Source organism: Corylus avellana, chromosome 7 (genome assembly GCF_965113065.1).
Source record: "Corylus avellana chromosome 7, dhCorAvel1.hap1.2, whole genome shotgun sequence".
NCBI lineage: Eukaryota > Viridiplantae > Streptophyta > Magnoliopsida > Fagales > Betulaceae > Corylus > Corylus avellana.
In genome coordinates this window covers 7138739-7210827 of record NC_142496.1, presented here as the reverse complement: position 1 = coordinate 7210827, position 72089 = coordinate 7138739, and the positions used below count along the sequence as shown (strand labels likewise).

General features: G+C 36.7%; 2 protein-coding genes and 2 pseudogenes across 2 annotated transcripts; all 4 read right to left on the bottom strand.

The window, feature by feature from the left end:
* Positions 1–694: 694 nt before the first annotated feature.
* LOC148584399 (uncharacterized) lies at positions 695–3315 on the bottom strand (annotated as a pseudogene).
* Positions 3316–26939: 23624 nt separating this feature from the next.
* Positions 26940–28777, bottom strand: LOC132185352 (uncharacterized; annotated as a pseudogene).
* Positions 28778–51190: 22413 nt separating this feature from the next.
* On the bottom strand, positions 51191–51826 carry LOC148584398 (uncharacterized). Its single transcript, XM_088518427.1, has 2 exons — positions 51557–51826; positions 51191–51463 (listed from the first exon to the last, which is right to left on the bottom strand). Exons 1-2 carry the CDS (start codon positions 51824–51826, stop codon positions 51191–51193), a joined length of 543 nt encoding a protein of 180 aa, XP_088374553.1.
* Positions 51827–52033: 207 nt separating this feature from the next.
* LOC132185353 (uncharacterized) lies at positions 52034–52717 on the bottom strand. The gene has a single exon (XM_059599139.2). The coding sequence runs from the start codon at positions 52715–52717 to the stop codon at positions 52034–52036; it is 684 nt and encodes a 227-aa protein (XP_059455122.2).
* Between the last annotated feature and the right edge of the window lie 19372 nt (positions 52718–72089).

The window sequence follows — 72089 nt, the reverse complement described above, 5'->3', positions numbered from 1 at the left end:
ACAAAGACCATATTACCCTCAATACATTCACCTTCCTGGTATACGTCATCACTGAGTCTTTCGTCATCTTCTGTATTATCTCCCTTTTGTACTGTTGGAATATCATAGATGTCTATATTGATCTACTTCTGCACCACTTTCCAATTACCACCCAATTTGGGATCATCCAAGTAAAACACTTGCGAAGCTTGACATGCTAAGATGAACGGGTCAGATTCACACCATGTACGAGAAGTATTCACAATCGTGAAGCCTTGGTCCATTTGTACTCCTGTTGCACTCCCAGTGTCCCACCAATCGCACTCAAACAAGTACACGAGATTTTGGCCAGGGTAACGTAACTCTAGAATATTTTTTAACTCACCATAATACTCAGTTATTGAGGTTTCGTCCTCACCTGAAACAGAAACACCACTGTTCTGGGTAGTACGAGTTTCTGCACATTCTTTCGTGTGGTACCTAACCCCATTCACAATGCAACCTCTATACGATCTAACATGACGATCAGGCCCGCATGCAAGATCATATAATTGTTTTGAGCCATTGTCTGCAGTACACCCACTATTGTATAAACGTTTATGGAACCAACGTTCAAAGTTAGCCTCATGCTTTTTATCAATGTCACGGCCACCTTCTCTTTTGATCATATTATAATGTTCACTGTATAAAAAATAAACGTATTCGTAAATGATCATCAACGCTAAAATTATACCATGTCGTAACAGGTAAAACACAAAGACCATTACTAAACTTACTCCAAATATGAGGATGTTTCGTTACAGTTGATAAGCACATACCATCGTGCCCTACCAAAATCATTAGCATCCAGTGTTACTAATTTAGCTGCTCCTAATGGCCGAACTCGTTGGGAGAACACATCCAAGCGCTGGCTCATTTCTACTTCCTCAACGTCAACATTTCTCCGTTCACGGTTCCATCTTGTCTCAATCCCCCGAAGATACCTGGAACAGAAGGTCAAGCTCTCCTCAGCTAGGTAACACTCGGCAATAGACCCCTCTGGACGCACTTTGTTACGCGTCCACTTCTTATATCTTCCAAGTTCTTTTTCGAACGGATACATCCAACGGTTTTGTACAGGACCGGCAAGCTCGGCCTTCCGAGGTAAATGAAGTGCTAGATGGATCATAACATCAAAAAAAGCTGGCGGAAATATTTTTTCCGTTTTGCATAAAATTATTACAATGTCGACTTTCATTTGTTTCAAGATATCAACTTTCAACGTCCGTGCACATAACTGCGTAAAAAAGGTACTCAACTCGGTTAATGTTGTTCGTATTTTCGACGTAGAGAAATTTTTAATTGCAACAGGAAGCAAGCGCTGTAAGAAGACATGACAATCGTGGCTTTTCATACCAGAAATTTTACCAGGAAGCTTGTTCACACATCGACCAATGTTAGATGCATACCCATCAGGAAATTTAACACCTGACAACCATTCACATCAACTCTTCTTCTCATCTCTTGTCAATGTGTACTTCGCAAGTGGTATCTTATAAGTTTCACCATTTGGCTGCACATGCAATTATTTACGTATACCCATCAACTGTAAATCTCTTCATGCCTTGACTGTGTCCTTGGTCTTCCCATCAATATTCATCAACGTACCTAAGATACTTTCACATATGTTCTTCTCAATATGCATAACATCTAAATTGTGACATACTTTCAAACTTGACCAGTAGGGCAACTCAAAGAAAATACTTCTCTTCTTCCAATTCAACACAACATCTGTGTACTTTCTCTTTCTCCCGCTTGTTTTTCGAAATTGTAAACCCTCAGCATCCCTTAGCTGTTTCAACAATTGACTTGCAGACAATTCTTCAGGTTCCAATCTATGCTCCTCTGTACCATCGAACAAATCTCCTCTTTTGCGCCATAGATGCTCTTGAGGAAGCCACCGACGATGACACATGAAGCACACCTTATGCCCATACTTCAAATACCTGAACGATGTATCCTTATTACATACTGGACATGCAAGATTTCCATTTGTAGACCACCCAAATAATTTTCCATATGCGGGAAAATCATTTATAGTCCATAGTAATGTCGCATGCAATTGAAATGTCTCTTTCTTTGATGCATCGTACACGCGTATGCCTTCATTCCATAAATCTTTCAAGTCATCAACCAATGGGCGCAAATATACATCAAGATTCTTTCCGGGATCTGAAGGCCTAGGGATAATAAGGGACAACATCAAATTTGGACTCTTCATACACATCCACGGAGGGAGATTGTACACCGTTAACATTACTGCCCATATGCTATATGTTGTACTCATATTACCATATGGGTTCAAACCATCACTTGCTAAACCAAGCCGCACATTGCGGGAATCACTTGCAAACCACTCATGTCTTTCATCAAACTCTTTCCATACAATAGAATCGGCAGGGTGTCTGAGAGTATTGCCATCATCTTCTCGACCTTCTTTGTGCCACCACATTTCCTTGGCCATTTCTTTTGTCATAAACAACCGTTGTAACCTTAATTTTATTGGGAAATACCGTAAGACCTTTTGAGGAATATTACTTTTTTTGCCTTTGCCATCAATCCATCTTGAATTGTTGCACTTTGGGCATACCACTTTGTCTGCATGTTCTTTCCAAAAAAGCACACAACCATTCTTGCATGCGTGTATCTTATCGTAACCGAATCACACGTGTCGCCTAAACTGTATTGCTTCTCTATACGAGCGTGGCAATGTCTCTCCATCTGGGAGGGCCATCTTTATCAAGTCAATCATCATATCAAACGCCTTGTTACTCATGTTGCAGAACGCCTTTATATGAAGCATCTTCAGTACAAAAGCAATTTGTGTAAATTTCTTGCAGCCTGGATAAAGTTCTCGTAAACCATCTTCCCAAAATCGGTAGAAGGAGCTTGTTTGTTCGTGATCATCAGTTGTGGGGCCCTGTGAAGTAGAGGATTCTCCGATGTTAGCATCAACAAATGTCCCCATACATACATCGTCTAACAATTCTTCAACTGCATCAACCTCCTCCATCATTTCAGTTGTATGTGTGTGCATGTCTGTAGAAGTGTTTACCCTAAAATGATCTTCTTCCCCGTGAAATATCCATCGAGTGTATGCCGGAATAAATCCATTCATATACAAGTGACCCTTCACCTCGCTAATATGAGAATAATATCGATTTGCACAATCACGGCATGGACACTTTGTCATATCACGTGAATCAACTGATTTAATTGCCATTCCCATGAATTCTTCCACACCTTTTGAAATCGCTCTGAACATCGAGTACTTTCCCGCGTCCAACTCCTATCCATATTGATGAGGTTATTCGTTACGTACATGTACGCACACAAGGGAATTAGAAGATCAGATTCTTAAGAATTAATAGAATTAAATGGGAGGTCTGTTCTCAAATATTGATGCTAGCTCAATGCCATGTTACCTAACAAAATATTCTAGAAGTGGGTTAGTAGTTTAGAACAAATTTCTATTTGTAATTTATTTACTTGTTTAGCTCAATGACAGTTTTACATTTTTTACCATTGATGTTAGCTTTGATATTTATTATAGAATGTTGTCTTGCTTCAAGTTTACTGTGCTGCTTTCTTATTGAACTTAAATGGAAAAGACAATACAATCATGTACTATACCAACTTTGATAACATAAGTTGATGTGAACTAGAAAATTAATAACATAATCCTAATATAAGAATAAGACTTAATACTAATAAACAAGTAATAATAAGAGAAGAAGCAAGAGAAGAAGAGAGGTTTAATGCAACCACAAGAGAAGAAGGGAGAGATGCAGTGGGAATACAAGTTTTCAGACGATCACGTGTGCGATCGATCGCACAACCAGAGAGGTTTTACTTGTAGGTGGTGCGATCGATCGCACTATGGGCTATGGCACGTAGTGCGATCGATCGCACCACCAGAGAGGTTTTACTTGTAGGTGGTGCGATCGATCGCACTATGGGCTTCAGCACGTAGTGCGATCGATCGCACCACCAGAGAGGTTTTACTTGTAGGTGGTGCGATCGATCGCACTATCATGGGCTTCAGCACGTAGTGCGATTGATCGCACCACCAGAGAGGTTTTACTTGTAGTGAGTGCGATCGATCGCACTATCAGCTATCCCACAAACAAGTTAGTTTATGCTTTACTCCAATCAACACATATCTCTACAAACCCCACATTTATACAGGTAAACAATTAATGACATGGCTATACATGACCGTGTGTACACCCGGGTACCCGTGCATATATTAACATACACATAAAAACATGTAAAAACCACTAATCAAACATTTACTTCTATACGTACATTTTTCCTTCTACCACTACCAACAATCTGAAGCCAACACTTGTTGAGATTAAGACCCTCTATATTTTCTACCCTAAAAGTGCTGCAAAGGGTAATATAGCTCTTATTACAAGTTCCTCACAAACTGATGTGGTAGTCCACATGGCACTCTTATATGGACTACCACATTAGTTACTAAATAATTAAATTTAGTTGTCAAATTTTGTTGCTTAATTTTTTCAGTTATGTTGGTACCACGTGGCACTTTGGGTCTACCAAGTTGCTTTTTTTATACGTAATTCAATCTTATTAAAAGCGTAAAGGCTACAATCCTAGTACACAAAAAGTATACAAGATAAACCCCCTACTATAGTAAAAAAGAAGAACAAAACTCCAAAAAATCAAGATAAGTAGAAAATGGCAGACTATTTAACGCCGTCATCCATGTGTAAAGTGATTTGAACATAGTATTTTTCAGCTCTAACACCTAAGTCTCTTGATCTTCAAAACTCTTTACATTCCGCTCTCTCCAAATACAACATTAAACATAAATGAGCCAACCTCCAAACTTCCAAAACATTACGACTTTCCATTTGTCCCCTCCAACTCACCAACAATTCTCTCACGCTTTCAGGCAAGACCCAAACAATGCCAAACAAAAGGAAAAGCAAACTCTATATTTCTCTTTCTATTTCAAAAATGGAGAAATAATATGATCAATAGATCCCTCACTCTTCTTGCACATACAACACCAATCCACCACCATGGTGTTCCTCTTTCTCAAATTATCCAAAGTCGAGATTTTCCCTAAATGCCGCCGTCCACATAAAGAATGTCACTTCTTTTTTTTTTGATAAGTATAAAAATTAAAAAATTTTAAAAAAAATTTAAAAAGAAGTGACATTCTCCACACAAAGAATGTCACTTTTAAGGGACCCTCAACATACTCAAATACTCTTCCAAGGAAAATGAGAACTTACAAGAATGGATAACACATGATAGAATGACTTCAATTCAAACTTTCACCTTTTGGTGGTGATCCAACAAATTCCATCCTCTCCTCCTTGCTCACTCTATTAGAATACACCAGCTCAAAGAAAGAGTATTTGAGTTCCATATGTTATGGAAAAGTATATGTTCCAATGTACATTTCTTTTTCGGAATTGTATAAAATCCACCACCCACGCATCCTTACAATGTGCAATACTAAACAAATCCGGATAGGAAATCTCCAAGGGTTGCTCCCCACACTAGAAGTCATGCCAAAACCTCACCTTGGACCCATCTTCCACCTCCAATCTAACAAATCTAGAGAAAAAAATATCATCTCCTCATATATTTCCACACTCCCACTCCAAAGAGCCCCCACAACTTAAAAGCTATCCTAGCCAATAACCTGTTTTTATTCTCTTTTTCAGTTTTGATGATTTGCTAGAAAATAAAACCATAGCCACAAAGACTAAGGCCTCAACATGACTATAGCAAATCTTACTAGCTTCCCCTTTTGTTTTTCAAATTAAGTTATTAGGGTTTTCGTGCGATTTCAATTTTGACAATTAAATCTTTAATTTTTTTATCTACTTTTAAATGTCTCTCTGTCAATATGTCATCCAATTAATTAACCATATGTTACATCAAACTAATCAAATAATACAACATGGCTCTAGAATGTTAATTTACAGGTAATGTCATAAATTTTATTTTTCATATATCCTCCCCAATTTGCAGTACTATTAATTACCCTGGCCATGAATAGTTAGGGGTGGCAACTTCTTGTGTTTCGAGTTCGGGTTGTGTCAAGGTATGCGTATAAGACTATACGGATCAACCCTAATTTTACACATTTAATTAAACGAGTCAGACTTTTTAATTATAACTCGCTAAATTCATGTTGAGTTTGTGTCGGGTTTGCAGGTCGTGTCATAAATGAATGACCTTTATGAATGGGGATAATAAACAAAGTTTTAGATGTGTATTTTTCTTAGTGCTTGTCTTGCATACTACACACTTTGTTCAAGAATGATCAATTTCTCTCTTCTCTTCCTACATTGTTAATGTTTTGGGTTTGAAGTTTAACAATCTCTAAGAAGGAAAAGAAAAACAAAAGTTTTGTAGTATATCTGTTTGTTCAATGAAATACATAGTTATATTAATGGTCCTCTATTTAATTGTTATCTCTTGGTTTAGAGTAAGTTCCATCTAGTACATGCTTAAATATACTTATGTTTCTCCTCTACCTTGTTTAGATTAGTTAATGTGTGATCCCTTGAACAAAAATCACTGATTTGCAACACATAAATAGCAACCATTACACTAGAAAAAAACGTTGGTGCCACATAATTTACTGCATGTTCACGTTGTTTGTCCTTTAATATAGTGACTTAATTGTGATGCAGGTTCATTGATTCATGATTTTAAACTGATTTGTTTCAATTTGAACAAGTATGCTTAGGATTACTGCATTTCTGTCATGCATCATACCAGACATAATTTATCTTAGAACTCTCGAATTTCAAACATAGGTGAATGTTATACTACCTTTGGGCAACATATGAATCATTTCAATTGTAACTTTCATGTGGTTGACCACAAAATGTAAAACTCTCTTGTATTGATGGTATGTGAACTTGTAGCCATTTTAGAGAGATTAAAAAGGAAAAATTCTGTTTGGACACTTTGATAGATTAGAATTGATGCCAAAGAGAATGATGGGATATATAAGTTGCACTAGTTGGGTTGTTTTGGCATGGGGTTAGCACTTTTAGAAACAATTTAAAATCATATTGTTCTGTGTTTCACCTAGTACCTTACTCTCATTTCAGCTTTGGTTATGTGTAGTTTCTATCTTTTGATGGAATGGTTTGTGAAAAAAAAAAAAAAAAACAAATTAATAAAAAAACTCTCCAATTTTTTTTGAGTTCTGTATATGCATGCTTGAGATAGTTTTTGCTAATTCTTATTCCTCTAAACTATTGATAGATATGAATAATTTTTTCTTTATTTTTCTGTATCTCACATTTTAAGTTAGCCTTTTTACTCTTATTTGTACTCTGTACCAATAAAGGGCTATACTCTACAGGTTAGTAAATTTGCCATCAAGAAATCAATTGGATTTTCTCAAGAGACAGTATTGACAACAAAATGAAGAGCAAAATTGAATAAATGTACACCCAACACAAGCTTGAAATGATCAAATATTAGCCTCCTACTATGTTTGAAAATATCCCAATACTAAAAATCACAGGAAACAGTATAGAAACCACAAAAATCAACCATTTTAGATGCAAAACTGCAACCCATGAACAGCAGATGCAAAATAGAAAGAGAAAAAGAGAGGAGAAACTCATTTAAGGTTTTCAAGGGTTAGGAAAAACTCAAACCGGAGAGAAAGCTACAGGAGAGCGTTAAGTGCGCCGGAGTGAGAGCTGGCAGAGAGACGTGCACCGGAAAGAGAGCTGCCGGAGAGAGAACCTTGCGCCGGAGTACTGAGTGAGAGAGAGCGATCGAGAGAGAGAGAGAGAGTGAGAGTGATAGTGAGAGTACTGAATCCTGATGTTAGCTGCAGCTCATCATGTACGTGGTATTTCCCCCGAAAATTTGAGCACCCGCCAGTTTTTACCAGATGGCGGCAAATTATTTGGTGTAGCTCAATTAGTGGCTATTTGGGGCATTTTTCTTAAAAAAAAAAAAAAAATTGAGAAAAATATAAAAAAAAAGGCTCCAAAATAAATGAGAAAAATATAAAAAAAAAAACATGAAGCAAGTTGTAATTTATTTTTTGAAAAAAATTTCATTTTTTTTTTCAATTATTTTATTATTTATTTGTTAAAATAATAGGGGTATTATATGAATATTAAAAATAAGTGGCATTTTTATACAATTTGGTTGTTCGGGAGGCTACTTTAGTATCTTTTTATAATTTTCCAAAAAAAAAAATTATACTACCAATTTTTTAATTTTTATTTATTTATTTATTTGTAATTTTTCTCTTATAATATGTTTTTACTATTATAATATTAACTAAAAATTTCCGTTTAAAAAATTTTTATGATAAAGATCATTAAGTTGATATTTCTCTTATAATTAGTTATAAAATAATACAAAATCTAAAGATAATATAAGATCAATATAACTAAGGCACTAAGATAATATAAAAAGCTAATAGTTCAATTGAATGTTGGATTGAACCTTCAATTGAATGTTGGATTGAACCTTCAATTGAATGTTTGATTGAACCTTCAATTGTATCTAGTTTGATCTATCAATTGATCATACTACAGTCAAAGGAACTAATTCATTAGGATCGCTCAGATGTTTGATCGAACATTTAATCCTATCACGATCAATCGAACTAATTCAGTACGATCGATCGGATATTTGATTCTATCATGATCAATCGAACTAATTCATTACGATCGATTAGATGTTTGATCGAACGATTGATCCTATCGCGATCAATCGAACTAATCTATTAGGATCGATCAGATGTTTGATTGATCATTTAATCATATCATGATCAATCGAACTAATTCATTATGATCAATCGGATGTTTGATCGAACATTTGATCCCATTACGATCAATCAGACTAATATGTAATAGTATCGATCGGAATTGATTTTATCAAATGTTTGATTGAACCTTCAATCATGTCAAGTTGTATTGATTGTATCCCGATCAATTTAAGTAATGCACTAATATAATATAAAATGCTTAGACTTCAATTCAATGTTCGATCGAACATTTAATTTGTTTGAATTTTGTTTGATCATTTGATCTTATCACGATCGATCGATCAAATGCACTAGGTAGGACCAATCGGATATTTGATCAAAACTTCAATTTCAATTGTTTCAATCATTTGATCTTATCACGATCAATCGAACTAATTCATTATGATTGATCGGATATTCGATCAAACCTTCTATTTCAATTGTTTCAATCATTTGATCTTATCACGATCAATCGAACTAATTCATTATGATTGATCGGATATTCGATCAAACCTTCAATTTAATTGTTTCAAGTTTCATCGATCAATTGATCCTATCATGATCGATTGAACAAATGTACTATGATCAAACGGATGTTTGAATGAACCTTTAATTTCAATTGTTTCAATTTTGATTGTCACTTGATCCTATCATTTCATTGTATCACTATCAAAGTTGTTGTACATTATGCAATAAAAATTAAAATAAAAAAAATTATATATATATAATTTACATTCTGCCTCTCTTTTAACATTCTGTGACTGAGATCGTTCGCATCTTGTGTGCGATCGATCGCAGTCACAGAAACAACACGCCCATATGCTGGCCGAGTGCGATCGATCGCACCATTTGTGCGATCAATCTCACTCGGCCAGCACATATCACGTGACCTATTTTAGGTCACTTTCCCCCCACACCCACATATTTTTCTTCTCCAAGTAGCACCCACCTCCGGCACTCTTCCACCGTTTTTCACCACCTCTACCACACAGCCACCTCACGGTTCTCTTCTCCAGCAACCACACCAGGTATTTTTCACCACCTCTAATTTACACCCCATTCTCCATTCCCATCAACACCCCAACCCCGATTACTTCCCCAACATTTTTTTTTTCTCATATTTCTGCAATTGTGGGTGTTCACCCACCCACATTGCTTTGTTGTGGTTGGATTTTGCTGTTTTTGCAGGGGGTTTTGAGCGGAGTTGCTTTGTTCTTCAATTTTGGCTATCTCTAGTGCACACCAAGTGTTTGTCAAAAGTCCCCAATCAACCTCATCATGCCAAGAGCTCGAGCTTCGTCCTCTCGAGGGTCCGATACCCGAGCCATTTGTCCCCCGCCCACTTTTGAGGAGCGGGAGCTGCTATTTGAGACCACCTTCGCCATTCACGAAGACTTTCAAAATCTTGAGGCGACTCAATGGGCGGTCGCCGAGTTCAAGCGACAGGGGCTCAACAAGCTTTTCAAGCCGGTCACCACCACTGCCTACAGAAAATTGGTGATTGAGTTCTATGCCAACCTGTCGCATGACTGCAACAATGTGGCGGCCCTCTCTTCCAAAGTGAAAGGCAAAGCTATTGACGTAACACTGGCCGACATTGCTGCTGCCCTTCAATGCAATCATGAGCACCCTCCAGAAGCCGCACAACTTGCTGAGCAACCGGCCAGATTCTACGTGGCAGAAATCATTGAGGACATGTGCGATGGGCAATATGCCGATTCCCATCATAATGCCGGCAGCCGATCGAAGCTACCTCAACGGCTTTGGTTTGTGGACTCCATATTACACCGTAATGCTTTTCCCTTGAGGCACAAATCTCAGAGGTGGGATCAATTTCTTCAAACACTCTACGCCTTCCATAAAGATGCTTGGTACTCCATTCCCAACATAATTTGGAACCAAATTCAGAAATTTTGGAATGGGGTGCAAGTTGGAGGAGCGGAGTCCACACATTCATGGGGGTTGCCTTTCCCATACTTAATCTCGTACATCCTCCGGAAGAAAGGCATCAAGGGTACCGCAGCTGATGAGCCAGTCACTACTACTCCCATATTTGGCATTCGCCAATGGAACAAGAGCTTGTCCCACATGCCCCGGGGACCAGCACCTGGTGCTGAAGAGAGTGAGGCCGAGCCGATGGCCGAAGATGAACCTGAAGTTGAGCCAGAGGCATCTGAGGAGGAGGAACAAAACCGCTCACTTATTGAAGAAATAGCGGGCCTTCGGAGAGAGTTGGCTGGCCAAAGAAAGGAGGCATCCAAAACTTTCAAATTGATGGACAAACGCCTAGGCACCTTAGAAGAATTGATGCAGTCCATTCTCACCCGGTTGCCACCGCCATCTGCAGGAGCATCATCTTCTAGACAGCAGTGAGTAGGGACCACCGTCTGGCTGAAGACGTTAAACTTAGCGCTCATGGGAGGCACCCCATAGTTTACCCTTTTTATTTTGTTTAGTATGTTTTAAGTTAATCTTTTTATTTGTCTTTAGTTTTGTTTCTTTTTATTTGTCATATCATATATATACACTATTAGATATGTAAAATTTAATATGAATTATGAAATGGGAATTAAGAATTAAGTTTTCATTCGAGGAATTAAATCCTATTTTGTTAGGAATCATTTGGGGAATCCACTTAAAACTGAAGTCTTCAAATTAGTCCGAATGAAAACTTTATCCTCCAAATGAAACTCCTAACCAAATGGCAAATATAAACAAATTAAAATCTTTCTTTAGGAGGATGGAATTGAAATAGAAGAATTTTTCCTTTTTTTTGTAAAAAAAAACATATATATATATATATATATATATATATATATATTGAAACAACTGTACATATGGAATATTAAGTGAAAGGGAGAGCTTTACTTTTACGGTTAAAATTTTATTTGGTTATATTTAACGGTGCATATTGTGTCACTTTATTTGAAAATTTAAAACAATGCAGTGATATATACACAATTTTAGTGGATGCTATTGGGCATCAATTTTTTTATTTTTTTTTTATTTTTATTTTTTATTTTCCTACCTACTCTTTAGGGTCGACCATACTTACGCATTAGGGTCGACTTCAAAGTCGACCCTAATGATCACTCTTCAGCGTCCACTTTTAGTGGACACTATTGGTGATTAATATTATTTTTTTTATTTTTTTTTAATTTCTCCACACGCTCTTTTGTCGACCCTAATACTTAGGCATTAGGGTCGACTTTCAGAGTCGACCCTAATGATCACTCTTCAGCCCCACTTTTAGTGGATGCTTTTGGTGAATAAAATTATTTTTTTTTTTTTTTTTTTTAATTCCTCCACACGCTCTTTAGGGTCGACTTTGTCGACCCTAATACTTAGGCATTAGGGTCGACTTTTACAGTCGACCCTAATGATCACTCTTCAGCGTCCACTTTTAGTGGACGCTATTGGTGAATAAAATTATTTTTTTTATTTTTTTTAATTCCTCCACACGCTCTTTAGGTTTGACTTTGTCGACCCTAATACTTAGGCATTAGGGTCGACTTTTACAGTCGACCCTAATGATCACTCTTCAGCGTCCACTTTTAGTGGACGCTATTGGTGATTAATATTATTATTATTATTTTTTTTTTTAATTCCTCCACACACTCTTTAGGGTCGACTTTAGAGTCGACCCTAATGATCACTCTTCAGCGTCAACTTTTAGTGGACGCTATTGGTGATTAATATATATATATTTTTTATTTTTTTTAATTCCTCCACACACTCTTTAGGGTCGACTTTGTCGACCCTAATAATTAGGCATTAGGGTCGACTTTCAAAGTCGACGCTAATGATCTTTTTCCCGCCTCTTGAATATTTCCCGCGAGTATATTAGGGTCGACTTATTAGCGTCCACTGTAGAGTGGACGCCATTATTCATCTTTTGGGTCGGCTATTAGCGTCCACTTGGATGTGGACGCTAATACATAACTATTAGGGGCGACTTTTCAAGTCGCTCCTGATGAGTCAGTTTCTTGAAGTGTATATGGCATATTAGGTTCTATTTCTGACTTCCTTAGATTCTATTTCTACCTTCTTCCAAGTCTATTTTTCAGACGGTTAATGCAATTTGCATTGAAGATAGAAGTATTTTTGAGTTTATCTTATATAAAATTTGATTATAGGCTTCTCTTTTTCTGTGGAAGGCTGGAAGCCATTCACTGTTCAAAACTGCTTTAAGTGGTTTGACTTGTTTCATCAGTGAACTATCCATGCTAAATACATAGTTTTCCACTGTTTTGGTGGACCACATATCAAGTGGGTGTTGTTAGTCATGATCTGTCCAGCGAAATACTGTTGAAATTATTTATGTTAGTTGGTTACTTAGAAGGCTTTACATTTGTTTAACAGGAGGGGTTACCGGTCACTGCAGTATGCCGCCGTCTTGTAAAGGAAGCTGTTCGTGAGCGGCACTGTAAAGACAACTGCACTGCAATTGTCATTGTTTTCAGGCACAAGTAATTCCGAAGGCATGAACTTTGCTCTTGTAGAAATATGTTGCTAGTGGCTGTTGATTGCATTGATGTTTTGTTTCGTCTCCGGTTGTGTAAGTTCCTTAGACTGCTCTTGGTTGTCTATTATTGTCAAATATTTTGATGAGTTGCTCAGTTTTGCATGCTGAGTTGGTAAAATTAGACTTTGGATGCTGTTGAATGAAGCAGATGCCCCACTGTTCAAAAAGTTGAAATATCTAGTGATGTGTTTAATAGTTAAGTTTTTTTCTCTTTAAATGGGTGGTATAATACAATCATTAGATCTTCAAATAATTTGTTGAGATTAACTTAATATCCTGACTGTTGGTATCTAATTCTGCTATTCTTTTGGTGCGCAAAAATGTGCAGGATAAGTGGAATTGTTTGATATAATTCTTGATTTTCAAGTCAAATGTATCCCTCTCTTTCAAGAAAGAGATGCATGCATAGTATTGTCCTTTTTTCTCTTTCGAATAAGAATGGTTCAGTTAGTTATACATGGTCTGGGTCGGTGATAGAGTTAAAAGTCATCATGTTCAAATTTCTTTATGCTTAGATGGCGGTCAACAGGGTAGACTCATCAAATTTTACTAGCCAAAAACCACTTTTTCGCGTTTTAGCTATAAAATTTTTAAAGCTTACTATTTTAGCTATTTTACTTTCACTATTTTATTTAAATATTATTTTTAAATAGTTTTTTTTTATTCTTTGTCTAAACATTTATATTTTTGAATGTTTGTCATTTCCTAAAAGTCATTTATCTTATTCTAACGGTTATATTTTATAAAAATTGTATTTTCCTACCAGTCATATTTTTGTGAATTTGTTTTTTTTTCCTGACGATTATATTTTTAAAAACGTCATCCACAGAGAAGTTGGATTTTGGAACCTTGTTGAGATTTCTTAGTGCGAGCCATAACAACTTAGTGTTGAGAGTGATCAACTGACATTGAAGCTTGCTGAGATTCACTCAAAAATGAGTTGTCAATGTTAGCATCTCCCTCTAAAAGATTCATGAACATATTTCCTTGCTCGTAGGAATCCATTCTAAAAGTGATGCAGTGTAGGATTGTAGTGAACAAGAAAACAGCAAGTTGAAGGGGTAAATATTTCTAAGATTGTGAGACTATCACAAGAATCTAAGAAATCTTCTTAAAAACTATAGATTCTATCTATGGTTTAAGGAAAAACACAAAGAAACTCAACTCTGAGTAATTCTTATTAAACAAACTCAATAATAATCATAAACTGAATTGTTAAAGGCTATAAGCATATATTTATAGCCCAAGACTCCTAGTCCTAAAATAACAATGAAATAAAGTTAATTTAGAAGTCTATGAAAGACAACTAAACCAAACAAAAGACTAACAAAGAAACCTAATTTAAAGAAAGATTGAAAGATAAGATATAGTAAACGACTAATAAAGACACCTAATAAAAGACTAAAAGATAAGATAAGATAAGCCTTGAATTCCAATCTACATCATCCTCCCGAGGTTGGAGAGAATTCGCCCTCGAATTCGGACTGTCTTTTCCACGGTCCTTCGGGTGCCCTGTTAACTCGTTCCATTCTCCGTTCCTCAAGATCACAACAAGGCAACACCCCAAAATAAACGTGACGCTTTTCATCATCGAAATACTTTGATGGTTGTCATGAAAGCCCCATACACCATTTGGCAATACTGCAGATTTGCTCTTTGTTCATTCCTTCTCCCTTCCATGTGCCATGAAGATACTCAAGAATGGGTCAACCATTGTTTCCCTTGTGAACATATAATTTTTCTCATCCGCATAAAACTCACCATAATCTCCGTTAGGAGAATTTAAAATATCTTCAATACCAAGGAAATCAACATAACCTAATTCTTCATCACTAAAATTAGGCAATGCACCTGGAAGGTCTTCTTCAACTTCTTCATAATCGGCGATGCCATCCTCTTCATAATTGGCGATGACATCTGTGAGCCCTTCCTCTTCCAATTGGCCATCTTCTTCTGGATAGAGACCACCAAACATGGGGAAAAACTCATCTTTTTCGTGCTCCTCCGTAGGCCTTTCCTTTTCCCATGAGTCATCTTCTTCGGGCTCCTCATCATAGGTTGGTGGTGAATCCCAATCCCCAAACCCTTGTGAAGGATCTTCAACATCTTCATGTCGGAATTCATCAATGAACTCGGATTCCTGAAACTCTTCATCCACAGATTCCCTTTCCTCCTCCACAGAATATGGATTTGGTTGATGGATTTGAGGCTCGGGAATAATGGTCAAGTTGGCTTGTAGCGGCATCTCCGTCTTAATTCGTGCTCTCCGTTTTTCAGAATGTGCCCTATGACCGACAACAACATTATCCTCATCCACAAAGCGTTGATTCGTTCGATGGTGACGAACTTTAGGGCTACCCCGGTTGTCAACTCGGGTTGTGAAGATCTCTATTTCTTTCCATAGTAGTTCCACCTCATCCACCATGAGTTGCCAACAAATCGCCGCTTGATTTGCCTTTAATTTTTTCTGCAGCATCTCCACCTCATCCACCATGCGTTGCCACTGCTCCTCCGTGCGTGTTTCACCGACTACTTCCTCATGTTCATACACATCCTCCCGATTTGCAAAGCGATTACCCCTTCTTCTTGTGTTTGGCAGTGCCATGGAAAGAAAACTGGAGCTCTGATAGCAACTGATGCAGCGTGACTTAGTAGGCTGCAGCGAAGAACAACAATAAAAGAACGGATAAACAATTCCAGATCTAGATTCTATCAAAGACCTAAGAATTCTTCTAAAAACAATAGATACTCTCTAAAGTTTATAGGAAAAGAAGAATAAAATCAACTCTGAGTATTCTCATTAATCAAAATCAATAATAAACAACAACTGTCTTTCTCTTGAGGCTATAAGCATATATTTATAGCCTGAAAACCCTAAACATAATGAAATATTATATAAATACCCCCAAAACCCTAAACCTAATAAAATAACGAAATATTGACTCCCAAAACCCTAATACTACTACAACAAGGAAATAAAGACGGCTAAACCTAATTAAAACGCAGAAACAAAACATAAGCAGCTCCGTGTGCGATTGATCGCAGGTATAGTGCGATCGATCGCACAACCAGGGAACCTGCGACCTGCATCAAAAAGCATATATCAAAACACTTGTCCAAATCAAAGCAGAGTTTTATCTGGCCGAATATAAATATAACCATTCATATCTGTTCTACTGATGGTCAGTATGGCTCATTCACCTTCTATTATCAAAGAAACACAAATACTGGTAATAGCAACATGTTAACTCTACAATGGTAGATGCTATGGTCAATATTACAGTGTCATCCCAAATAATATTTAACGCATAAGATTATCTACAAGATAGATATAAGAAGTTGTAAAATGGTGCGGGCATTGCTACCGAAATTTTTGGAGTACAGGTTAATTGCTAATTGCCACCGAAATAATCGCAGGTAGCCCGTTCATATATCTTGTATATATATATATACACATATATATTAATATATTACTAAAAATTAGTTATATAAATTTATGTATATTAGTAGAGCATCTCCAAGAGCTATTTTTCATCTCCAACATAATAACCAAACTTTATGGTTATACAATATAGTAGAGCATACAATATAGTTATATGCTATATTGTATAATATGTCTTATATAGTTATGTATTATATATTTATAGTATAGATAAATGTCTAGATGTTTCAATATTCGAGCTTGAACTCTTTTCGGATTATACATTAAAGAATTATTTAATAGCTTAACTCGAGCTTGAGTTGAGCCCGGCTCGAATAACATTCTCAACGAGTTTAAGCTAGCTTGCCTGAACTTCCAACGAGTTAGTCTTGAATACACATTTCATAGTTTGGCTCGAATAACCATCTTTGTAAACAAGGCAGTCTTGAAATCGTAAAAGCTTAACTCGACTCGGCTCGATTAAAACGCTACTTACAACCATTATCAACACAAGTATCAAATTGGGTTTAAAGGCATCAAATTACATAAATCACCATTCTCCTAAGTACAAAAATTACCAGAGTCAGAAATCAGTATCAACACAAAAAAAAAAAAGAGAAGAAATCAGATCAAATGGGGTTTAACAACTACAAAAATCCCAACTCAAAATTACCATGCTCGGCCAAACCAAAGAGCGACAGAGAGAGAGAGAGAGGTACCGATAGATCTTGACAGCGACGGCGTGGTGATCTTCCAGCGTGAGATGAGAGACGGCGTGGTGATCTTTCGGGTACTCTTCCAACGTGATGTTTGGGTGGGTTGAGAGTGAAAAAGAAATAAAAGGAAGGGAGAGGTGAGTGCGTGAGAGAAAAGGAAATAGAAAAGAGGGGAGAGAATGAAATAAAAATAATATTTTTTTTATTCTTTTGATGAATAGTGAATATTGTTCACTCACCAAATTGGTGAATTAGCTTATTACTCATTTTGAGAATTTTCAGCAAATTGGCTCACCAAAATAACTATAATAAGCCTACTAAAGAGCTCACATTGGAGTAGCCATGCAAAATGGCTATGCAAATGAGTAAAAATGCCTGACATCAGCTTATATAAAAAAAAAAAAATGTAACATCTACGCATCTCCCACTAGAACCTTATTTCTTAATCTGCACTTTTTTAGTTTCTTCATTTGACTCTCTCTCTCTCTCTGAGTACTCCTTTTTCTTCATCTGCCGCCAACCTTCCAGTTTCCACCGATGACCCAAGCCGTTCTGCACTAGATCCAACACTAGATCCAAGCCGTTCCACACCAAGCTGGCGTCCTTTCAGTTTCTGCGGACGACCCACTACTCGCGCCACCATCAATCTCCAGTCTTCTCTAGTTGGTTTTCATCAAAGAATCACCCTTCATCCCCTACCTGGAACAACCTTATCAAAGAAGGAGATATGATCTATGCAAGATATCTTCATCAACCTTAGTGTTGTTATTGTGCATAACAATTATAAATAATATAAAATTGGAAAGAGGTTAAAAGCGGGTCGAAACACATATTTATGTGGTTTGGCAAGGTGCATACGTTCACAGAGAGTACAATTATATTTTATTATTAATGGTTCAGGGTTATAACACACACACATATATATATAGGAAAACCCTAATTGTATGGACGTATATTGGAAATTGAGAGTACTAAATATCAAACTTTTGTACGGGAATAAATCGCATCAAACTAAAAATTCGAGATTCGAGGGGTGAAATTGAAAGCTTTTAAAATTTAGGGGAGTCTTCTCAAAACGTATAGTAGTTCCAGGGTCTTTTGTGAAGTTTTCTTTAAAAATAAATTTCATAATCAAAGTAGTAAATATCAAACTTTAACTAAAACAAAGAAATTAAAACTAGCAATAAAAGAAATAAACTGTCTGTTGCTGCCTTACTACGAGAACAAGAAACTCCGGCCTCCAAAGAAGTCATGCGCGAGACAATTCCGAATCCTTTCTTTAGTCCCTACAACGTCACATTTACAGGAGAAAATATCAGACAACTCAATTGAGAGTTGTCTGCACGTGCACAAATATGGATGTATTAAAGCTGAACTTTTTCAGTTTGTAAGTTTGTTATTTCAGTTTCTTGTATAGTTGAAGTAAGTTGTTAGCTAGGTGTTAGCTGCAGTTACTTGTTAGACGCTTGTTATGCTTATGGCCAAGTATATAAACCATTTACTTCATTGCTTTGTAATCAGGTTGATTATACAAAGAATAAGAGTTCATTCTTTTCTTCTTCTCTCAACCTACTTCTCTGTTTTTCATCTTGTTCTTATGTTTATCTTCTTCTTCTTCTTCTTCCTTCTTCTTTGCATTCCTTTGACATAGATTGCAAAACTTGACATGGTATCAAAGACATAATCACAACTGTGATTCCTCTGCATTTCTGGTTCAACTTCAATGGCATACATTCCATCATCTTTCGCTCATCCAAACATTCCATCCCCAGATGCACATCAAAATGATTTTTCAGCTTCAATGGCAGAAAGTCATCCACACACTCTTCCAAACAATTTGGAGGAGAATCTTCCAAACAACTTTTTCAATCCTTTTGCAAACACTCATCCCATTGATCCATCAAACCCTTTTTTTCTCCATAGTGGTGATAATCCAGGAATCTTGCTAGTTCCTCAGCCATTGACAGGAGAAAATTACAGTACCTCGAGCCGCTCAATGCTTTGTTGCTTTGAGTGCAAAGAACAAGATGTGTTTCATTAATGGTTCTTTTCCTAAACCTTCAATGTTTGAGAGTTATTACAATGCATGGTTTCATTGTAATGACCTTGTTGTTTCATGGATTCTCAATTCTATTTCCAAGGAGATTTATCCTACTGTCATCTACATCACATCTTCTGAAGTTATGTGGCAGGATCTCAAGGATCGATATTCGCAAAGAAATGGCCTTCGAGTCTTCTAGCTGCAGAAGGCAATCTCAGTGGTTGCTCAGGAGAATTCCTCTGTAAGTCAATACTTCACTCGAATTAAGACTCTTTGGGAAGAACTCAATAACGATTGGCTTCTTCCATCCATCAACAAAGTCTTTTCCCTCATTATTCAAGAGGAAAAACAAAGGGAAATAAGTGCAAGTTCCCTTAGTCATGATACTTCTTCTGCACTCATGACTAAATCACTCATGCCTAACCCTACTGCCTCATCCATAATCCTTCATGAGCCTATTGCATTCATGACCAAAACCACACCACCAAGGCCTAGGTTTGCTAAGCAGAACTTTAGGAAAGATCTCCCTATATGTTCTCACTGTGGAGTAGTTGGCTATACCATTGAAAAATGTTACAAAGTTCATGGCTATCCACCTGGATTCAAGTTCACACGAATTAAACCCAATCAATCTACTCAACATCATCAAATCAAGTGCAGGGAACTAGTTTGATTAAGTTTCATCAATTGAACAATCCTCCTCAGTTGACAATGATTTTTGAGCAGTGTGAACAATTGATGGAATTGCTAAAACAATACCCCATCCAATCTCTTCAATCCTTTGCTGTAAATTCAGCTGCTAGCACATCAAGTTATTTTCAAAATTGCAATCCCAAATTTTCTATTTTTTCTGCTTCTTTTGTTAATATTGTGCCACAATTGAAACAATATTATCATCAAATCAAGTGCAGGGAACTGATTTGACTAAGTTTCATCAATTGAACAATCCTCTTCAATTGACAATGATTTCTGAGTAAGGTCAGGAATTGATGGAATTGCTAAAACAATACCCCATCCAATCTCCTCAATCCTTTGCTGCAAATTCAGCTGCTAGAACATCAGGTTATTTTCAAAACCGCAATCCCAATTTTTCTGTTTTTTCTGCTTCGTTTGTTAATATTGTGCCACAATTGAAACAAAAAACTACTTCTTGGATTATGGACACTAGTGCAACTGATCACATGATTAGTTGCTCGATCAGTTGCTCATCCCTTTTCACTTCAATTACAGCTATAGTCTCAACACATGTGAAGTTACCTAATGGATCTATAGCATTTGTTACACACATAGGCACTGTCAAACTTTCAAGCAATCTTACATTGATTGGAGTTTTGTGTGTTCTATCTTTTACCTTCAATCTCATTTCAGCTAGCAAACTAATTAAAAATCTAAGATGTTGTCTCATCTTCTTTGTTAGATATTGCTTTATACAGAATTTGAACCATTGGAGAATGACTGGGGTGGGTAAGGAAGAAGCTGGTTTTTTTTACTTGCTGCAAGAGAACAAGGTTTCTGCTCAAGCTGCTTCCTTTCCTTCCTTTCAACAACATGCATCTTTTAATTCCATCAAATAGCCATCACATGATGTTTGGCACTATAGACTAGGGCACCCTTCCATTTCTAAAATAAGGCTACTACATGAATATGTTCCTGAAATTCCATGTAAATCAGATAGCATTTGTTCAATATGTCCAATGGCCAAAACCACATAAGCTTCCATTTCCAATTAGTAATTATGTATCTCTATCACCATTTGATCTCATTCATTGTGATATTTGAGGTCTTCTAGTCACCAAGTCAATAAATGGCTTTGTTTTCTTTCTAACAATTGTGGATGACTATTTAAGGTTCACTTGGGTTCATTTGATGCAACATAAGTCTCAAACTAGTTCCATTATCAAATCTTTCTTTCAACTTGTCCAAACTTAGTTTAAAACTAAAATCAAGTGTCTTAGATCAGATAATGGCGTTGAATTTCAAATGAGAAATTATTTTTCTAATCAAGGCATCATTCATCAACTTAGTTGTGTAGAAACCCCACAACAAAATGCCATAGTTGAGAGAAAACACCAACATCTACTAAATGTTGCAAGAGCATTAAGATTTCAGTGACATCTTCCTTTAAAATTTTGGGGAGATTGCATACTCACAACCACTGACATTATAAACAAAATACCTACACCTCTTCTTTCAAACAGATCACCTTATGAGCTGCTATATTCTACCAACCCATCATATTCTCATCTTAAAGTCTTTGGATGCTTAGCTTATGTGTCAACTTTATCTAGAAATAGAAGAAAGTTTGATCAAAGAGCTGTTCCATGTATTTTCATTGGATATCCATATGGCATGAAAGGTTATCAATTTTTTAGCCTTCATGATCATTCTGTCATCATTTCCAAACATGCTATCTTTCATGAAACTATTTTTCCATTTGCTTCTCACTTAGATCATTCCTCATCTACAAATCATGATGAAACTATTCCTTCATCCATTCATTTTCCAAATTCCGACACTTATAATATATCAATTTTTCCTTCTAATCTAGTAGAGTCAATACCATCTCCTATTCCTCAACCACAGCTAGTCATATCAAATTCTCACTCACAGCCAATCATTTCATCTTCTTCTGATCCTAATACCTCATTAGACTCAACACCTTATGTTGAACCAATGACTTCCAATCAATTCTCTTTTCCTGAACCAAATCCTTCACCTAATTCTAATCCTTCTTCTATTTCTAGTCAATTGCTTTGTCCACCCATTAGAAAATCCACTAGGGTCAAAACTAGACCTAGTTACTTGCAGGATTATCATTGTCATTTGGTTTCCTCTTCTCCACCCCATCTCCTACAATGTCTACTATGTCTACTAATTCATGTAGATCTTATCCATTGTCTTCTTTAGTTTCTTATGATAGCCTGTCTTCATCTCAAAAATATTTTTGCCTTAACACTTCACTCAATATTGAACCTAAGTTCTACCATCAAGCTGTCAAAGATGTGCATTGGCGTGAAGCTATGCAGGCTGAAATCTTAGCACTTGAGGCAAACTAGACTTGGATAGTTACTGAATTACCTCCTAACAAGAAGGCCATTGGATGCAAATGGGTGTATAAGATAAAGCATATATCTGATGGCAGTATTGAGAGGTACAAGGCTAGGTTAGTAGCCAAAGGGCACATTCAATGTGAAGGGTTGGATTATCATGAAACTTTCTCACCTGTAGCCAAGACGACAACAGTGAGAAGCTTCTTAGTGTTGTCCCAAATATCACCTATATTAATAGACAATATTCGATACGTTTTACTCGCAAATGCACAAGATCAAAATGATAGTATAGTAGACAAATATGAGATCATTCCCACGAGGATTGGTAATTTTGCTTAGAATGCAATTTCCTATTTAATTAACATAATTAAACTAAATGTCACAGATTTAATTTAATAATAAAATAAAATAAAAGATTAACTAAGACTAAAAATGATTGGAGTTTTGAAATCCATCTTAATCATACTCAAATAAGATAAACAATTTGCAATCGTTCCAATTATATCAAGATACCTAATGTTTGCCAACCTAAGGGATGATATCTACTTCTTAAGCTCTTGATTTATCTAAGTAATGAATTAGGCAAATTATCTACTCTAGTTCTTTTCTCTCCCAAAGGATTTAGCATTATACTAAGTTGTTCTTCTAGAGAGCATAAATCTATGGAAATCGACTTAGGGCATGGTATCTACTTTCGGTTCCCCATGTTGATTAATCCAAGAACTTATGATGGGGTTCTTTTGTCAGTCTATTATGCCTAGGACTCAGTCATCCAAATTGACACAAATAACAAATCCAAACACATGTGTATGGTTGTCAAACACATTCATATGAAGAATTCAATTAAACAGGAAATAATAAAGTTAAATATCAAAAATATAATTGTAGAAAAAGCACCAATATTGCAATCCTATAGAGACATGATTAGGGCTTCTGACTAGCCATAATTAAAATAGTAACTACATAATAAAATAAATTGGGGAAGAGAAGAAAAACCCAAAACTTTTCTTGATTTAGCCTTCAGTTCTTTATCCCGAGCTTGTGTCTGATTCTCCTTCTTCTCCCTTCTATTTGGAGGAAGAGAGGGCCTATTTATAGGGTTTGGAACAGCGTTGGACGTTCATATGCAGCCAATCAACTCACAAGTCGAGTTAAAATTAGATTTAGAGTTTGAAACCAAGTTGAAATCGTGTGAAAACACGTCTACCGCAGCCCAGTGAACGAGTGCGCTCGATCGTAGGAGGTTGCGCATGCCTGTGATCGATCCTTGTGTTGGGCACTCAAGCACAATCCTAGCTTCATATGCGATCGAGCATTGGTGCGCTCGATCCTTGCTGACTTGTGCTTGAGCGCATGCACGCTCGAGCTTAGGCTTCATGCGATCGATCTCAGCTCTTCCAAATAAGTCTTTTAAATGTGGAACTTGCCGAAAACGCTTCCTTTTCTTCAAAACCCTCAAAACTATAAGAAAACATAAAAACAAAGCAAAACATCAAATAATAACAAAACCAAGAGCCTAACATATGTGAATTAAGAGGCTAGAATATGAAATATTCAATACTTATCACTTAGCTCTTGAAGCAACTAAATGTTGGATATTCCGTCAATTGGATGTGGACAATGCTATTTTGCATGGGGACTTAGATGAGGAAGTCTATATTGGCTTTGCCTCCTGGTTTTGGCAGCAACGGGGAGAGTAAAGTTTGTAGATTAACTAAATCATTGTATGGTTTGAAGCAGGCATCCCGACAATGGTTCTCCAAATTTTCTGCAACTTTAATTGACCTTGGTTTTGTTCAATCCAAGGCTGGTTATTCTCTATTCACAAGGCTCAAAGGTTTCTCTCACATTGCTCTTCTAGTCTATGTTGATGATGTAGCCATAGCTAGCAATGATCCAAAGGCAGTTTTTGATTTCATCATTCTCTATAATGATAGGTTTCGTTTAAAAGACTTAGGACCTTTGAAATATTTTCTAGGACTAGAGATTGCTAGATCCACAGAAGGTATTTCTGTATGTCAAAAAAAAATGTGCCTTAGAGATTCTTGAAGATTCAAGTTTACTAGCTTCTAAACCTATTAGTTTTCCAATTGAGCAGAATTTGAAATTATCAAAAGATGAAGGTCTTCTTTTATCAGATTCTACCTCTTATAGGAGGTTGGTTGGCTGACTTCTATACCTCACCATCACTAGTCCTGATATAGCATACTCAATGCAAACCTTAAGTCAATTTATGGATGAACCATGACAATCACATCTAGATGCTGCCACAAGGGTTTTGAGGTATGTTAAGAGTTCTCCTGCACAAGGTCTAATCTTTCCAGCAAAATCAGACTTTTTGTTGAAGGGCTTTTCAGATTCTGATTGGGAAGGGTGTGTTGATACTCGAAAGTCTGTTACTGGGTTTTGCAATTCATTGGTGGTTCATTGATTTCTTGGAAATCTAAGAACCAACAGACAGTGTCTAGATCCTCTGGTAAGGCAGAGTATCGAGCAATGAGTTCTACTTGTTGTGAACTAATGTGGTTGTTCTCTTTACTTAAAGATTTTCACGTCTCTCATCCAAAGGCTGCATTACTTTTCTCTGACAGTCAATCTTCTCTCCATATTGTTGTAAGTCATGTTTTTCACGAGAAAACCAAACATATAGAGATTGATTGCCATCTTATTAGAGAAAAGATTAATCAACTTGGTCTTATCAAAACCTTACATGTTCCTTCCCAACATCAGTTGGCTGATATTTTCACCAAGGGACTTGGCTTCAAAGATTTCAACCGTTTACTCTCCAAGCTGTCTGTCAAGGACATTTGACATCCTTCTTTGGGGGAGTATCAGACAACTCAGTATTAAAACTGAACTTTTTCAGTTTGTAAGTTTGTTGTTTCAGTTTCTTGTATAGTTGAAGTTAGTTGAAGTTAGTTGTTAGAAGCTTGTTATGCTTATGGCCAAGTATATAATCCATTTACTTCATTGTTTTGTAATCAAGCTGATTATACAGAGAATAAGAGTTCATTCTTTTCTTCTTCTCTCAACCTGCTTCTCTGTTTTTTATCTTGTTCTCATGCTTATCTTCTTCCTTCCTTCTTCTTTGCATTCCTTTGACCTAGATTGCAAAACTTGACAGAAAAATCATTTCTTCTCTTTTTTCCTTATTCTAGTTGAACTCCATGGGCTCTCTCCTTCTTTGTTTAGGATTACTCTCTTCTTTCTGGTCTCATTTGTTGACTTTATCTCATCTCTTCCTAAGCACGAGACCCACTTGTTGCTTTAATTTCTTTTATTTTCTGCTGCCCTTCACGGTTTGCTGTCAGGTCTGACATGTTACTAGAGTCCTTCTCCTCTTCACATACTTTTGCTTTCTTTCACTTATTTTGTCCTTCTCTCATTTTTGTCTTTTCTTCTAACTAATTCGTTTTCTCTTCCCACGTTGTTCTTATTTTTCTTTTTCTCTTCTTTATTCGCAATAAGTCATCTTACTACAATTCCTACAAAAGAATGATTTATTACATTAATATATGATTTAAACTCAAGTTTAATGATTGAACAATACTTCACAATTAAGTCTAAAATATAAGAATTAGAAAATAACAACCCATGAATCTATGATAATACTTATTTTAATAGATAAAATAGACACATTTAAGCTATTATCGGATACCATATAAGAGAAACTACCCTACTTCAATAAGAGTAGGCGATCACATATATATAATGAAGTTGGATTACAATAAAAGTCTATTATAGAAATTAACAGCTATGTAATATCTGCAACAATATTTGTTATTGTAACCCAACCCAACTACTAAGTAATAAATTATATAAACAAATGTAACGTTTAAGTAATATGAACATCAGAACATATGCAACTTTATCACTTGGACTTGAAACGTTTGAGTGAACAGCCGTTGTAAGAAGCTGAGTGTGTAAATTCATATGAGAATCTTGTGCTTTGACACCATGACATATTCCTAGCTTCTTTAAGTATCCGGCCTTCAGTGTTAATGTCTCATAAAATAGTCAAAAATATAATAAGATGTAGAAACAAGCATACACAAAGACTATGATTTAATGAGAAAGGCCATAAAACCTTATGATCACCACTAATAATAGGTTTCGATATGGGCGAAGCCAAGATCTTAATTTTCAGGGCTTAAAAAATGAATCTACGCAAGAGATAGTTCCAAGTTCTAAAAACCAAGCTTAATTTATTCATCATTAAATCACTGATTTATGCATAACATCGCCCAATTATAATCCTAATAGAATTCAATGACTAATTATGAACTTAGCACTAAATTTAAAGATAACTATTACAACGAGATTACCCTAACCCTACCCCTTACAACTTCTTTCTGATCAACCGAGATTCAAATCATAACAATTTTCCTCTTAGACTTTAGCCTGGTCTTCGGTTGGACCCCTTGTTGACTTGCGTATGAAATTACACAGCTTCTTCGCCATCCAATGGAGTAGGTGAATTATGTGAATCAACTTCTTCGCTATCCAATAGAGTAGCCGAATTATGTGAATTACCCCAGCAATCAAAACGATTCCCATCCAAATATCTACTAATTTTAGGGCCAATGAGCTAACTTTATCAAGAAGATGATTCGGGGTCACCATAATCGATCACTGCTTTTATATAGGTAAATGTCATGAACGCGACTGAGATAGTCATGGCTAACGTCAAAAGCCATATAAAGAACTTGCTCCTAAGAGGATATCCAGTAATGACCAAAAGTATGACGCATAGAGATGCAAAGAAAGAGGTGGTATTGAAATATAAGAACAATAGGTAGTCGTCTGGATAGGAATAAGATAAAACTGCTGTGCCGCCTTCACATATATTATCTTGCGTACAATAGAAACCATCCGTGGAGTTGGTTGTATTTTGTTGCCAAACGCCACCTGGTGGGCTGATCCCAGCTTGGAAAGCCATGGTTGCAATTACAGTGGCTACTACCATCAATGTGCCACGTGTTTCTTCCATCCAATTTCCCTGGTGCGTCCAGTGTTTAACTAAGAACGAATAAACGCACTCCCACAATCTCCTAAACCTTGATCAAGCTAGCTTTCCGGATTGAGTTGGTTGTGCTTCATCAGCAGTTGGTGTCGTTGGTAGGGAAGAATTTAGATCAGTTGATCTTCTGACACCGGCTTCTTTTAGAATGTTTTGGATTTCAAAACATTTAAAATCTCTTGGACAGACGTCTAAGACATCCAAAGCTGTGTAACCAATCTTGTTCATGGCATTAGCCTCTGTTTTTATTTCTGGTACTGAAAGTAAGTATTTTACGGCCTGCACAAAGACAACAAAAAAATAAATTTAATTCAACCACATTGAATGATCATTCTTGGGTCAGTTACTACTTTTTGCATGATTTTTAGTAGAACTGCATCAAACGAAGGGATCTTTCTATTTTTGATGGGCATGTATGAAAACATTGTGAATATTCTTCCATTGTTTTTACTTTTTCTGCGAACATATGGACGAATACAAGCAAACTAACATAAAAGAGAAGGAGAAACAAGAAGTAGATGTCAAATAATTTCGTAGACGTGGATAGTGTGGTACTTTATATATCACTAGAAATAAATCTTTAAAAGAGTAGCCATAGATATTGTTAACGCACCTTCATTTGCTTGAGCATCACAGCTAAATGCAATATGGAGTTTCCATCGTGGTCTTTGGAGTTGAGGAATAATTCTTCACAATTAGCTAATACCACCAACAATTTTAGAGCATCCAGATGATTATATCGAACGCACAAGTGCAAAACACTGTCTCCATCGAGATTCACTCGGATGGACTCTCGTCGAGCAATAATTAACTCTTCTATGATCTCTATTCGTCCTCTCATTGCTGCTAAATGGAGAGGAATTCTCCCATCTTGATCACGAACTAAGCAAACATCTGCATTTGCTTGCAAGAATGCTTGTACCAGGTCAGTGTATCCCTCTGCAGAAGCCAAGTGAAGTGGGGTTCGTCCCAGCGAGTCTGCCTCTTTTACAAGTTTAGGGTTCTTGCTGACAAGAACTTTACAAAATTCAAGGTGGCCAAGCAAAGCTGCTATGTGTAAAGGGGTCTCACTTAAGGATGTGAGTGAAACTTTATTAAGGATGAGTGGATCCCTTTGGATCAATCTTTTCAGGGTGATTACACACCCATTCAGTGAGGCTTCATAAACAGCAGCCATATTCTCTTCTTCATCTTGCCTTCTATCCATTATAGAGAGAGTTCAAGCCGTCTCTAGTGAATGTGACGGTTGAAGAACTTCAGCAAGAAATTATAAACTTGCTAGAGCTTAATTGGTTCTTTGCATGTTAACTGCTATAAAAGGATTACCTTTTATAATAAACTTCAACATTAGAAAAAGAGAAGAAATTTCAAATAATAATAATAATAAACGTCAACTGGATGGTGGGTGGCAGAGTATAGAAGAAAACAAAGTCGATAAAAGACAAGAAACTTCAACAATAAATTATATACTCTATTACTCTAAGATCGATGGCGAAGTGAACATGATGGTGGGGCGTGAAAAGGGCTAAAAGAAAACAATAGGAAAAAGGGAGGAAACTTCAGAAATTATATATATGTGTATAATATTAAAATATGGATAAGGTGTACTACATATATATGTATATATGTTTCACATGCATAAAAAAAACTCCAATTTCTCAGGCTTTTATGTTCAATTGTTCAATCGGGAGATTTAATAATTTTTATTTTTGTTTTACACATAAACGAAAAAGAATATAAGAGGTGTTGTGTATTCACTTGTGAAGTTTGTGTCACACATTGATAAAATATAAAGAAAAAGAGTAGTTAATAGATCTAAGTGGATCCAAGCCTATTATCTTAAGCTTTTTGGGCTAGAATTTTTGTTCTAATATGTATATTAACGTACTCTTGTTTGACTACCCATGGTGTTTCTCTCCCTAACAATTGGTATCAGAACCATCGTTAGCTTTCGCTGATATGAGTGTCTTGGTTTGACGAGTTTAGTCACGTGAGTGAAGATTTGTTGTGCATGGACTTGTGAGGTTTGTGTCCCACATTGATAAAGTATAAAGAAAAAAAGTAATTAATATACATAAGTGGATCCAAGCTCATTAGCTTAGGCTTTTTGGGCTGGAAGTAGCCGGTGTTCAAATATGTATATTAGCTTACTTTTATTTGACTACTTTTAGTGTTTTTTTCCTCAACAATTAATATCAGAGCTATGGTTAGCTTCTGTGGCTGCTGATATGAGTGTCTTTGTTTGACATGTACATGCAAGAAATGCGAGGTTTCATCCAAATGTTATTTTTTACTGCCATATTATTATAGTTATATAAAAATAATATAAGAGTTTACTAAATAGTTTTATTTTACGAGACGTGTATGAATTAAGCTTTTTTTTTAGAAAAAAAAAAAAGGGAAAGGACAAGAAATTAACGTCTTATTTCTCTTTTCGTCTACTTAATTAACAAGTTGTTAGGAGAATGACACATGCATTATGTAAATAGAAGATGTCATCAACTACGTACATATGATCGATCCAATGCAGAAATAGTTTTAAAAGACTTGGTCATCCACATCACGTGGCCAGTTTTGAAGAAATTACTACTTGCTAATTGAAAATCATTATACCGCTGTTGTAGCTTGTATATTAAAATTACATAATTAAGCTTATTGCGCCTTTGCTTAACAATAATAAATTAGGAGTAGAGTTTAGAGGAATTTGGAGATTTATAGTTGCTATATAGATATATAGGAGAAGGGTTAAAAATTCTGTATATATATTCGCAAATATTTATCTTAGAATATATTTTTAGATAGGATTTTATGAGAAGTAATTTTAACATTTATTGTAATCAAATCAAATTAAATTTGAATACATTCAAACTTATTTGATTTATCATATCTTTTTCTATTTCTCTACCTTCTTTTATATATATATATATATATATATATATATATATATGAACTCTTTGTATTGTAAATTCATTTAGTAATAAGAGCAAAATGTAATTATTTGAGTTTTATCCGATGAACATAGATAGATCGTAGACAAAACCAAAGTAAAATCTTTGATTTTCATTTTCTTTATTATACTTCATTATTTATTTCATCAATTTATACCTGATTTTTCAGAAGCATTTGTGGTTCAAGTGTCAATATTTAGTTTATGGTGATACCCAAACTAAATAAAAATTAAGCGTGGCATATGGGACTTACCAGGAGGCAGGAGCCTTGATTCCCTCCTTGGATTCGACAAAAGTCTGGTCTCATGTGCTTCCACTATTGGGAGGAGTTGCTCAACAACTGTACGAATATGGGTCAGTTTTTGTTTTTTATTATTATTTTTTTCCTAATTACGAACATGGGTTAATTGAATTGACGAGTTAGAATACTCACATCCGCTAAACAAAATAGTCTTGTGAGTCATGCAGAAAAAAATAAAAAAATACAAAATTTATATTAGGCTAGTAAAAGTGGTTAAGAGTTTGCTGGGCTGTTGCACCCTTTTATTTTATTTTATTTTTTTTTTTTTTTACATGTTGGTAGGAGAAGGTAATTCGAATTAGTGATTTCCGCTTAATTAGGCAGGACTACAGCCAATTGAGCTACTTTTTGAGGACCTAAGCTGTTGCACTTAACACTGTAGCTCAACAATCAATATTTAATAATAATTAAAAAAAATTCAGTTATTCTTTCTTTTATTTGGAAATAAGAAAAATAAATAAATAATCTTTTAAATAAATAAAAAATTTAATAACTAAAATGTTGAGTCAAATATAAGCACTTTTAAAAAATAAATAATTAAAATAAAAAATATGATTCTTTAATCTTTTCTTTTTATTTATTTATTTAATTACAAATAAATAAATAAAAATATTTAATCAGCACGATGTAAGTTTTGAAAGAATATTGCAAAATGCCAATGCCCGTTCCAAATGTGGTCCAAGCCAACTACTTATTCGGGGTATAATTGAGTTTACTTTGACCGAAGCCATGTTCCAAGTATATTGTGATTTGATTTATTTTATTTTATTTATAAGTACAAGTATATTGGGATTTGGTAGGTCTTGATGGGGATGGGATGTTACTTTCCGTAGAAAGGTTTCATACAACGGTTTCTATGGAACCCGAGCCTTTTTAGTTAATGGCTCTCTTAATAGCTCTAAAAAAATTTTAGGGGCATAAATAAAACACTTGTCTCATTAAAAAAAAAAAAAAAAATTACTTAGGATTAAAATAAAAACATAACCAAAAAAAAAGAAAAAAGGGGTGGCCGGCCACCCTATCTTGGCCATAAAGGAAAAAAAAAAAATTACTTAGGATTAAAATAAAAACATAACCAAAAAAAAAAAAAAAGGGGTGGCCGGCCACCCTATCTTGGCCATAAAGGGAGGCCAGCCACCCCTATTTTAGCCCAGCTAGGGGTGGCCGAACCACCTCATGGCCTATTGGGGTGGTTGGCCACCCCCAACTTGCAAAAGGGAGTGGCTGAACCGTACCCAAGAGCTTTGGGAGTAGTTCGACCACTCCTATTGGGCTTGGAGGTGGTTCGTTCGGTCTGGGGTGGCCGAAGGAACCCCCAAGAGCCAACGGGCCTAAACTATATATATATATATGGCCATTGGGGGTGGTTCGGCCACCCTTGACTAGCCATTGATAAAGTACATTATATATTATAATAAATATGACCTATGGGTCATAACGCGGATGGGTTAGATCCACGAGTGAACCCACAAGTCAAGAGTTTTTTATTTTATTTTATTTTTTTATTTAATAAAAAAATTATTTTTTTATTAAAAAATTAGGGCATTTTAGAAATTTCACACCCCAGGAACCTGTGAAATAGTCGTGTTGTGTCTGGGGTGGGTGAACCGTTTAGCTAAATGGGTCGTGTCTAGGTTTACTCTAAACGGGTGGCGAGTCATTATGGGTCGTAAACAGGTCGATCTGCCAACCCGTTTTGCCAGCTCAAGTCCTTCATGTGGGGCCAAGCCTATTGGTTTAGCATCTTTACGTGGCGTTTGTTTCTTTTCCTACTTGGTTTTGGAGTTCATCTTTTAGCTGGCTTTTATTCTCCAATCATTATTAGGACTTGGTAGCCGACTACTAAAACTTATGAAATTTTATTGTATTCCTAAGTGTATGAATCGTTGTAAGTGTGAGGTCGAACTCACAGGAAATTGTGTTTATGAAAAACAATTATATCTAAACCAATTAAATCTTAACCTAGTTCTGAAATGTGAGAGATTTTTGAAAGAAAATCAAAAGCATAAACTGAATAAAGTGAAAGTTATCAATTAACGAAGCACTAAGATTTCGGAATTCGTACCCACAAAATTATAGCAACATATTCTCATGATCAATAATATTTCTGAAGGCACATGTATGTTTTACTTTGTTTCAAAGAATTAATCAAAACAATCTAATGTATCCATTCATACGCAAATCGCAAAAGATATTCAACTTAAATTAAATCATCCAATATATAAGGATACCAAATTTAAATTAAATCATCAAATGTATCCATAGAATGAATCACAATGGATATCCAATTTTTTTGACAACAAAAACCCAAGTAATCAATTAAATGAACGTCTTCAACTAATTTAATTGAAAGAGAATAATTGGAAAATCAAACTCATATAATTAGAAAGTATTACATCACATGAAAATAGTGTTGCTAACCATAAGTGAGGCTTCATCCTTAACCTTAGTTGAGAGTTTGGCCTCTCATGGAATTGAAAAAGAATACAAGAGTAATTGAATCCATGGAGATTTGAGAAGCTTACAAATTAAAAACCCCAAATTGAGAGCACCAAAAGCTAGGAAAGCCTTAAACTTTATTCTCTCTTCTTTGAAGTTTCGTACTAAAAAAACCTCATATTTTTATTTGATGTATTTTCTTTTTATAGGGCTTTTTTTAGGGTTTTTACCCTAAAGTCGGCGCTTAGGTGGATTTATGCCAGATAAATGCGCTCGATCGCACACTAGGTGCGCTCGAGCGCACTCGAGCATGCGCTTTCCTCTTCTACGGCACAGCGCTTGAGCATTGCTAGCTTGTCCATGGGCGCGGGTGCGCTCGAGCGTGAACTAGTTGGGCTCGAGCGCAGATGCGCTCGATCCCACTTCCTTTGATGGCTCTTTTTTCAGCTTTTGCATATTTTGCATTATGTCCGCAATTTTCCCTTAGCAGCCTGCAAAACACTAAATTTACAGAACTAACACAAAACATCAAATTAGGATACATCTAAAGGATTAACAAATGCAAATTAAGGGGCTCAAATATGTAATATTTGACACTCAATAAATACTCCCAAACTTTCATATTGCTAGTCCCATAGCAGTACACAACTAAGAATAAAATTAAAACATGAAACATAAATCCTCTGTCGTGGGAGATACAATTGCATTTGGCATATGCAATAAGCCTTTTAAACCCTTAGGCATACCTAGTGGACGAGTAAAGTCCCCTGAGGGTTTAACAGAAATGATACCCACAAACATTGTCAGCAGTATGTTGTTCAAAAGAATGAAGTTTCACACAAACAATGGTTCTTATTCATGAGCAAGCTTACAAAAATGAACTCCATATTCAAAATCTTTAGGACAATTAAAGTCAAATCACTCATATTGGACAGTTGAGACATCATATGTTCCGATAGGTGCAAAGTGAAATTAGCATACAATCATGAGGCTTCAATTTAATCTCAAGACAAAGGTTCAATATCTCCAAATTTGTAGAAATCCCTATCAGATGAAACAACCAAGGCAAGATGTACATTTTTTTTTTTTTTTTTTTTTTTTTTTTTTGCATAGGCTATGCAATGCTTAGCTCCCTTAATCTTTCTAATTGACCCATGTACCAAGTGTTAGGCCAAGGACTCTCAAACTAAATGGCTTTAGGGCACTAAATGTAGAAAAATTCCTAAGGGCTTATTAACTCAAGTCAAAAAGGCTGTGAAGCCAAGCTAGCCATACCATCAACCAAATTGAACTTCACACCTTTTTACGTGAACACTCAATACTTAATGAGGTAAGAGTTCCAGTTACTCAGTGAAAAACTCAGAATGATCTTTTATTTTTTTTATTTTTTTTACAAGCTAAGGTTATTTATCTATAAGTCATCCAACAAATCTCAAGATAAACAAGATTAAACTCAAATTTCATACCTCACAGATTATATGCTAATGTGTTCATGATAATTCAACTCAAAACAAGTGAAGTCTTTTTTGCCCAAAAATAAGTCATAGGACTCAGATTCCTAATGAAAGGATCATGTGTTCAGCACTTTAAGCAAGCCAATGAAATGCAAATCACAATAACAGCTTAATTCATACTTATCAACAACATAGCAATTTTTTTTTTTTTTTTTTGGAACAAATAAACAGATTGAAGCAGTAAATCAGAGAGACATAGAGATTTTGGTGATGAAGAGGAAACATTTTAGAAAACTTTCTAAAAGTAAAACATCTCTAAGGCAGCTAAACACAAGAAATCACTAAAAGAAAATTTAGGTTACAGACACAAGGACACTTACAACCCTTTGCAACTCTTAGGCTATGTAAGGTCAACAAGCTTCTTGGTTGTCTTCATAGGTCGACAATTTGCTTGAAGTGATTCTCATTTGTTGGATCCTCCGATAGATGTTGTGAAAATTTTAATACTCGCAAGTAAAAGGATTGCAAGTGCGAGGTCGATCTCACAGGGAATTGTGTTCTTGAAAAGCTATTATGTCTAAATTAATCAAATCCTAACCTAGTTCCAAAAAGTGAGAGATTGTTTTTGTGAATGTAAAATCAAAGGCATAAACAACATAAAGTGAGATTAATCAATTAACAAAGCACTAAGGTTTCGGAAACCGCACTCACAAAGTCATAGCAACATATTCCCATGACCAATAATATTTCCAAAGTTCTCACAGCAAAATCTTAGGTAAGTTTTACTTTTGCTTCAAAGAATTAATCAAAACCATCCCATGTATCCATTGATGCACAAATCACAAAAGAAATCCAATTTAAAATAAATTATCAAGTGTATCCGTAAATCACAAAAGATATCAAATTTAAATCATAACATCAATTGTATTCATAGAATAAATCACAAGGGATATCCAATTTTTTTATAAATAAAAACCAAGCAATCAATTACTTGAAATAAACTCAAATCATCAAATGTATCCTTGAATCACAAAAGATATCCAAGAATCATTCCACAAATTGATTTGAAGTAAAACAATTCGAAAATCAAACTCATTAAATTGGAAAATATTACATCACATGAGAATTAATGTTACTAATCATAAGTGAGGCTTCATCCTCAACCTTAGTTGAGGGTTTAGCTTCTCACAGAATTGAAAGATAGAACAAGAGTAATTGAATCCATGGAGAATTTAGAAGCTTACAAATTAAAAATTGCAAAGTTGAGAACACCAAAAGCTAGGCAGACCCTAAACTTTCTTCTTTCTTTTGTTAAATTTCGTACTCTATAGCCTCTTACAAATTTCTCTGAAGTCTATTCTATTTATAGGGCTTTGCTTAGAGTTTTCTAGGGTTTTAACCTAAAAACCGGTGCTAGGTCAGACGAGTGCGCTCGATCGCACTCGAGCATGCATATCTTCTCCTGCAGCGCAGTGCTTGGGCGCTACTTGCTTGGACATAGGCAGGGGTGCACTCGAGCGTGCTCTTGCTTGGCTCGAGCGCATATGCGATCGAGCGTAGGGCTGTGCGCTCGATCCCACTTCCGTTTGTAGCTTTTTCCCAAAGTTAGCATTTTTCACATCAAAACCGTAGTTTTTTCTTAGCAGCCTGCAAAACACTAAAACAACAAAACTAGCACAAGATATCAGATTATAACATAGCTAAAAGATTAAGAAATGTAAATTAAGGAGCTCAAATATGCAATATTTGATACTCATCAGTAGACTTCTTATCCTTGATGAACAAAACGACTTCTCAACCACAGAAACACTTTAAGAGAAAATAGCTCTGAAGCCCTGAATACTGATAATCCTCTCTTAGCACAATATAGAATTTACCATCTCAATTGCTTAGAAAAATAGTGCTCTATCAATTGAGAATTAGGTTTGCTTGCTAAAGAAGAAAACATTATTAAGGAAAATCCACAGTAGCGTGCGGACTGGTGGCCATGTTCGAATGGACCTAGGGTTTTATAGAAGTCCAAGCTGAACTTGAAAAACCCTAATGCGGCAACAACATACTTTCGTTCGGACGGGCTTGGGAATGTGTAGCGAACGAAGCTCTCGGGTTTTGCTATGTAACTCATCATGTTCTGACGGACTAGCGAACATACATCGAACGAAGCTTTCAGGTTTTACTATGTAACTCACCACGTTTGGACGGCCCAGTGAACGTGTAGTGAACAGAGCTCTCGGGTTTCAATAGGAAACGTAGCCGTTCGGACACTAGTGAACGTTCTTGCAAACGAAGTTTCAATCGAGAAGAAATTACACTTTTGGACACCGAATTAACCAACCTAAAAACTAACACAAATTATAGCTGAACCCACATAGTTTATAAAAAATATGGCTGAACCCATCTTCCAAAGAGTAGTTCATACAAATAAGAAGATTTTCTTTTCTGGTTTTCAGAATTTGTTTTACTTTGGTGTTGTTTGCTTAGGGTTTTGGGACATGGATGAGATTAGATGGGAGGAAATTGGGGGAATAAGATATTGTTGGGAGAAAAAACAATACACAAACTCCTTCTTTGTGTGAATCTGTAGGAAACTATAAAATAGAGCAATATATATGTGGAAAAAATATATCCAAACACCACAAAGCACAAGACACACGGTTTTTACTTGGAAAAACTTCCCGGTGTGAGAAGGAAAAACCACGGGACCGTAGTCCACTCAAACAATTTCACTATCAACAATAACGGGAATACATGAGTCTTCCATAGTCTCAACTAGAAGCATACAATCAGCAGCTATCCTTCAAGAAATAAAATTTCTTGGCATAAATCAACTTCTACAAGAAATAAAGAAAGATCTCACCCAAATAGAGGCTACTATTTATCGGCTCAAAAAACTGAAACAGAATACTCAGAATCCAATCTCCACAATTCAAAATGAAGAGTCACGTGTCATGAACATCCCTGCAAAATTTCAGCTCAATCGGACCATAAACGCTTATCAATCGGAGCTGTTGATCAAGTCTGGACGGAATTTTCTGAAATTGGTTTTTGGACCTCGTTTCTTCTATTTCTCTGGCGGCTCCTTGTATCTTTTTCTTTTCGTATTATTCTCTCTTTGCAACAACAAAGGATATTAGGTTTAGCGAACCCTATTCCAAATGGGCCTCTCTATATGGGTTTAATAAAAAACACACATGGGCCACACAAGTTTGGGCCATCCTCCACTTAATAGGGAAACCCAACCCAACATATATCACATTTTTTTTTCTTCCACTTCGTTATCTTGATTTCTGCCCTAGGTGGAGGTGTTTCTGTTATTTAAATTGAAATTAAATATTTTAGGCTTGTAGTTGGTGACTCTACTCTCTTTATGGCTTATGTTATGCACTTTTGTCTGCAATAGACTTGAATTAATGTTGGTCCTTCTGCAATAGTATAGTTTGTGTGCAGTAGGCTTTTCCCCATGTCCCCTATTTGTAAGAGTTTTCATTTATTACAGGGGTTCAATACTTTTTTGCCTTTTGTGGTTTAATAACTTTATTTTTTACGCTTTAGGGTTTAGTTTTTATCACCGGAGGTACTTCGGGTATACATAAAGACGGAGATAGTACCTTTGTCCAACTTTCGTACAAAATTTGATGAAAATCCACGTGATCGCCCCTAAAAACTTGACACGTGTCTATATACCTAATTAAAAATAATTTTTTTTTTTAAAAAAAATAAAACATAAAAAATTTAAAAATTTAATTTAATTAAATTGAAAAAAAAAATGTTTGGAAAAGGGGTGGCTTCTGGGCCGTTTTTTAGGGTGGCCAAACCACCCCCAAGTTGCAAAATGGGGGTAGTCGAAACTACCCCCAAGGCTGTTGGGGGTCACTCGGCCAACCCTGCTTGGCCTTGGGTGGTTTTAGCCACCCCATGCCGGTAGATCTGGGGTGGCTGAACTACCTTGTGGTGGTTTGGTAACCCCAAAAGGCCAATGAAAAAAAAAAAAATAGAGTTGACCTTTAGGGGTGGCCGAACTACCACCAAGGACCATGGGAGTGGCCGAACCATCGCCAAGGGCCATGGAGGTGGCTGGACCACCCCCAAGGGCCATGGGGGTGGTTTCGGCCACCCCCATTTTGCAACTTGGTGGTGGCTCATGGGCCCTTTGGGTGTGGTTGGACCACTCCCTTTTCGAAACAATTTTTTTTTTTTTAATTAATTTAATTTACCTTTTTTAATGTTTTTAATTTTTTTTTTAAATTTATTTATTTATTTTTAAAAGAATTTGAGAGATTATTGGAATGAGGGGCCCTCTCTTTACTCATTCATTAAAAAAAAAAAATTATTGTGTCCTTTATAGTTTATAGAGATGAGATTTCAAGATCACATACACAAAAGTACAAGTGCAGAAGTCAAAATTTGGGAACATCCCTAGCCGCAACCTAATGGCTTCACCTTAATAGCTTGAATCTTAAGATAAGGTATAACATAACTTAATGGACAATTACATATAAAGTGGAATAAATTGAGACGAGATTTTAGAAGGGGGTTCGGTTTTAGACACCTACGTATACCATCAGAGAAGAGCTCAAAGGACTACATTCTTGCCTTTATTATTTAATATGATTGTGTACAAAGATTCTATTTATAAAGCTTACAAATAATTTAAATTTATTTAAATAGAAACAAATGCCTTAATTTAGGTAGTTAAATTCTCATCAAATTCTTAAATTTAGGATAATCTAAATATACTCTAACATATCCAAGCTCCAATGTAACACCCTTACTCTAAGTGGGTATGATATTGTCCGATTTGGGCAAGCCCGCACGGTTTTTATTATTGGGTTTACCCCCAAAAGGCCTCATACCATTTAGAAAGAGTATATTCCATATAAACCCACCATCTTTTCCATGCCCAGGCAATGTGGGACATCACAATTATGTAACACCCTTGTTCCAACTAGTACGATATTGTCCACTTTGGGTCAAGCCCGCACAGTTTTTATTATTCGGTTTACCCCCAAAAGACCTCATACTATTTAGAGAGAGTATATTTCATATAAACACATCATATTTTTCATGCCCAAGCAATGTAAGACGTCACAATCACCCCCTCTTAGGACCTATCATCCTCACGACGACCCTCATAGGCTTGTGCACGCTCCCCCCATCTCAGGCTGGGCTATGACTTTGATACCATACCATATTGTGACATCTCACATTGCCTGGGCATAGAAAAGATGATGTGTTTATATGGAATATACTCTCTCTAAATGGTATGAGCCCTTTGGGGGTAAACCCAATAATAAAACCGTACGGGCTTGGCCCAAAGCGGACAATATCATACCACTTGGAGCAGGGGTGTTACATAATTGTGACGTCCCACATTGTCTGGGCATGGAAAATATGATGTGTTTATTTGGAATATACTCTCTCTAAATGGTATGAGGCCTTTTAGGGGTAAGCCCAATAATAAAACTGTGCGGGCTTGGCCCAAAGCGGACTACTTGGAGCAGATGTGTTACATATGGTATCAGAGCCATAGCCCAGCCTGAAATGGGAGGAGCGTGCACAAGCTCATGAGGGTTGCTAGCGATGACGTTGGTTCTACGAGGGGCTGATTGTGACGTCTCACATTGCTTAGGCATGAAAAAGATGATGTGTTTATATGAAATATACTCTCTTTAAATGGGATGAGGTCTTTTGGGGGTAAACCGAATAATAAAAACTGTGCGGGCTTGGCTCAAAGCGGACAATATCATACCATTTGGAGCATGGGTGTTACATCCAAGGTCAATTGATTAATGAAGAATCATATCAATATTTTATCTATGTTGGCAAACAATCCTGTTTAGTGAGTCGCATCAATCAATAATGAGGAAAATATGAAGAAAAAAAAATGTTGGGCGAAAGCATTTCCAATGAATATATAATTATAACGTGTTAGAGCATCTCTAAGAAAGTAGCCAAATGGTTCGTAATAGTCAAATTTATCTGTAACAGAATAGGTAAAATAACATTTTTTCTTCTAATGTGAACAATAAATATTAAATAGGCTCTTTAGCATATTCACTATTCATATTAGAAATAGTTTTTTATTAGATCACTAGCAGCAGCTTCCATTTTGTTGAAATAATGATGATGTGGAAATTATAGCGAAAGCAATATAGAAAATAAACACAATAGGCTTTACGGGTGGTTTGGTGTTTGACACCTATGTCCACCATTCGGAATACCCCTAAGGGCTACATTGTGCTCATTAATTTGATTTGTCTATAATACAAATGTTCATATTTATAGGGTAATGTCTAAATATAAGTATAGTAATTAAATCTCCTTGATTTGATTATAATCTCAATATTTGATTACAATTAGCCCATAAATAGAGAATATTTGATATCAACATAATTATGGAATATACGGAAAATATATAATATTTTCTACTAACATCCCCCTCGAACTCAAGGTGGAATATTTCGGCGGTGGCGGGCAGCCAGCGACATTGGCAGGTGGCTGGTGAATGCAGATTTAAAAATGGTCGACAACGGGCCAAACTCAAAAAAGGGGGTCGATAACGGAGTAGGGCAAATAATGAGCAAAACTTCAAAAGGGGCCGACGACAGGCCAAAATTCAAAAGGGGCCGACAACGGGCCAGGGCTGACAATGAGCCAAACTTCAAAAGGACTGACAATGGGCCAAGGCCAACTAGGGCCAAAACTTAAAAAGGGCCAACTATGGGCTAGGGCCGACTTGAGCCAAAAAAATAAAGAACATGGGCCCACTTGGGCGGTTATTAGATTGGCGCACCAAACTTGACCGGCACGTGGCGCGTGTGATGTGGTTAATTTTTTTTTTTTGAATCCGGATTTGGTGTGGGCAGTTGCAGTATAGGATTATAAGCTTGGCTAATGAGCAAGCATTCCCTGTGGCTGAATGCAAGTGGAATCGTGGGCTGCAATCTAGTGCAACACATTCATGTGCACTCGCGAGCCGTGATCTTGTGTGACTCGAGTACAGGTTGAATTGCGGGGTGGAGGTGTGTGAATCCCACACACGCAGTGACAGGTGGCGCATTGGAGCTCATGCAGTGTCTGTTTTGGCTGATCTTGGTGGCTATGAAATCTATGGCGTATGATCTTTGAATGGTGGGAACGGTGAGGTGTTTGGATGAACTTGGTGGCATGTGGCTGAATGGGCAGAAGGTGTGGGAGACACGTGGTGGTCGGAGGCGGTGATGGATGACTAGTGGTGACGCTTGGAGAAGTGTGACACTTGGGTGTAGTGGAACAATGAGAAACGTCAATGACGTTGAAGGCCACAAGAAAGTGGCTCTGATACCATGTTGAAATAATGATGATGCGAAAATTATAGCGGAAGCAATATAGAAAAAAAATACAAAGAACTTTACGGGTGGTTCGGTGTTAGACACTTACGTCCATCACTCGAAATATTCCTAAGGGCTACATTGTGCTCCTTAACTTGATTTTTCTATAATACAAATATCCCTATTTATTGGGTAATGTCTAAATACAAATATAGTAATCAAATCCCCTTGATATGATTACAATCTCAATATTTGATTACAATCAGCCCATAAATAGAGAATAGTTAATATCAACATAATTATGGAATATACAGAAAATATATTATATTTTCCCTATATTCTAACACCTTTGGTTTTTCCTAAGTTTAGGAAACAAAACTACTTTTTGCTTCCATATGAAAATATATTTCACAATAGCTTCACTTTCCATATACCATTAAAATATTATTTCTTTACAAAATATAAGTTCCCTACCAGCCCTCACATTTTTTACAAAATCCCAACACAATCCTCAATGAAAGACAAAAAGATGAAAGATGAGAGTAAATAGAAATTTGTATATTAAAATAAGGGGTAACTTCACTAAAGACCTCTGAACTTCTACTTGATTTGACAAACCCTCCAAACTTTAAAATCTCTCAATTTGGACCCCTGAACTTTCAATTGCTCTCAATGTGGACCCCGCCGTCAATTTTAGCCGTTAGAAATACCAAAAAAGACCAACATATCCCTAATTTTTGTTTTTTTTTTTTGTTTTTAAATAAAAAAGGTTTTGGAATTAAGGGTAAAGTTGAAATTTTATACCAAAGTCAGAGGTATAAACGTCATGTAACATTTAAAATCTGATAAAGGTATTCACATTGAGAGCAATTGAAAGTTCATGGGACCAAATTGAGAGATTTTGAAGTTTGGGGTTTGTCAAATCGGATAGAAATTCAAGGATCTTTAGTGAAGTTACCCATTAAAATAATGTATAGGAAATCACTTTTGGTTCCCTACACATTGGAAAATACTGTAGCTACCAAAGGGTATTGGTTAAATTTAGGAAACGGTGAGGTTTTGTGATTTTTTTTTAAAAATTTTTTTTCCTAAATATAGTGAAGGAATTGGCTATAGGGTATTTGCTGCTAGTGCTCTTAAAAAAAAGTACACATATCTTTCCTTAAATTACCACCACATTGTTAATGTACTTTCAAGCTATTAATTGTGTCAATATCTCTCAAACTATCAATTTTTAGGTCCCATATCTTAAAAAGGGAGGTAATAGAATGAGAATAAAGAAAATGAACTCTAGAGGTCACAGAGATGGGAGGTAATAGAACGAGAATAAAGAAAATAAAAGAGAAAAGAAAATCCAAATCATTTCAACTTTTATGGATATTTATCATATATACAAGAACCACAATTTGAAATGAACCTTTTAGCCCTCTTAGACAATAGCCTGGTCTTCTTTAGAAGGACACATTGTTGACCCGCATTTCAAATTTTGCAAGTTGTTCATCACCCAAGAGAGTAGGCGAATTTGTGAGAATCACACCAACCACGAGCAGTCAAATCCAAATATTTTTTGTAAGGGAAAAATATAATTTAATTTTTTAAATTATCAGTTATTTTTATTTTTATTTTTTAATGTTCAAAAAGTGATAAAATAGTTCTTAAATTATTAACTAATTGTAATTTGACTGCTCCATTAGTCATCACCGTCAAATAAGATGAAAAATTTAATATAATATCGTTTTGATAAGGTTAAGTTACTAAAATGCCTATTTAAAAAAAAAAAAAAATCAATTTTAAGAACTCCCAAACGACCTCATTTGGCAAACTTAAAAAAAACATAAAAAATTAATTTAAAAAAAATAGAAGACGGGTTGGTTTAGGGGTGGCTCGTCGGCCACCATATGGGGTGGCCGGCGAGCCACCCCAGGCCATGGGGGTGGCTCATCTCTCTCTGGTCCTCTATATAGACTATATGCTTCTCCAATTGCAGGATTTTTGTCCCTGGCCAGACGCTTATACCTCTCTATAACTGGACCGTTTTCGCCGGATGGTAACACTCAAATTTCCCTCACCCTCTGGACCAATTCGTTGCATTCATTCGCATATAATTTAGTTCTGTCATCTGTGCTGCTTTGTTGGTTTCAGGATTCAAGTTTTGTACCTGGCTGTGAAGACACTGAGGGAGTCAGGCCATCAACAAGTTGAAGACAAATAACAATGGCGATGATGAGATAAGGGTCTGTGGGTTGAGCTTCAACGATGACGGGTTTAAACTCGACCCAGTGTGCCCAATCGAGTCCACCGACGATTCAGCTGTGAAACAAGTTCGGTTTGGCGGTGAATTTGTAATAATTGAAGACGAGGGAGGTGAGTCTGGCGAGATTCCGAGTTCACCTGGTCAGGTTGTGGAAGAGGCGGCCCAAGTGGGGTGTTATAGTGGTGGGGAAGCCCTGATGGTGGGTCTGGTGGCGATGAAGAGGAGCTTGGATCTGCAGAGGGCATTGGCGAGCGACGTCGTTTATTTTTTTAAAATTAATTTTTTTAATTTTTGTTTAGGATTTGCCGAACGACATCTTTCGGGGCCTTTTTTAAATCGATTTTTTTTTTTTAATTCAAAAAGGCATTTTAGTAATTTAACTTTGCAAAAACAATGTCGTATAAAATTTTTCATCCTATTTGACGGTGATAAATAATAGAGCGATCAAATTACAACTGATTGATAATTTTATTGTTACTTTATTACATTTTAAACATTAAGGGGTTAAATCACAAATGACTTATAATTTAAGGGACGTTTTATATTTTTTCCTTTTTTATATTTATGCCTTTCCATAAACTATTTTAAAAAAATGATGTGGGGCCACCAAACACACTGCCCAAAAATAGGTAAGTGCCATGAATTACGTGACTGCGGTAGACATGGCTAAAGTCAAAAACCATGTAGCTACCTTGCTCGTAAGAGGAAATCCACTAATGACCAAAAGTACGATGGACAAAGATGCAAAGAAAGAGGTAGTGTTGAGAAATAAGAAGTTTAGGTAGTCTTTTGGATAGACATAAGCTGAAACGGTTGTGCCGGCTTGACATAAATCTTGAGTACAATCGAAACTACCCTTTGTTTTACTTTCTTGCCAAACGCCACCTGGTGGGCTGATTCCAGCTTGGAAAGCCATGCTTGCAATCACAGTAGCCACTACCATCAATGTGCCACGTGTCTCTTCCATCCAATTATCCTGGTACTTCAATTGGTTAACTAATGATGACGAAAGAAAGTAGGCCCACCACCTCTTAAACCTTGATCGAGCTGGTGGTTCGGACTGCGTCGGTTGTGCTGCATTAAGACCAATAGCACTTGATGTCTCTAGCCCGGAAGAATTTGGATCTAGAGATCTTTTAACACCGGCTTTCTTTAGAATGCCTTGGATTTCAAACTTGTTCTTGGCATTAACCTCCGTTTTTATTTTCAGTACTGAATGTAAATATTTTATGATCTGCACAAAGACAACAATCTATTGTTTCATCCGATCATAGCTAAAAATAAATTCTAAAAGCCGTTGATAAAGCAAACACAAATAAATTTAATTCAAACACATCTGTCTTGGGCTCATTTTCTATTTTTTTTGCATGATCATCACAAAAACAGTATCAAAAGAAGGGATATTTTCCTATTTTTGTTGGGTTTGAATAAAAACATCGCGATTCTTCTATTAATTTCTTCTTTCTTGTACGAATATATATTCTTTTAATTTTAAAATCTATCCCTCCTTTATGACCAAAGACAAACTTATGAAAAATGAAAGGATAAAAAGATGTTTAAAAGTCGTGGTCAAGAAGTACGTAGAATCATTTCAAAGATATGGATAATACATACTACTTTATATCTATAAATATACTAGAAAGAAATTTCTCTTCTAAAAGGGTATTCATATACATTGTTAACGCACCTTTGTTTGCTTGAGCATCACAACTTGAAAGCTTTTGAGATTGAATGATTTGTATTACTATCAAATGTGTACATTTATACATGTACAGTAAATCAAATAATATCTAACTATATATACATTTGAATTTAAACTATAACAATAATATTTGAATAATTATCTTCTGCACTATATCAGCAACTGCAGTATATCAAGTAATAGAACAAATCTCTGACAGCTTGGTTGTTGAGATAGTGTTGGAGTCTGATAATGGGGTAGAAGATATATTGTTAACATCTCCCCGCAAGTCCATGGGGGCAGAGCATACCATAAGCTTGTCACGTAGAATGCCAAAGCGGACAGAACTGAGACCCTTAGTAAATATATCGGCAATTTGATTTTGAGTGCTAATAAATTTAATTGAAATATCACGATTAATCACTTTATCTCGAATGAAGTGATAATCGATCTCGATATGTTTTGTTCTCGCATGATACACCGGATTAGAAGCTAAAGCAAGAACACCAATATTATCACACCATAGGATGGGTGCAGAAAATAATGGAATGCAAATTTCTTTGAATAACATGCGTAACCAAAACAAGTCAGCAGTAGCAATCGACATAGCATGATATTCGGCTTCCGTACTCGATCTAGCAATGACAAGTTGCTTCTTTGCCATCCACAAAACAAGACAAGAGCCCAAGAAAACACCAATACCTATAGTAGATCGTCGATCATCAGGATCCCCGGCCCAATCGGAGTCACAAAATGCTTGGAGAGAAAGATGACCCTTTGTATACCATAAACTGTGATCAATAGTCCCTTTAAGGTAGCAAAGCACACGTTTTGTAGCAGTCCAATGAAGGGATGAGGGATTGTGCATATGTTGGCATAATTGATTAACAACAAATGCAATATCCGGTCTTGTCATTGTACAATATTGCAAGGCACCCACGGTTCGTCTGAATTCAGTGATGTCTATGGAAGAAAGCGGGTCACCAGCAGTTTTGGACATTCTGGAACCAGCAAGGCATGGGGAAGAGTATGGTTTGGCACCTAACATCTTCGTCCTAGACAAGAGATCAGTGATGTACTTAGCTTGGCAAAAATGCAATCCTGAAGAGGAGCGATGAGCCTGAACACCTAGAAAATAACCCGAGGGACCAAGATCCTTCAACTTGAATACTTGCTGTAATTTAGTAATAACACCAAAAATATGAGATGGATGAATACCCATAACAAGTATATCATCAACATAAATCAAGATAAAAATGTGAATGTCATTATGATGGAACATAAATAAGGATGAGTCCACTGAAGATTGGACAAACCCAATATCCGTAAGAGCCTCAAATAACCATGTGAACCATGCACGGGGTGCTTGTTTGAGGCTATACAAAGACAAGTGTAATCGGCACACGTGGTTGGGAAATTGAGAATCCACAAATCCCCGAGGTTGCTCCATATATACTTCCTCCAATAAATTGCCATGAAGAAATGCATTGGATTCATCCAATTGACAAATACCCCAATCAAACTGCACTGCCAAGGCCAAAAGAACCCGAATTGTTGAACATTTAACAACTGGGCTAAATGTATTAGTAAAATCCACGCCAGACTCTTGATCAAACCCCTTAGCCACCAACCAGGCTTTAAATCTATCAATAGTACCATCTTGCTTTTGTTTTACTTTGTACACCCACTTATTACGTATAATATTGTGATTAGGAGGAGGAGAGCAGAGAGACCATGTACCGTTTGCAATAAGTGCATGAAATTCCTCACCCATTGCCGCACGCCAATCAGGAGATAGTGCAGCTTGAGAATAGCATGTAGGTTCAAGAGGAATCGTAATACTGGTGGGGGCAAGAACAGCATGCTGGGAAGAGTAAAACATTTGAAAGCCTTGGTAAGATCGTGGTCTGAGATGACCAGTACGTGAACGGGTGACCATAGAGTGTGTAGGAGGAATATCACTGATAGAGGTAGAAGTTGGAATGGCAAGAGCTGTTTCAGGTATTAAGACGTATGAAGGGGCAATGGAAGCAGAGGATGGGGAAGAGACTATGGATGACGCATGTTGTGCAAATTTATTTAACTCGCAAGTGCACGAATCGATTGTAGTTTAATGGATTGCAAGTGCGAAGTCGATCCCACAGAGAATTGTATTTTTGAAAGAGCAATTTATATCTAAACTAATTAAATCCTAATCTAGTTCTAAAAGGGTTTTGATTTTTGAGTTTTGAAAATTAAAGGATAAACATAAACTAAATAAAATAAGTAAATCTAAGGATAAAGGTACTAAGGTTTGAGAATTCACACTCACCAAATCATAACAACATACTTTATGTTCATCAATATTAATCCGAAGTTCTCACAAATTAAATCATAGACATGTTTTACTATACTTCAAAAAATTAATCAAAACCATCTCATGTATCCATTCATTGACCAAATCACAAAAGGAATCCAAATTAAATTGAAACACCAGATGTATCCGTAGAACAAATCACAAGGGATATCCAATTTTTATGAGTTAAAAGCCAAGCAATCAATCATATGAAATTATCTCAAATCATCAAATGTATCCTTGAATCACAAGAGATATCCAAGAATCACTCTATACAATTGATTAGAAGTAAAACAATTGAAATATAAAACCCAATAAAATCAGAATAATAAAAACTTACATAAAAGTATTGATGTTCTTCATCGGTGAGGCTTCATCCCCAACCTTAGTTGGGAATTTAGCTCCACATAAAAATAAAATCTAAACCTAAACCTAAACCTAAAGAAAAACTAAACAAAAGAATTTTGCTCTCTGGGATTGTGTATCTTTTCTTGAATGCAAAGAAGTCTATTTATAGGCTTAGGGAAGTCCTAGAAGCCCAAGTAAACCTAGATAATTCGGAAGTCTGTCTCCCAGTCAAAATAAAAGTCTGAAATCGGAATAGGATTCGTCCAGATTTGTGTCCTTTAATTACGGGGCGATTTTGACATAGTAACTGTACGAATTACGAAAATCCTATTTCACAACAAATTGTAGTATTTTGAGCTAGCTTTCCAATGCCATTTGAATCACTTCAATCCGATATTTGAGTGGAGAGTTATGGTCAAAATACTAAGACATGTGCAGAATCTGAATTTGAATCCGATCCGAAATCTTATCCAATCTGAACTTTAATCTGATTTAACCTTTCCTTAGATTTGGTTAGACTTAACCACACAATCTAGGTCTTCTCAAAGTATGCTTTCTTCCAAACTTCGCATTTTTCCCTTTAAAGCTGCAGTTTTTCTTCAATGACCTACAAAACACTAAAAACACAAAACTAACACAAAATATTAAATAACGACACAGCTAAAGGATTAACTAATGTAAATAAAGGGGTCCAAATATGCAATATTTGGCACTTATCAACGCATCTGGAGCAATGTGAGGGATTTGAGTAGAGGAAAAATTTGATATAGACATAAGAGAATCAGAAGAAAGCACAGGAAGTGCAGGAGAAACAGGAGATGCAATTGACACGGGTGGAGTAGACTCAATGAGAGAAGAGGAGAAGATTAGGGACTGAAGCATAACAAACTTTAGAGATGATCCAGTAGAAGATGGAACAGAGGATATGAGAGCACCTTCTTTAGCAGGGAAAACATTTTCAAAGAAGACTACATTTCTAGACATATACACACGACGAGAAACAGGTTCTAAACAACGGTACCCTTGCTGAGCTGAACTATGCCCCAAAAAAATACAACGCTTATTTCTAAACATCAACTTGTGACTCGTATATGGTCATAAAAGGGGGAAACATGCACAGCCAAAGGACCGAAATGTCGTGTAATCAAGATTTTTGTTAAACAATTTATAGTACGGTGAAACATTGTCCAAAACATGGGTGGGAAGTCGATTTATAATGAACACCGACGTAAGAAATGCGTCTACCCAAAACAAAGGAGCCAAGTTGGATTGAGCAAGAAGAGATAGACCCATCTCGACGATGTGTCTATGTTTTCTTTTAGCCAAGCCATTTTTTTTTTGTGGCGTATGAGGGTAGGAAATCCTATGATGAATGCCATGTGTATCAAGAAATTGTTTGAAAGCGTTGGAAACAACCTGACCACCACCATTAGATTTAAATTGCTTAATTAAACAAGAAAACTGATTTTCCACAAGAGACTTGAATTTCAAAAAAACAGGAAAGAAATCTGATTTATTATGGATGGGATACAACCAGGTAAATCTGGAGAAGTCATCAACAAATAGAACATAATATAAACACCCTCCCACCGACTTGGTAGAACAAGACCAGACATCGGAATGAAAAAGTTTCAAGGGATGAGAGGAAACACGGCTAGAAGGTTGGAAAGGGAGCTGTTTGCTTTTGCCAAGTTGACAAGGTTCACAGACCACTTCCAGTTGCTTCATACCGTAGACAGGAAGAGAAAATTGATGCAGGAGGTGTGAGACAACTGGAGAGGATGCATGGCCCAATCTAAAATGCTACACAGCCTCAGAAGCTTTGACACCTAAGAGGGCAGTCAAGGCATGCCGTTTATTAGCTGAAAAAGAACTGAGATGAAGAGGATAGAGACCCCCTTCAGTTTTTCCTTCCAAGAGAGTCATCCCCATTTGAGAATCCTTAACAAAATAGTGAGAATCCGTGAGAATAAAAAAACACGCATTATCACGACAAAACTTGTTAATAGATAATAGATTAACAAGAGCTTGAGGACAATGGAATATTTTAGAAAGGTGTAAAGTAGAATGTGGAGTGTGAAAAGTAAGAGAACCAGTATTTTGAATCCCCGAACCTGAGCCATTTCCCACTGCAACATTATCAGTACCTATATATGGCTACTGCAATGAGAGATTTTCCAAACTTGATGTTATGTGTTGGTTAGCACCACTATCAGCATACCAAGGATCTGCTTCAGAATTGGGATTGGTATGGGCAACCATGGCAGCTAATTGAGCAGGAGGATGACGTCCTTGATAAGCATGATCCATGCGATGAAAGCAATCTAGGGCCTTGTGGCTTGGTTTACCACAAATTTGGCAGGGGGACTTTGGTGGATGTGAGACAAGTGGAGCTGAGGTGGATTTTGGTGGAGAATGAGGGACAACAGGGCGTGGAGAGGAGTAGGAGCGAGGTTGGGACTTTCTAGAGAACTTTGGTTTACGATTGAAGTGTTGTGAATGTGATTTAGAGGAAAACATAGCAAATTGGTTGCTATGAGCCAAGAGAGACTAATTCTGGATTTCCATGAGCAGCTCAAAGGATAAGAGCTCAGCTTGGAAATCTTCAAGGGATAAAGATTTATGGCAGCTTGCAAAGGACAAGGAAGTAACAAAGGGGTTGAAGACTGGAGTAAGTCCACTAACCATAAATGCAATAAGGTCATCATCGTCAATGACTTTACCAACTGCACCAAGTTCTGCAGCAAGATGCTTGGCATGTTCAACATATTTTGTACAACTTTGAGAACCTTGGTGAAGACTCTGAAGTTGACGGCGGAGATGCTGGATACGAGATGTCGAATTAGAAGCATAACGGTTGGCGAGAGACAACTAGGCTTCATGAGCAGCATGGATACCAAAAACAGAAGGAATGACCTTGTCGGACAGAGTGGCAGTGAGCCAACTCAATACGAATTGATCCTTCTTAGTCCATAACTGAAATTCAGAAGTGATAGTAGTAGGAACCTTTCCTTCAGCATCCAGAAGGAACTTTGGTGGGCACGGCTCAGAACCATCCACGAAGCCCATCGAATCATTAGTTTTCAAAATAGGTGAAAACTTATTCAGCCACACTAAGTAGTTGGGACCATCCAACTTGGTAGTAACAAGCTGACCAAGATTAAGAGGAATAAAGGCAGAAGCCATAGAGATAAAAATAAGAAAGGAGTGGAAAAAAATTATTTAGTTGCGTGAGCTAGTAGCTCTGATACCATCAAAGCTTTTGAGATTGAATGATTTGTATTACAATCAAATGTGTATATTTATACACGTACAGTGAATCAAATAATATCTAGCTATATATACATTTGAATTTAAACTATAACAATAATATTTGAATAATTATCTTCTGCACTATATCAGCAACTGCAATATATCAAGTAACAGAACAAATCTCTTACAGCTTGGTTGTTGAGATAGTGTTGGAGTCTCATGATGGGGTAGAAGATATATTGTTAACATATCTAAATGCAATTTGGAGTTGCCATTGTGGTCTTTGGAGTTGAGGAATAATTCATCACCACTAGCCGATTCCACTAACAATTTTAGAGCATCCAACTGATTATATCGAACACACAAGTGTAAAACACTCTCTCCATTGAGATTCACCTTGATAGACTCTGGTCGAGCAGAAATTAACTCTTTTACGATCTCTATTCGTCCTCTTATCGCGGCTAAGTGGAGAGGAATTCTCTCGTCCCGATTAGAAGCTAAGCGAACATCTGTATTTTCTTGCAGCAATGCTTGTACTATTTTAATGTGGCCCTCAGCAGAAGCCAAGTGAAGAGGAGTTCGCCCCAACGCGTCCACATCTTTTGCAAATGTAGGTTTCTTGCTAAGAAGAAGCCTACAAAATTCAAGATGGCCATGCAAAGTTGCTATATGTAAGGGAGTATCCTTGAGGGACGTCAGTGAAACTTCACTAAGAATGAGTGCATCCCTTTGGATCAATGCGGTCAAAATGCTTACACACCCCTTCTGTGAGGATTCATAGAGTTCTTCAACCATTTTGTCTTCTTCAACATGCCTTGTATTCATCATAGAGTGTTTAATCCTTCCTTAATGAATGTGAGAATTGAATAACCTCAACAAGAAATTCTGAACTTATTAGAGTTTGGTGCTTTGCATGCACTACATATAAAAGGATTACCTTTGGAAATGTGACATTTGAAAGTCAAAGCAATGGTGGCCCCCGTAGGAACTTGGAAACAAACAATAATAATAATAATAATAAAAAGTGGTAAAAGAGAAGAAACTTCAATTAAAATTATAACAACTTACAAAAAAAAAAATTATAATACGATGGCCAAGTCAAAACAACAGGAAAAAGGGAGGAAACTTCGCCCACAGCCCCCAATAAATTTAGGCCTTCAATTAATATATATATATGTGTGTGACTATCCATGCATGTTAATAATTGGAGTTCTTGAGGTTCGACATCCTTTATATAGCCCTATCTTACAAGGATTTGTTCCATTGCGAGTGGTAATTTATTATTGATATCTTTTTACTTAAACAAAGACCACATCACATGATCTAGCATTGTTCTTTCTTTCAAGTAATTGAATTTCTAGTACTATTCCGCTGTGCATGTGATGCACTAGTTGATCCCAAGAGTAATAATAACAAGTATTTATATAGTATCATATACAAACAATATATTATTTTTTACGTCTCACTACATCACCTGGAAAATCTAAAATGTCCAAACATTAAAAAAGATCACAAATCCCATATAAAACTCAACACTCAAATGATAAAGTTTAGGGTCCAAAATGGTCCAACTTAAAATCTCAAAAACACAGATGTATCAATCTAAGTAGTACAACATCCCTAATGAACATTATTCCAAAACTCAAACAATATTATTTGAAATAAGGCACAATTGAGAATTGCTTTCTAGGAAGTCTTTGCTCTCTCTTGTACATTCCTTGTGAAGCATCCATATGAATCTGTAACCATAGCATGCTTTATGTGTGAATTGCAGCATAATAAGTAACGTAAGTAGTGAAGAACTTGAAAAAACATGCATCGAGTTAAGTAGAAGGTTCAGTTGACAATACTAATAATAATATAAAAAAAAAAAAATTCTTAATGCACAATTGACAAGGACAAAAACATAAAATCCTATTACACTTGTGGTACCATTAGGCATGGCTACTGAATAGCCAAAGCTATCAAGTAATCATCATCTCACCCGTTCCCTTCCACCGTTAGATCTATAAATTATTAATTTTTCATCTATTAATATGATGTTTCTTCATCTATTAATAGGATATATTTAAGAAAAAGACACTCTATATTCATGGAAAAACTACTTAAGGATGTTGCATTATGTGATTGGAATAAGAAGATATGTGACTTGCAAGTTTACCTTCTCATTAATTGTTAACGGGAAAACAAAAATTTCACTTTAATATATGATGAAAAGGAGGTTTAGTGTTGATTATAAAAAATGAATAGCTAAATCATGAATAAAATGAACTATATAATACATCATTTAAAGTAGGGCTGTACAAGCGGTTGCGGTTAGCGGTTTTTGGATAAAACCACTAACCACAACTGCCTAAGGCGGTTATTAGATTTGAATGACCGCAATCGCTCTGCTTAGGCGGTTAGTGGTTATTCAAACTAATAACTAGTGGTTGTATTATATGGGCTTTTGGGCCTTTTGAGGTGTTTTGGGCCTTTATTGTGCCTATTTTTTGGGTTTATTTTAAATAGTTTTAGGTCAAAGTATTCTAGAAAACAAAGAATATGATGAAACCCTATTCCTAACTTGTATTTAAAATGACACTGTTTTGGTGTTAAAACAACGTTGTTTTAATGTTATATTTTTAATTTTAAATATATAATATATATTTATATAATTATATATAAGGGTAGGCGGTTAGTGGTTATTAACTGCTTTTCGCTACTCCTAAAACCCCTAACCGCCCCGTCTTAAGCGGTTATCGGTTTTTTATAGCCGCTTACCAAAGTGGTTATGTGGTTAGCGGTTATAAGCGGTTAGCGGTTACGGAGCAGTTGTAACCTCTCCATTTGTACACTCCTACTTTAAAGAAAGGTAAGGTAAGAAAAAAAAGATTGCATTTTTTGAAAACAAAGATCATCATGTTTTAGTTATTTTGTTGTACTTATCTTATAAAACAATTAGCATACTATCAAGAAATGATCACTATTTTGTGATCATAATTAATATCTTGCACTTTCATTTTTGAAAATATTATACAATGTTAATCACAATATTCAAAACTTCTATTGTTAGAAATCACTAACATGAGATTTTATTGCTCCAATTTAAAGAAAATTATTCTATTTGGTAATTACTTGGCAATCTATACATAATTACAATAAAAAACTAGATAAATACCAAATTATAACAACCTTTTTTTGGTAACTAGGAAAAAAAGAGTGACAATCACTGGTTATGATAATGATAAAAAAATTTTTTGGCTTCACTTAAGGCATTGAAGATAATTATCAAATGCTCCATAAGTTAAAAAATATGTCTGGTTGACAACTTTTAGTACTCGTTAGGCTTCATGTAGAAAAAACAATTTTCAACATTTTGTAGTTAATGAAAATAAGTAATCCATAAGAAACCTTCTATTGATATCGTAAAAATATATAAAAGTTAAAAGTTCTTCTTTTGTATCATATATGAAAATTGATAAACATTCTAAGAAACTTAATTTCATCTTTGCACTATAGGAAATCAATTGGAGACCAACAAATAGCAAAGAGAGAGAGAGAGAGAGAGAGGAGTATGGAGAATAGTTAAGAAATAATTACCAGATCTTTCACTTAGGATTTTGTGCATAAATGACATCTGATTGCTTGTTGATAGGCTTTTCATAACATTCTGTTAAACAAGTCGCAAGATCACTTTGATGTTCTATGCAATTCTCTACACAATGAAAGTGTTGGGCAGTGAAATCAATTTGAGGTCGAGTATTTTTCTCCAGGCATCTTGCAAAACCAATAGTAAGACACTTTTTAAAGAGAAGCCAGTCAACTTTAGAAAAACTTTCAATTAAAAATGTTTTATCACAAATGTTAATTTCATCTTTAATGCATGTACCCATTATTCCTTGAACTTTATCAAGTTTAGAGGAATAAGGATACAAGATGGGAAGTGGAGAAGGAGAAAAAGAGGTAGATAGAAAGTCATTAGTTTGAACTTTATCAAGTTTAGAGAAATGAGGGACTGGAGTGGGAGGTGAAGAGGGATGGAAAGAGATATGGGCAAAGTCATTAGCGTACACTTTTAGGAGAAAAAGGATTAGCAACTCCACCATCACTAGCATTAGTTTTCTAATACATTTGCAAGCCATGTATTTTCTTCACTTTAGAAACTTTTTATTTTGATGTATAATCAAAAGATGTTGAGGCTTTGCCCTTATATAGTGTACCAATTTTTTTTTACTTTTAAATTAATTTTATTCAAAGAATAATTGTTTAATAGTTGTGACTTTTGGAATTATGACCATTTTTCAGTTAAGTGCCTTTTGGATTAAGTAATATCTTTTTATGGGAGTTCAAGGTTTGTTTTGAAATAGTTTTTATGTTAACTTGTGGTTTTTAACAATACACGTGTATTTGTAAGAACTTAATTTATTTCAAATAGGTAAGAGAAAGAGATGATCCCTCAATCACAATAAATTACATCAAGACACCCATTCAATTTTTTTTTTTTAAAAAAAAATTGATTTGAAAATAAAAATAAATATGGATATTAGAATATTTAGAATGTAATGATTATATTAATTTATGTACTTCTATGAAATAAATAATTTTTTTTTTTTTTTAAAAAAAATAAGGACTTATGTAAGTGATAAAGAGACATTTGAGTTAAATATAGTAAATCAATTTGATCAAGGATGTAAAGTACTTAAAGCAATGAAAAATATCATATCACTTGACATTGCAAAAATAAAGTTTATTTAAATGGAAAGTTGTTTTTTAAAAAAGTAACTTTTGATATGGTAAGATAGATCACAAGTTAATTGGCCATCTTTTTATTTTTTATTTTTTGAATGGTATAAAGTAATATTGTCCCAGAGTTTGGGTTATGACCTTAAAAAAAAGGGTATTATTTAATTAATACATAACTTATATAAAAAAAATCATCAAAACTCCAAAGGTTAGTATACGTATGAATAGGTACAAAAAGCCTATCAAAATGCCACAATACATTAAAGGAAATCACACATTTCAAAGGTCATAGGGACAATTTCATTTTAGTGATTGTAGTTCCATCTAATACATTGTGAGCTTTAGTTTGAAACTCTTCACATGTTCATACAAATAACTAATTTAGATGACTTTTCATAAAAAGTTACTTATTAAGGCGCTGTTTGTTTCGACATAAAATGTTTTTTTTTTTTTTTTTTTTTTTTTTTTTTTTTTTTTGGGGTAGAAAAATGATTTCACATATTAAACTTTAAATTAAGATAATATTCAAGCTAGGTCCTGGCGAGTCCAACTGGGTCCTGACTGTGTGTAACACTCCCAAAACTGAGCTAAATCATTTTGGTAGCGTTACTAGCAATTTCTCAAGTTTAGTTAATTGGTAACTAACTGAAGTGTTGGTATTTTGTGTTGGCCGAATTTGGTTCCAAAAGTGCTCAAATTTGAAGGTCAGTGTGCACCGATCAAAGACCAATCGAAGTCTGATCGACCGCCTGGCTTAAAGAAGGAAAATGCATGGAGGTTAGTGTTGACCGATCAAAGCCCGATCAATTGGCCAGTGTATAGAGAAGAATTTCAGAAGAGGTTAGTGTTGATCGATCGAAGAGCGATCGATCGGTCCATGTGTGAATAATTCCTGAAACATGCTCAGTGTTAACCGATCGATCGGTCCCCGGCCAGAATTGTTTAATCTGCCATTTTGAGCGATCTGACTGCCATAGGTCTTGTGGATTCCCATTCAAATAATTGTTTATGTTGTATGGAATTTATTTAATGTGGCATGGGCTTGTGGAAGCATGGAGATTTATTTAAGCACGGGCTACTTATTCATTGTTTGTTTGGATCATGGGCATGGCATGAGCACATGGATGCTTATGAAGGACACATGGCAGCTTGGGAGTGGTCCTACAGTGCAGGGGAATGTGTTGGAGAAGTTTCCCTTGTGTGTAGAAGTGAGTGGAGTGCCAGATCATCCATGACCAGAAGCGACCGATCGATCGCCCACCCTTGACCGATCCATCGGTCCTCTATCTGACAGCTTATATTATTTGTCTTATTGATGCTTGTTGGATTATGATTTGGCTCATTCGGTTTGTGTGTAAAGTTGGTGAAAATGAAGCATCTTAACATGTGAAGAAATCTGATTCTAGAAGGGCCGGTCCGGACCATCAAAAGATGGGTCCGGATCGCATATCCAGCAACCATGTTCTGAAGAGGAGGTCCAGACTACCAGAAGCTGGGTCCAGACCCCATTTCCAAAAAGCCAATTTTTTAATAGCATGTCCGGACACATGACTTGGGTGTCCGGACCTCATGTGGTTATGATCATGTAACCCTAGCCATGTCCGGACACCTGATTATCCCTATCCGGACATGGTTGTTTTATCAGGTTTTATTTTCTATTTAAGCAAACTAATTTGCCATTTATATGTACATATTTTGGGTGAACAAAATTAGAGTGCTTGATAAGTGCTAAAATATTTATATTTTCAGCCCTTAACTTGCATGTTTTAATCCTTTGGTTTTGGTTAATTAGGACATTTTACTGCCTTTTTGTATTTTCTTTGTTTTATAGGCTTTTGGAAGAAAAGAAAGCATTTCTGGAAAAATTCCAAGCTTAAAGGGGCAAATTGGGAAGACCTAGAGGATATGGTGAAGCTTAACCAATCATGGTTAAAGTTTAATCAAATAAAGGAAAGGATTAATTCGGAATTTCTTAATTTGAAGTCAAATCGGATTGGATGCAAAATTGGATTCCTAATACGTCTCGGTATTTTGACCATAACTTTCATCTCAGATATCCGATTGAGGTGATTCAAGCGGCATTAGAAATCTAACTCAAACTACTACAATTCATTGTGAAATAGCATTTTCCCAATTCGGAGCGTCGCAAGGCCAAAATCACGCCGCAAGATAGGACCGCAATTCTGGGCGAATCTTATTCCGATTTGGGCTTAGGTTTTCTTTATCCTAATTGGGCTTGGACTTAAATCTCCGAAAATCCTAGGATTACTAGGGCTTCTAGGGCTCTCCTAAGCCATATAAATAGACCTCTAAGCCTCACAATTGGAGGAGGCCGTTTTAAGCTGAATTACGACGTATTGCCGTGGGGAAGCTTTTGCTTTGTTTTCCATTGTAAGTTTTATTCTTTCGATGATGACAATTCAATTGGTGATTATTTTTGTTATCATGAGAGGCTAAATCTTTCAACTAAGGTTGAAGATGAAGCTTCGTCATTGACAAACTCATGTATTCTCGTATTTTGTTTATACAATTTTGACTTCGAATAAGGATGTTGTAGATTTTCATTCAATTGCTTGATTTATATCTTTTAATTGAATGTGATGAACTATTATGTGTTGGAGTTGGATATTTGATGTGTTTCATCCTTCGGATACATCAAATCATTCGATTGAAATCGGATATCCGCTGTGATTCGTTAACCAAACGGATACATAGGATGATTTAATTTCGAATCGGATATTTGTTGTGATTTGTAAAAATGGGTGGATTCATTGAATGATTTAAACTTGATATTTGTAAAACATCGAATATAGTTTTTCGATTGTAGGAACAAATACGAGAATATAGAGTTAAGATTTGGCGAAGTGAATTCTAAAACCTTAGTGTTCTTTACCAATTTATTTCATTATTTTCTTTAGTTTATGTTTTATTTTGCATGACAAAAATCACAAAATTCGGAACTAGGTTAAAATAGAGTTGGTTTAAATAGAAATTGGTTTACACAACACAAATCCCTGTGGATCGACCTCGCACTTGCACACACGCTATATTGCACACGACTCGTGCACTTGCGAGTACAATTAAATTTGTACATCAAATTTTGGCGCCGTTGCCGGGGATTTGTTTGTTTGTGAAATTGATTTTTATAAAAAAAAAACAGAAAAAAGAAAAAGAAAAAGGGGTTTGTTGTTTCTGTTTTTCTTGCTGCAGTTTCAGAGAATTTTAGTTTCTGTCAGTACGATCGATCGCACTCCATCTGCGATCGAGCGCACTCGAGCCTTTTCGGTGAGCAGCCTGCGTGCCTGCGCCTGATCCATTCTGTAAGTACGCACAAGCGCACAGCGAACGCACATCTGCGATCGAGTGCATCACCAGAAGCAGCTAAGCACAATTTTTTTGTTGTTGTTTTGAAATTTCTTTTGTATATTGTTGTTGAATAGTTAGTTCTATTTTTTTGTTTGGTTGTTTGTGTTCTTTCTGTGATTATTCATTGTTGTTTAATCAGTTTATTTGAACACTCGAGATTGGTGTATGCTTGGTCGGAGATCCCTAAACTTAGATTTGACACCTTTAGATCCCGACATTGATAGAACTCTTAGGAGAACTCGGAGAGCACCTGTTGAGAGTGAGGATAGACGTGAAATGGGAGACCAACAAGATAACATAGAGGAACCTAGGGTTGAGCATGAGGATGCTAGAGCTGGAAATCCCGAGCAAGCTAGAGCTTGGAATGTGGACTTCACTACGTCACTTAGGGAGTTGTTCGCACCTGTGGACTTCACTACATCCCATTCGTGTATAGTGTTGCCACCAACCAATGCTACTCATTTTGATTTGAAACCTCATGTCATCCAACTCCTACCATCGTTCCATGGTCTAGAACTTGAAAATCCTTATAGTCATGTAAAGAAATTCAAGGACATATGAGCCATTTTCAAATTTCAAAATTTATCCGAAGAGTCTGTTCATCTCAGACTATTTCCTTTCTCTCTACAAGACAAAGCTAGGGCATGGTTGGACTCCAACACGCCTGGATCCATTACATCTTGGGAAAGCTTGTTAAGCAAGTTCTATAACAAGTATTTCCCAATGTCAAAGGTCAATGAATACAGAAAGGAAATAAGCTCCTTCACTCAAGAGGAGGATGAGAAATTTTCAGAGTGTTGGGAAAGGTTTAAGGAGTTGTTGATAAGATGTCCCCCACATGGATATGAGAAGTGGAGACTCGTTCAATTTTTCTACCAAGGATTGACCCAATCCAACCGTAGTATGATCGAGTCAATGAATGGGGGAGCATTCTTAAGTTTGACAGGGGATGCAGCATATAAGGCATTAGACAAGTTGTCCGACAGCTCACAGCAGTGGGATTTTTCGAGTTGTCGGGATAAATCTGCCCGTATTCCCAAGAAAGGTGGCATCTATGAGGTTAAGGAGGACACTGATTTGAGGATAAAGATAGATGCTTTGACCAAGAAGGTTGAAGCCCTTGCAGTGGGTCAATCCGTAAATGCCGCCAACACTTTCAATGTTGATGGCTGTTCAATCTGTGCTAATCCTATGCACTTAGCACAGAATTGTCCATTTTCACCGGCTTTTGCCGAGTGCGCCATGGAACAAGTGAACGCCTTTAATGACTTTAGGAAGCAAGCAAGCGGACCATACTCAGAGACATACAATCCAGGGTGGCGGAACCACCCTAATTTCTCATGAAAGCAGAGCCAACCAATGAATCAAGGATTTCCCTCACTGAATCATGGTCGTTCAACTCAACCAGTGCAACATCCTGCATCTTTGTCACAATCATCGCTGGAGGAAACGATGAAGGCATTCATACAATCGAATAGCCAGACCATACAAGAGCTCAAAAACTCTACCATGGCAAATACCCAAGCAATAGATGAAGTAAAGAATGCCACCATGGTTAACACCCAAGCAATTGCGAAGATGGAGAGTCAGATTGGACAGATAGCCAATCACTTGGGTGAGAGAGAAAAAGGGAAATTGCCCAGTTAGCCCGTGCCCAACCCAAAAGGTCAATATATGGTTGGGAATTCCTCAAATCCTGCACACGGACAAGAACATGTGCAAGCAATTGTCACTCTGAGGTCAGGAAGACAAGTGGACAATCAGGTGGCTGAGAAAGAAGAAGACCCTGCAGGGCAAGAAAAGGAAAAGAGTGGCAACAAAGAGAAGAGAGATGCCGAGCCATCTACAACCACACCCATTATTGAGGACCCTCCTAGGTCATTTATGCCGAAAGCACCTTACCCTGAAAGGTTGCAAGCCCCCAAGAAAGGAGGGAAGTTTGAGGACATTCTAGAAGTGTTCAAGCAAGTCCAAATCAATATTCCATTTTTGGACGCCATCCAACAAGTGCCTTCTTATGCGAAGTTCTTGAAGGATTTGATCACAGTTAAGAGAAGAACAAATGTCCCAAAGAAAGCATTTCTGACCGAGCAAGTTAGCTCCATCCTTCAGTGCAAGTTGCCGATTAAGTATAAGGACCCTGGGTGTCCTACCATCTCTTGCACGATAGGAGTCAGTCGAATTGAGAAGGCTCTTTTAGATCTTGGGGCGAGCGTGAATCTCCTACCCTATTCAGTTTACCTACAATTAGGGTTAGGGGAACTGAAGCCCACGTCCATGACACTTCAATTGGCTGATAGGTCAGTTAAGATACCACGGGGAATCATTGAGGATGTTTTGATCAAGGTGGATAAGTTTTACTTCCCCGTGGACTTCATTGTGCTAGACACAGAGCCGGTCAAGAATGTTGGCATTCAAATACCGGTGATTCTAGGGCGACCATTCTTAGCTACGGCTAACGCCCTGATTAATTGTAGGACAGGGGTGATGAAGATTTCCTTCGGAAATATGACAGTGGAGCTGAATATCTTTGATATCAGCAAACAACCATTGGAGTATGATGAAGTGAGAAATGTATGCTTGATAGAGGAGATTATGAAAGAGACAGTGAATGAATCAAGCATAGAAGACCCCTTGGAGGCATGCTTTGCTCAGTTCGGAGAGGAAGACCCCTTGGAGGCATGCTTTGCTCAGTTCGGAGAGGATTTAGATTTGGACAAGTTGCTTGAGCAAGCAGATGCAATTTTGGAGACTGCTCCTCTGGTGAGCAGTGAGACGGAGGAGACAACAACACTTGATTCCCCAAAGAAGGAACTTAAGCCTCTACCGGATAACCTTAAGTATAAGTTCCTAGGTCCAGCAGATTCTTTGCCTGTGATTATAGCTTCGGATTTGGTTGATGCTCAAGAGGAAAAATTGCTAGAGGTGTTAAGACAGCACAAGGAAGCTATCGGTTGGACCATTGAGGATATCAAGGGGATCAGTCCCTCGGTGGTGATGCACAAGATACATTTAGAGGAGAATGCCAAGCCATCGAGGGAGCCACAGAGAAGGTTAAACCCAACTATGCAAGAGGTTGTGAGGGCTGAAGTGATTAAGTTGTTGGATGCAGGGATCATTTATCCAATCTCGGATAGCAAGTGGGTAAGCCCAATTCATGTTGTGCCAAAGCGAGCTGGATTGACGGTAGTAAAGAACAAGGATGATGAGTTGGTCCCAACTCGCATTCAGTCCGGATGGAGAGTTTGCATAGACTACCGCAAGCTAAATGCCGCCACAAGGAAGGATCATTTTCCACTCCCATTCATTGATCAGATGGTGGAACGTTTGGCTGGGCACGCATACTATTGCTTCTTGGATGGTTATTCTAGATATAACCAGGTCCCTGTGGACCCCGAAGATCAGGAGAAGACGACATTTACCTGTCCTTTTGGGACTTTCGCCTACCGTCGCATGCCCTCTGGGTTATGCAACACACCCGCTACTTTTCAGCGGTGCATGATTAGTATTTTTTCTGACATGGTAGAGCGTTTCTTAGAGATTTTCATGGACGATTTCTCTGTCTTTGGTTCATCCTTTGATGAGTGTTTGCATCGCCTGACTTTGGTATTAGTACGGTGCAAGGAGAAGAACCTGGTGCTCAATGGGGAGAAGTGCCATTTTATGGTCAAGCAAGGTATTGTATTGGGGCACGTCATATCTCAGAGGGGGATTGAGGTTGATAAAGCGAAGGTGGATTTGATTTCCAACCTTCCACCCCCACGTACAGTGAAGGAGGTTCGCTCTTTTCTGGGCCATGCAGGATTCTACAGGCGGTTTATCCAAGACTTTAGCAAGATTGCCAGGCCTTTGTGCAAGTTGTTGGTGAAGGATGCCCCATTTGTATTTGATGAGGATTGCTAGAGAGCATTTGGAGACCTTAAGAGCATTCTGACATCCACACCCATTATTCAGCCACCCAATTGGGGTGTACCTTTTGAGATCATGTGTGACGCATCGGATTATGCCGTTGGAGCTGTTTTGGGGCAGCGTATTGATAGACTTCCCCATGTCATTTACTATGCGAGCAGGACTCTGAACGATGCACAACTCAACTACTCCACCACGGAGAAGGAGTTGTTGGCAGTCGTTTTTGCGCTAGACAAGTTCAGATCCTATTTGCTAGGATCTAAAGTCATCATCTTTTCGGATCACGCAGCATTGAAGTATCTTTTTTCCAAAAAAGATGCTAAATCTCGTCTGATCCGATGGATTTTGCTACTTCAGGAGTTCGACATAGAAATTCGGGACAAGAAGGGTTCCGAAAATGTGGTGGCGGATCATTTGTCTAGATTGACTGTGGATTACACTGAGGACGCCAGCCCCATTTCGGAGACTTTCCCTGATGAGCAATTGATGCACATTGCTCATGAGCCCGCACCATGGTTTGCTGACATAGTGAACTATCTTGTCACCGGCCAACAGCCTCAGCAGTGGGGGCGACAAGATAGGTCCAAATTTTTGTCCGTGGTGAAACATTTTTTCTGGGACGATCCTTACCTGTTCAAGTATTGTCCCGATCAGATCATTAGGAGGTGTATACCTGAGCATGACCAATCCAATGTCATCTCCTTTTGTCATGATCATCCTTGTGGAGGCCATTTCAGTGCTAAGAAGACCGCTGCCAAGATTTTGCAGTGTGGATTCTATTGGCCTACCCTTTTCAGAGACGCCCACGCTTATTGTATATCTTGTGAGCGTTGTCAGAAGCTAGGGAGTATCTCTAGAAGGAATATGATGCCCCTCAGTCCCATTTTGATTGTTGAGATTTTTGACGTATGGGGCATCGATTTCATGGGACCTTTCCCGAACTCCTTTGGCTATCTGTACATCTTGGTTGCTGTGGACTATGTGTCCAAATGGGTGGAGGCGGTTGCATGCAAGACCAATGACCACAGAGTTGTGGTCCAGTTTTTGAGAGACACTATCTTTACTCGTTTTGGTACGCCTCGAGCAATTATAAGTGATGGAGGTAAGCATTTTTGCAATCGGATTTTTGAGCAGTTGATGAAGAAGTATTTCATCACACATAAGGTTGCCACCCCGTATCACCCACAGACGAGTGGACAGGTTGAAGTTTCCAATCGCGAGATCAAGCATATTTTGGAAAAGACGGTAAACCCCAATCGAAAAGATTGGTCTATGCGATTGAGTGACGCACTGTGGGCATATAGGACAGCTTTCAAGACCCCGATTGGGATGTCACCCTATCGGCTTGTGTACGGGAAGGCATGTCATCTTCCCATGGAGTTGGAGCATAGAGCATATTGGGCCATCAAGCAGCTGAACTTCAATCTTTTGAAGGCTGGCTCACAAAGGAAGCTCCAACTCAATGAATTAGAGGAGCTGAGGAATGATGCTTATGAGTCTGCACGGTTGTACAAGGCGCAGGTGAAGAAGGCTCATGACCAGAGCATTTTGAGACGATCTTTTGAGCCTGGTGAGAAAGTCCTTCTTTACAATTCACGGCTGCATCTTTTTCCAGGCAAGTTGAAATCTCGGTGGACAGGCCCATTTATCATTCGGACAGTTTTTCCTCATGGGGCCATCGAGATTGAGGATCCTCAGAATGGTAACACCTTCAAGGTAAATGGACAGAGATTAAAACCATTCTTAGAGTTGAGGAGTAAGGAGATTGAGACGACATTGTTGGAGGATCCGAGTTATTCTGAGTGATTGTCGTCTTTTGTGGAGAGTCTGGCTGAAGACTTAAAACTTAGCGCTTGTGGGAGGCAACCCTCATTCTTTCCCTTACCATTTTATCTTGCTTGTTTGTTTCTGTTGTGTTTTTCAGGGCAAGTGTCTGCCATTCAAGTTTGGGGGAGCATTCTCCTATGTTACACTCGACTTGCGCCGCGCACCTGGTATTGTATCTCTGGACCCATTGGGGACAATGTGTCATTTTAGTTTGGGGGTGGGGTAGACATTTCTCTGTCTTTTTCCTTAATTATTCGTGTTGTTTTGTTATATATATATATATATAATAAAAAATAAAAAATAAAAAAATCTGCTATGTTATTGATTAAGCAAGGATAACACCTATTCTGTGGTTTGCATGTCATTGGTCTGTTTAGCATTTTGAACACAGCATGTCAGTAGGAATCTGAGTCTTCTGACTCATTGTTGGATTAGAGAGATTTCACATGTTCGAGTTTATCACCACGAGCACACTAGCACAGAATCGGTGAGGCATAAGATTTGACTTGATTAGGGTATATTTTGAGATAGGTAGGATGAAGTGTGATGAAACCATGGTTTGAAAAAAAAAAAAAAAAAAAAAAAATCAAATCAGTTTGAGCTTCTCATTGAGTAACCGGACCTCATGCCTCACAAAGCATTGAGTGTTCGCGTAAAAAGATGAGAAACCTAACTTGGTTGGTTGTATGGCTAGTTTGGCTTCGTAGCCTAGTTGACTTGAGTAATTAAGCCCTTAGGGATGTTTCTACATCTAGTGCCCTAAAACCATTTGGTTTGGGAGTCTCTGGCCCAACACTCGTTACATGGGTCAATTAGAAAGCTTAAGGAAGCTAAGCATTGCACAGCCTATACAAAAAAAAAAAAAAAAAAAAAAAAAAAAATTAAGCCTTGGTTGTTTCATCTGAGCAAATTCCTATCACATCTAAAGTACACCCAAGTTTGAGAATAAATTGAAGCCTCCAGATTTTATGTTAGTCTCACATTGCACTTATTGATGTGTTGTCTCAGATTTCCATCTTTGAGTTGAATGATTTGTGCTTATCTTGATGATGTGATTGTGGTGTTCATTATGATAAACCTACTCATGATGTTAAAAACCATGTGTTTGTGTGGAAGTCCTTGTTTATGAAATAACATAGTGCATAAATGTTTGTGGATATCATTCCTGTTAAACCTTCACGAGACTTCACTCGTCCTCTAGGGATACCTAGGGGTTTAAAAGGCTTGTTGCATGCGCTAAATGCAATCGTATATCCCACGAAAGATGGATTTATCTTTTGTTTTCTATTTTTCCATTCTTGTTTTTAGTTTTGTATTGCTAAGGGACTAGCAATATGCAAGTTTGGGGGTGTGATAAGTGCTAAAATATTTATATTTTCAGCCCTTAACTTGCATGTTTTAATCCTTTGGTTTTGGTTAATTAGGACATTTTACTGCCTTTTTGTATTTTCTTTGTTTTATAGGCTTTTGGAAGAAAAGAAAGCATTTCTGGAAAAATTCCAAGCTTAAAGGGGCAAATTGGGAAGACCTAGAGGATATGGTGAAGCTTAACCAATCATGGTTAAAGTTTAATCAAATAAAGGAAATGATTAATTCGGAATTTCTCAATTTGAAGTCAAATCGGATTGGATGCAAAATTGGATTCCTAATACGTCTCGGTATTTTGACCATAACTTTCATCTCAGATATCCGATTGAGGTGATTCAAGCGGCATTAGAAATATAACTCAAACTACTACAATTCATTGTGAAATAGCATTTTCCCAATTCGGAGCGTCGCAAGGCCAAAATCACGCCGCAAGATAGGACCGCAATTCTGGGCGAATCTTATTCCGATTTGGGCTTAGGTTTTCTTTATCCTAATTGGGCTTGGACTTAAATCTCCGAAAATCCTAGGATTACTAGGGCTTCTAGGGCTCTCCTAAGCCATATAAATAGACCTCTAAGCCTCACAATTGGAGGAGGCCGTTTTAAGCTGAATTACGACGTATTGCCGTGGGGAAGCTTTTGCTTTGTTTTCCATTGTAAGTTTTATTCTTTCGATGATGACAATTCAATTGGTGATTATTTTTGTTATCATGAGAGGCTAAATCTTTCAACTAAGGTTGAAGATGAAGCTTCGTCATTGACAAACTCATGTATTCTCGTATTTTGTTTATACAATTTTGACTTCGAATAAGGATGTTGTAGATTTTCATTCAATTGCTTGATTTATATCTTTTAATTGAATGTGATGAACTATTATGTGTTGGAGTTGGATATTTGATGTGTTTCATCCTTCGGATACATCAAATCATTCGATTGAAATCGGATATCCGTTGTGATTCGTTAACCAAACGGATACATAGGATGATTTAATTTCGAATCGGATATTTGTTGTGATTTGTAAAAATGGGTGGATTCATTGAATGATTTAAACTTGATATTTGTAAAACATCGAATATAGTTTTTCGATTGTAGGAACAAATACGAGAATATAGAGTTAAGATTTGGCGAAGTGAATTCTAAAACCTTAGTGTTCTTTACCAATTTATTTCATTATTTTCTTTAGTTTATGTTTTATTTTGCACGACAAAAATCACAAAATTCGGAACTAGGTTAAAATAGAGTTGGTTTAAATAGAAATTGGTTTACACAACACAAATCCCTGTGGATCGACCTCGCACTTGCACACACGCTATATTGCACACGACTCGTGCACTTGCGAGTACAATTAAATTTGTACATCAGTGCTTAGAATGAGAAATACTGTTCTAGATTATTTGAGAAAAGAAAATACGTGAAGCCAATCGGAGTTCCGGTGAAAGGAAATCTTTTAGAAGAATTGTGCCAGATGTTCTGGAAAGGGCTACTGCGGTAGAAGTCAAGTGGGTCGCTTGTCGTGTGCAAGGAAGAGTCAAAGGTTTTGTAATTCTTCTTGTATTCTTTATTCTTCTTATAATGGATTGATTTCCTGGGTTTGGCTGCCCCGGAGAGATTTTACATTTAGAGAGTTCTCTAAATGGTTTCCTCTTCATAACCAAATATCTGTGTTCTTGATTGCTTATTTTATATTTGTATTTGGTTGATTTTTAACTGCTAGGTTAGATTTATTTCGGCATATTCTTTGTGAAACACCTAGACATTTGGATAGGTGTCGTTTGGAGTCATTTTAGAATGTTCAATTGGTATCAAAGCGGGTTCACTCTGTGAATTTTGGGTGAACAAAATTAGAGTGCTTAGAGTGAGAAATACTGTTCTAGATTATTTGAGAAAAGAAAATACGTGAAGCCAATCGGAGTTCCGGTGAAAGGAAATCTTTTAGAAGAATTGTGCCAAATGTTCTGGAAAGGGCTACTGCGGTAGAAGTCAAGTGGGTCGCTTGTCGTGTGCAAGGAAGAGTCAAAGGTTTTGTAATTCTTCTTGTATTCTTTATTCTTCTTATAATGGATTGATTTCCTGGGTTTGGCTGCCCCGGAGAGGTTTTACATTTAGAGAGTTCTCTAAATGGTTTCCTCTTCATAACCAAATATCTGTGTTCTTGATTGCTTATTTTATATTTGTATTTGGTTGATTTTTAACTGCTAGGTTAGATTTCTTTCGGCATATTCTTTGTGAAACACCTAGACATTTGGATAGGTGTCGTTTGGAGTCGTTTTAGAATTTTCAATTGGTATCAGAGCGGGTTCACTCTGTGAAGGAATTCTTTCCTAAGTGTGATCCAAGACTCCATATCAAATGTCTCTTACTGTTGCTCCTAATTCTCTTCCCATCTTTGACGGTACAAATTATACGCTTTGGAAAATTCGTATGAGAGCATACTTTAAATCCATTAATGTTTGGCATATTGTTGAATCTGGATGGACACGTCCAGACAAAGCAATAACTGAATGGACAACGGAGGAAAAGAATAATGCTACTGTGAATGACAAAGCTATAAATGCTATTTACATCTCTGTTTCAAATGAGGAATTTTCTAGAATCTCTAGATGTGAAATGGCTAAGGAAGCTTGGGAAACTTTATAAATCACACATGAAGGAACTAAGGTTGTTAGAACTTCAAAAATTCAAATGTTGGTTTCTCAGTTTGAGGAAATTAGAATATAGGAAGATGAAACTTTTGATGAATTCTATTCAAAGCTTAGTGCCATTAGAAACTCTACTATTAATTTGGGAAAGAAAATGGATGATGCTAAAGTTGTGAAAAAAATCTTAAGATCTTTGCCTGAGAGGTTTATTCCCTAAATTGCTGCTATACAACAGAGCAAGGACTTAGATACTATGAGAGTAGAAGAACTTGTAGGTTCCCTTCAGACCTTTGAGCTAATTCTCCCCAAACTCAAGAAAACTAAAAACAATGCTCTTAAAGCAAAAAATGTTAAAGTCAATTCTTGTGGTTCATCTGATGAGGATTCTGGGGATAATGAAGAATTTGCCCTGTTTGCTAAAAAGTTTAGAAAAATCTTTAGACCCGTGAATGGAAAGCTTAAAAATCGTCACTCAAAAGTTCCTGTGAAACCTAGAGGTGAATTTAGAAGTAATCTACGTGAGAACTTAGAAACTGATCAGAAGGATAAGTTCACTAGTGGACAAAAATGTCATGAATGTGGGGTTTGGGGTCATATTCGAATTGAATGTGTTAATCTGAAAAAGTCCAAAGGTAAAGCTTTCAATGTCATTTAGAATGATGAATTGGATGATGAAAAACCCGAAGAAGAAGTTGAAGGAGGAGTGAATTATTTAGCTTTTACTGGTTCTTATGATAATTATTATAAGACTGTTAACTCACCTCATATGATAAATGAATCTGATGATGAGGTGGATTTACAAACTGCTTATGATAACTTGTTTGTGGAATGTGATAAATTGAACAAGCTGAATAGGAAAAATCTGAAAAATCTGAAAGAAGCTGAACTTGAGAAAGAAAGATTAATGAAATCTATGGATGAATGTTTAGCTATTCGAAACACTTTGACTTCTGAAAACCTCATGCTGATTGCTAAAGTGAAATCTCTAGAAAAGGACTTGAATGATTCGAATGATCATTTAAAGAAATTTTCTAGTGATAAATTGAATCAAATGTTAGGAAATCAGAAACATTCACATGATAGGACTGGATTGGGTTTTAATAAACATGTTAATTCATCTTCTTCAAATGTTGCAACCACTCCTAAGATCAAGTTTGTGAAACCTAAAATGAAAGATGTGACAATTGAGAAGTCTTGTTTACCTCAAGAAAGTTCAGAAGATGTGACCAAGAAAAATAAGTTGAAATTCAAAGTTCCGGTAAGAACTAACTTCATCCCTACTTGTTTTCACTGTGGTGTCAAAGGTCATACTCGACCAAACTGTTTTCAAATTAGGGCTAAACAACCTTGATCACAGAAGAATATCCTTAGACTAGATGAACCTGGAATTGGGAATCAACTAAAAGTTTTAACTCCTCAAGTGAAACTTATTAGTGAAAAGTTAGCTGTTTTGTCAAATTCTGTTGATATAAAAGATATGTCTAATTTGATTGACAAGAATGTGCAAATTCCTCCTCAAAAGGAACAGGTTTGGGTTAAAAAGAAAGATCATCTATGCCTTGTTGCTCATACTGCCTTAAGTGTGCTTAACTCTTGTTTGTTGTTTTTGGATTGTGGTTGTTCAAAACATATGATAGGTGATAAGTCTCTATTCAAAGAGCTTAAAGAAGGCAAAGGAGGTGGAAGCATCACTTATGGAGATGGCAGCAAATCGAAGGTGATCGGTCAAGGAATTGTGGAAATTTTTGGTGCTCCTACTCCACAAGAAGTGCTGTATGTTGAAGGACTCTAGGCTAATTTATTGAGCATTAGTCAATTTTGTGATTATGATCTAGTGGTCCAATTTTCTAAGAAAGAATACAGCATCTTTGATTCTCAAGGAAAATGGTTGATGGGAGGAGAGCGCACTGTTGACAACTGCTATTGTCTTTCCTCAACTTCTCCAATAAACTGCAATAAGGCAACCTTGGACACTGGAGAATTGTGGCATCAACAGCTGGGGCATTTGAATTTTCATGATCTTGTCAAAATTTCAAAGACAGAAGCCATAGCTGATTTACCCAAGATTCATCAGGCTGATAAAGGAAAGTGTGGCCCATGTCAATTGGGGAAACAAACTAGAACTCCTCACAAAAAGATCTCAGGTATTGTTACCTCTCGAAATTTAGAGCTTCTTCACATGGATCTCATGGACCCTACACGGACAGCCAGTTTGGGAGGCAAGAAATACATTATGGTGGTTGTAGATGACTTCTCTTGATACACATGGGTAATTTTGTTAAGAGAGAAATTTGAAGCCTTTGAACAAGCTCGAACCTTGTTTCATAAGATACAAAATGAACAAGACTGTCTCATCAAGCGAAT

Bases quoted from the DNA above. Each gene is read 5' to 3' on its own strand.
- LOC148584398 (XM_088518427.1), bottom strand. From the start codon at position 51,826: ATGGCTTCTGCCTTTATTCCTCTTAATCTTGGTCAGCTTGTTACTACC. The intron at 51,464-51,556 runs GTCATTCCTTCT...TCTCGTATCCAG, and splicing joins CTGCCACTCTGTCCGACAAG to CATCTCCGCCGTCAACTTCA.
- LOC132185353 (XM_059599139.2), bottom strand. From the start codon at position 52,717: ATGAATACAAGGCATGTTGAAGAAGACAAAATGGTTGAAGAACTCTAT.